The sequence below is a fragment of the Capra hircus genome, chromosome 6, assembly GCF_001704415.2.
Source record: "Capra hircus breed San Clemente chromosome 6, ASM170441v1, whole genome shotgun sequence".
Lineage (NCBI taxonomy): Eukaryota > Metazoa > Chordata > Mammalia > Artiodactyla > Bovidae > Capra > Capra hircus.
The window spans coordinates 85,677,408-85,743,158 of NC_030813.1; the positions used below are offsets into that span (position 1 = coordinate 85,677,408).

At 36.9% G+C, this 65,751-nt stretch overlaps 1 protein-coding gene across 5 annotated transcripts; it reads right to left on the reverse strand.

The window, feature by feature from the left end:
• On the reverse strand, nt 455-56,963 carry LOC102168522 (UDP-glucuronosyltransferase 2A1). Of its 5 annotated transcripts, XM_018049532.1 has the most exons (7): nt 56,908-56,963; nt 51,765-52,536; nt 18,881-19,029; nt 15,286-15,417; nt 9,121-9,208; nt 8,484-8,703; nt 1,056-1,916 (listed from the first exon to the last, which is right to left on the reverse strand). In XM_018049532.1, the coding sequence occupies exons 2-7, from the start codon at nt 52,480-52,482 to the stop codon at nt 1,637-1,639; spliced, it is 1,587 nt and encodes a 528-aa protein (XP_017905021.1). In that variant the 5' UTR covers nt 52,483-52,536; nt 56,908-56,963; the 3' UTR covers nt 1,056-1,636. The 5 variants fall into 5 exon arrangements, with proteins under 5 accessions (XP_017905020.1, XP_017905021.1, XP_017905018.1 ...); XM_018049531.1 differs by lacking the exons at nt 51,765-52,536; nt 56,908-56,963 and adding an exon at nt 25,742-26,491 and having other exon boundaries at nt 455-1,916; XM_018049529.1 differs by lacking the exons at nt 15,286-15,417; nt 56,908-56,963 and adding an exon at nt 37,927-38,558 and having other exon boundaries at nt 51,767-52,482.

Sequence of the window (65,751 nt, forward strand, 5' to 3'; positions counted from 1 at the left end):
GTCCATCGGGTTGCAAAAGAGTCGGACATGACTTAACAAGAACAGTCTTTTGGACTCTGTGGGAGAGGGAGAGGGTGGGATGATTTGGGAGAATGGCATTGAAACATGTATAATATCATATATGAAATGAATCGCCAGTCCAGGTTTGATGCATAATACTGGATGCTTGGGGCTGGTGCCCTGGGATGACCCAGAGGGATGGTACGGGGAGGGAGGAGGGAGGGGGGTTCAGGATGGGGAACATGTGTATACCTGTGGCGGATTCATGCTGATGTATGGCAAAACCAATACAATATTGTAAAGTAATTAACCTCCAATTAAAATAAATAAATTTATAATTAAAACAGCAGCAACAATCCTTGGTTGAATAGGTTTGTAAACATCTCATATCCTTAAACAACTAATTGATGCATTTAAATTTATTGAAAATAGAGACTGAAAACTAGTATAATAATTGTACCAGTTGAGTATTTATTTTTTGACATAAAATGACACTTTTGATTATAGCGGCTATAGATTATGAGCATTAACAATTTTTAAATATAATGAATCAGATCTTAACTTCAAGATTATCCATTGTACTATAAATTACAATTTTCATAAAATTATTAAAATGTTTTCTATATTTCTTTCTACTTTTTCTAAAAATTATCTGTTCTTCCTTAACATACTGTTGACATTCTCTGCCCCTGAGAAAAAATAACCAATAATTCAATAGATCTCTTGCTTGAAGGCAGTGTTCAGTCTCTTGCACAAAATGGTACACAAGAATATTTTCTGACTAAAAGTCAGGGATATAAGTATGGTTATCTATGTGTTTAATGAAAATCTGTAGATTTTCACTGTCCCTGGTGTGATATGCCATCACAGTTATTATCAATTCATGCTCTGACCTCAGTAACACTTGGCAAGCAGAAAGTCTTTTATGACAAATAAAATCATTAGTCTTCTTGTAATAGACTAGTCTCCTATCATGGTTTTCTAATTTGTATGTTCTAGCTAATATTGTGAATTTTATTCTCTGTGTTCTCTGCATCTATCAGCTCTGACTTACATTTGTGTAAGTACATTATATTTTCCTCAGGATTCAATATATTGTCAATCAGCATATAACTTAAAGTTAAAAATAAAGAAAAAATTGATATTATGAATGAAAGTGAAAGCGTTAGTCACTCAGTCATGTCCAGCTCTATGCAACTCCATGGTCTGTATCTGGCCCACCAGGCTCCTCTGTCCAAGGAATTCTCCAGGCAAGAATACTGGAGTGGGTTGCCATTCCCTTCTCCAGGGGATCTTCCCAGTCCAGGGATCTTCCCAGTCCAAGGATCAAACCAGGTCTCCCACACTGCAGGAAGATTCTTTACCTTCTGGGTCACCACGGAAGCCTGATACTATGAATAGATAAACATAAAATTATTTGTGTACCTTTCTTAGGAATGTTTGAGGAAGAGAGTAAAGCCAGCTGGGAAAAGATAAAGAAAGAATGGAACATGGCCACAGTTAATGCTATTGTTGAATTCTAGAATTTATATCTATGTTAAGGTAGAGAGGAATGGAATTTTGGAAATAGGATAAAGATATGTTTAAGGTCATAAACAGAATTGCCCATGCAAGCCTTTGGCAAACTTAGAAAGATCTATTCTCTTTTTTTCTTCTTTCCTGTTTTACCAAATTTTCGACAAGAAAACAGACAACATTTTGTGACCAAGAATACAGCTGTTGCCACACAGGCTAGCAGGAAACCGATCACATCCAGAGAATGGTACTGGTACCAGGTGAGGTTGTGGGCAGCTGGCCTCAGGTGCTTGGCTCCTTTGTGGCGCATGACAAATTCAATCCAGAAGACTGCTCGGTCCAGGGGCTTTACAGGCTGATCATGGTGAATCATTTTTAACCTCATAGCATTCTCTTTATAACTGGTAGGCAAAAACATAGAAATTATAGAATTTTTATTTCATATAAGGTAAGTATAGTAATATTTCATAGCTTTTCTCCTAAAGCTTTATCTCCACAGTCATGACTCTAATTTATACATTACAGTCTGTTAGGAGGACTCCTCCCTTCAGAGCTAAAAGAACTTTACACATACAATTTTCAATATTTTTTAAAAATTAAATTGTTCCTGTATGTAACAGTATACATGTATACATAAGGTAGAAAGAATAATTAATTAAAGGTGTTACCCTATAGATATCAATTAGGTCTAACTGGTCTATTGTATCATTTAAAGTTTGTGTTTCCTGGTTAATTTTCTGTTTGGTTGATCTATCCATAGGTGTGAGTGGGGTATTAAAGTCTAACACTATTGTGTTATTGTTAATTTCCCCTTTCATACTTGTTAGCAGTTGTCTTACATATTGTGATGCTCCTATGTTGGGTGCATATATATTTATAATTGTTATATCTTCTTCTTGTATTGATCCTTTGATCATTATGTAGTGTCCTTCTTTGTCTCTTTTCACAGCCTTTGTTTTAAAGTCTATTTTATCTGATATGAGTATTGCTACTCCTGCTTTCTTTTGGTCTCTGTTTGTGAGGAATATCTTTTTCCAGCCCTTCACTTTCAGTCTGTATGTGTCCCCTGTTTTGAGGTGGGTCTCTTGCAAACAACTCATATAGGAGTCTTGTTTTTGTATCCATTCAGCCAGTCTTTGTCTTTTGATTGGGGCATTCAACCCATTTACATTTAAGGTAATTATTGATAAGTATGATCCTGTTGCCATTTACTTTATTGTTTGGGGTTCGAGTTTATACACCCTTTTTGTGTTTCCTGTCTAAAGAATATCCTTTAGCATCTGTTGGAGAGCTGGTTTGGTGGGCATTTCACCCCAAAACAATGAATTTCACCTTTTTCTCAAGTGCACACAGAAACTTCTTCAGGATAGATCATATCCTGGGCCATAAATCTAGGCTTGGTAAATTCAAAAAAACTGAAATCATTCCAAGCATCTTTTTTGACCACAATGCAGTAAGATTAGTTGTCAGTTACCGGAGAAAAAAATATTAAAAATTCCAACATATGGAGGCTGAACAACACGCTGCTGAATAACCAACAAATCACAGAAGAAATCAAAAAAGAAATCAAATTATGCATAGAAACGAATGAAAATGAAAATACAACAACCCAAAATCTGTGAGACACTGTAAAAGCAGTGCTAAGGGGAAAGTTCATAGCAATACAGGCATACCTCAAGAAATAAGAAAAAAGTCAAATAAATAACCTAACTCTACACTTAGAGCAACTAGAAAAGGAAGAAATGAAGAACCCCAGAGTTAGTAGAAGGAAAGAAATCTTAAAAAGTAGGGCAGAAATAAATGCAAAAGAAACAAAAGAGACCATAGCAAAAATCCACAAAGCCAAAAGCTGGTTCTTTGAAAGGATAAATAAAATTGACAAATCATTAGTCAGACTCATCAAGAAACAAAGGGAGAAAAAACAAATCAGTAAAATTAGAAATGAAAATGGAGAGATCACAACAGACAACACAGAAATACAACGGATCATAAAAGACTACTATCAGCAATTATATGCCAATAAAATGGACAATGTGGAAGAAATGGTCAAATTCTTAGAAAAGTACAACTTTCCAAAACTGAACCAGGAAGAAATAAAAAATCTTAACAGACCCATCACAAGTATGGAAATTGAAACTGTAATCTGAAATCTTCCAGCAAACAAAAGCCCAGGTCTAGACGGCTTCACAGCTGAATTCTACCAAAAATTTAGAGAAGAGCTAACACCAATCCTCCTCAAACTCTTCCAGAAAATTGCAGAGGAAGGAAAACTTCCAAACTCATTCTATGAGACCACCATCACCCTAATACCAAAACCTGACAAAGATGTCACAAAAAAGAAAACTACAGGCCAATATCACTGGCGAACATAGATGCAAAAATCCTTAACAAAATTCTAGCAATCAGAATCCAACAACGCATTTAAAAGATCATACACCATGACCAAGTGGGCTTTATCCCAGGGATGCAAGGATTCTTCAATATCCACAAATCAATCAATGTAATACACCACATTAACAAATTGAAAACTAAAAGCCATATGATTATCTCAATAGATGCAGAGAAAGCCTTTGACAAAATTCAACATCCATTTATGATAAAAACTCTCCAGAAAGTAGGAATAGAAGGAACATACCTCAACATAATAAAAGCTATATATGACAAACCCACACCATTATCCTCAATGGTGAAAAATTGAAGGCATTTCACCGAAAGTCAGGAACAAGATGAGGGTGCCCACTCTTACCACTACCATTCAACATAGTTCTGGAAGTTTTGGCCACAGCAATCAAAGCAGAAAAAGAAATAAAAGGAATCCAAATTGGAAAAGAAGAAGTAAAACTCTCACTGTTTGCAGATGACATGATCTTCTGCATAGAAAACCCTAAAGATTCCACCAGAAAATTACTAGAGCTAATCAACGAATATGGTAAAGTTGCAGGATATAAAATCAACACACAGAAGTCCCTTGCATTCTTATACACTAATAATGAGAAAACAGAAAGAGAAATTAAGGAAACAATTCCATTCACCATGGCAATGAAAAGAATAAAACACTTAGGAATATATCAACCTAAAGAAACTAAAGACCTATATATAGAAAGCTATAAAACACTGGTGAAAGAAATCAAAGAGGACACTAATAGATGGAGAAATATACCATGTTCATGGATTGGAAGAATCAATTGGTGAAAATGAGTATACTACCCAAAGCAATCTATAGATTCAATGCAATCCCTATCAAGCTACCAGCGGTATTTTTCACAGAGCTAGAACAAATAATTTCACTATTTGTATGGAAATACAAAAGACCTCAAATAGCCAAAGCAATCTTGAGAAAGAAGAATGGAACTGGAAGAATCAACCTGCCTGACTTTAGGCTCTACTACAAAGCCACAGTCATCAAGACAGTATGGTACTGGCACAAAGACAGAAATATAGATCAATGGAACAAAATAGAAAGCCCAGAGATAAATCCATGCACCTATGGACACCTTATCTTTGACAAAAGAGGCAAGAATATACAATGGAGAAAAGACAATCTCTTTAACAAGTGGTGCTGGGAAAACTGAGCAACCACTGGTAAAAGAATGAAACTAGAACACTTTCTAACACCATACACAAAAATAAACTCAAAATGGATTAAAGATCTAAACATAAGACCAGAAACTATAAAACTCCTAGAGGAGAACATAGGCAAAACACTCTCAGACATAAATCACAGCAGGATCCTCTATGACCCACCTCCCAGAATATTGGAAATAAAAGCAAAAATAAATAAATGGGACCTAATTAAGCTTAAAAGCTTCTGCACAACAAAGGAAACTATAAGCGAGGTGAAAAGACAGCCTTCGGAATGGGAGAAAATAATAGCAAATGAAGCAACTGACAAACAGCTAATCTCAAAAATATACAAGCAACTCCTGCAGCTCAATTCCAGAAAAATAAATGACCCAATCAAAAAAATGGGCCAAAGAACTAAATAGACATTTCTCCAAAGAAGACATACGAATGGCTAACAAACACATGAAAAGATGCTCAACGTCACTCATTATCAGAGAAATGCAAATCAAAACCATAATGAGGTACCATTTCACGCCAGTCATAATGTCTGTGGTCCAAAAGTCTACAAGCAATAAATGCTGGAGAGGGTGTGGAGAAAAAGGAACCCTCTTACACTGTTGGTGGGAATGCAAACTAGTACAGCCACTATGGAGAACAGTGTGGAGAGTCCTTAAAAAACTGGAAATAAAACTGCCTTATGACCCAGCAATCCCACTGCTAGGCATACATACCTAGGAAATCAGAATTGAAAGAGACACGTGTACCCCAATGTTCTTCGCAGCACTGTTTATGATAGCCAGGACATGGAAGCAACCTAGATGTCCATCAGCAGATGAGTGGATAAGAAAGCTGTGGTACATATACACAATGGAGTATTACTCAGCCATTAAAAAGAATACATTTGAATCAGTTCTAATGAGGTGGATGAAACTGGAGCTGACTATACAGAGTGAAGTAAGCCAGAAAGAAAAACACCAATACAGCATACTAACACATATATATGGAATTTAGAAAGATGGCAATGATAACCCTGTATGCGAGACAGCAAAAGAGACACAGATGTATAGAACAGCCTTTTGGACTCTGTGGGAGAGGGCGAGGGTGGGTGATTTGGGAGAATGGCACTGAAACATGTATAATATCATATAAGAAACAAATCGCCAGTCCAGGTTCGATGAAGGATACAGGATGCTTGGGGCTGGTGCACTGGGATGACCCAGAGGGATGGTATGGGGATGGAGGTGGGAGGGGGATTCAGGATGGGGAACACGTGTATACCCGTGGCAGATTCATGTTGATGTATGGCAAAACCAATACAATATTGAAAAGTAATTAACCTCCAATTAAAATAAATAAATTTAAATTTTAAAATAAATAAATAAATAAAAGTCTTACCCTGAAAATTCCTCTCCAAACACATTTCTCTCTCTTTTCCATGGAGGTAAAGACTGAATGGATGTTTATTATTACCACTGCTTTGTAGTTTTACCCTGTTTGCATTTAGTTTGCATGCTTTTGAACTTTAAATAAGAAATATCATCTTATATGTATTTTTAAGAAGTTGCTTTTCTTGCTCAGTATTGTATGTGAAATTTTTCTATATTGATGGCTTATTCATGGTTTATTTTTTACTACTGTGTAGTATTGCATTAGATATATACATCGTGATTTACACAGCAACCCTATTCATAGTGAGTTATTTCAGTTTCTTTTTCTATTATACACCATGTTGCTCTTATACACACGTTACACTTGTGGCATGTTCAAGCTCACAACGCAAAGGCAAGAGTTTCTCTAGAAGTGGAATTTCACATTGTTCATGACTTTGATGTTACTGTGCGTGTTAATTGCTCAGTCGTGTCCGACTCGGTGACCCCATGGACTGTAGCCCACCAGATCCTCTGCCCATGGGATTCTCCAAGCCAAGAATACTGGAGTGAGTTGCCATTTCCTTCTCCAAGGCATTTTCCTGACCCAGGGATCGAACCCAGGTCTCCTGCATTGCAGGCGGATGCTTTACCATCTGAGTTACTACTGCTGCTACTACTGCTGCTAAGTTCTTCAGTCGTGTCTGACTCTGTGCGACCCCATAGATGGCAGCCCACCAGGCTCCCCCATCGCTGGGATTCTCCAGGCAAGAATACTGGAGTGGGCTGCCATTTCCTTCTCCAATGCATGAAAGTGAAAAATGAAAGTGAAGTCGCTCACATGTTGAACTCTTAACAACCCCATCGACTGCAGCCTACCAGGCTTCTCCGTCCATGGAATTTTCCAGGCAAGAGTACTGGAGTGGGGTGCCATTGCTTTCTTCCAAGATGGCTACATCAATTTATACTTTTAAGAAAAGTGCCTGAGGATTTCAGTTGTTCCATATTCTGGTCAAAAGTTTTGACAGATTTCTTAATTTCTTTATTTTTTCCAATCTGGTAAATATAAAATGTTATCTCCTGGTTTTAGTTTGACTTTATCTATTTATGGATGAGATTTTAATGAACAAATGCATATAACCAATTCATATTTCCTTTTCTGAAAAATTCTTGTTCAAACTTTTCCTTACTTTTCTATTAGATTTTTATTTTTTCTGATTAGTTTTTAGGAGCAATTTTTAATAATCTATATAGTAATCTTCTGTTCATTATCTGAGTATTAAAAATCTCCTTCCAGTTGAAGAAAAAGGTAAGTATAGGATGTATGTCACATGCTATATGAACATAAAGCCACAGGTATGTTAAAAAAAATGTTAATTCTTGCTGTGACATGAACTTTGCTGGTCACATAGCATGTTAAGAGTTACGAGGAGGGGAGTGTAAGAAATACATTCTTTACAGAATATGGTAAAACACAAACATATAAAAAAGATAGAATAAGTCAATTGTAAATGAACTGCCTCATTTTTCCAAGAATGAATTTTGGCCTTGTATGACTTCTAGTTTCCAAATTACTCCAGATCAAGATTGTAAATAACCCTATACTGAGAGAAAATACCCACTAGGAAGTCCATAAGCAGATTGTCCAAGAACAGATCTGAGAATTTATGTAATCGCCATTATTTTTTTTTTAAAGCACTAATAGAATGTTTGTAATCTTGGTTTTGTTTTACAATTTCAGCCAAAAGCTTCAGCAGTTTGGGAGAGGAAATAATAAAATGGTTCTCGTGTGATATGTTTCAGTTGTTATTTATATTTGAAAATACACTAGTTTAAAATGAATGAAACCTTGGACATTTTTGAGTATCACAGGTAAAATAATTAAAGATAAGCTTTTAAAAGTGGTAGTACTGTGGGGCAACTAAACCTGCAGACCACAACTAGTGACTTTGTGAGAGGCAATGAAGACCCCGTACAGCCAAACACACACACACACACACACACACACACACACACAAATAAAATCGTAGTACTTACGAAGGCTCGTTAATGACTGTTCTCAAGGCATTGAGCAAATCTGCACTTGTCATTGTGTTTATATTCACTTCCACAGCTGCTCCTTTGGCCTTCATGTGAGCAATGTTGTCAGGCTGATCAGCAAACATTGGGACTCCCACCATAGGCACCCCATGATAGATAGCTTCATAGATCCCATTGGTTCCACCATGAGTGATAAACGCTTTTGCTTTGGGATGACCTAGATTGGAGATTAGATGAGATGTGGGTGAGGATTTCGTGATACATGAAACATTAACAGAATTTCAGAAAGACATGAGGTAAAAACTCTTGGATAACTCAATGAAGAAGGCAATATTTTCTATGAAAGCTGAGAACATGGGTAATTTCTACCTCAAAAATACCATGATCCCTGAAAAAGGCAAAATTAATCCCCTTTACATTGTCTGGAAAGACTTATTGAAAAGGTAATAGCTGAACTGAGATTGAAATTTAAAGAGTGATGAGAGTCTTAAATGAAGATCCCCTTTTGAGAATCAGAGGAAGTATCAATCTATAAAATTAATGACCAATTCTTTAATTATATTTGCTTCAAAAGTGCAAGTAAAATGTGGAAATTTAAATATTTAACTTGTTTATTGAATTTCCTTGGTCTTACCAAGAAGATCATTCTGTGGTATCCAATCATAGAGCCGAGTATTGGCTCCTAACGTGGCAGGTTTCTTTCCTTTGTATCTCCATAAAACCTGTGGAAGACAGTGCTTTAATTGTGAAGTAAAAACAAACAAACAAACAAAATTAAGGCATTTTAAGGCTATAGAGCTATTTAGAAATCACATAGGCCATACCAGATTTTTATTTCTTTCTTTTGCTATTTGAAAGCCTGTGCTGAGGTGTTATATGAAGTAAACAGAAGTTTATAAAAGGTTCAAACAATGGACATGTTCATGTGTATCTTTTACAGCAGTTAACTTTAACTTAAAAATCATAAACAAAAAATATGAAGAAAGTTTTTCAAGAAAGTCAATACCAAAATCTGAAATCAGCAAATACCACTTGATATTCTGAAAGGGTAAATTAAAATTATAATTTGTAAGGTTTTTTTTTTTCAATTTAAGAGAACTAGATCGTCCTCTAAGATTTTTTTTTATATTCAAGATATGTCATATTTAAATCTATAACCATTATTTTGTTTTCAAATATTTTATTGCTGACATGAATGCATATTACTTTCTTGTGCATAAAAATATAGCTGAATAGAGAGGGTCATGGGCATAATGCTCTTCCATATTTCTTTGTATTTTGATAGGAATCATTAAATGAGAGAAAAGCACAGCTTGATTTCCTCCCTGATGAAGTCTAGGGCGTGACAGTAGTATTGCACAGCTTCAGATATTCTCTGCTTTCTTGGAATCAACTCTGTACCTCAGTTCTCAAATTGGGACAAGTGAAAATATTCTTCACTTTCATCGTCTGCTTTAGTTATTTGTGATTATGATAAAGGTTGCATGGTAGTTGATCAAGGAAGGTTTTATTCTAAGCAAAGTTGTAGCTGTCTGTGCCTGAGAGAGAGGCTGAAGATCCAGTGGAGAAGAATCTGATGGTGGAAACCAGCAGCTCTTTTCTAAAGACAGGATGCATGCATGTGCACTAAGCCACTTCAGTCTTGTCCAGCTTTTTGTGACCTTGTGGACCATAGCCTGACAGGCTCCTCTGTCCATGGGATTCTCCAAGCAAGAATACTGGAGTGAGTTGCCACAACCTCCTCCAGGGGATCTCCTCGACCCAGGAAGTAAACTTGCAAATCTTATGACTCCTGCATTGGGTTCTTTACCACTAGCACCACCTGGGCTGCCCCCAGAGACAGGATATAGGTGATTTTTTTCAGGTAGCCTAAAAGGCTGACTCTTGTTTCCCAGGCTAAGGCTCCAAGGACATCCCAGGCAGGAAAGTGGGCATGGATGGGCATCACTAGTGCCATCAGCACTGAGATTGACTTATTGAGTGACCTAACATCCCAGGTTGAAGGGGTGAAGGGTGCTCAAGTCCTTCTCCAAATTCCATGTTCTGAGCATCTGGCTCTTCCCTCAGTGGATGGCAGGTTGTACAAAAACCTGCCCATTCTTCTGTGCATAGCTGTAAGCTAAGTTGCTTCAGTCATGTCTGACTCTGTGTGACTCTATGGACTGTAGCCTGACAAGCTCCTCTGTCTATGGGATTCCCCAGGCAAGAATATTGGAGTGTGTTGCTGTGTCCACCTCCAGGAGATCTTCCTGACCCAGGGATAGAGCCCGTGTCTGTCTCTGCATTGGCACGTGGGTTCTTTACAACTAGCACCACCTGGTAAGAAGCATTTATGGGCAACTTCCCCACATATTTGGACTTCCATGGGGGCTCAGAGGGTAAAGCGTCTGCCTGCAATGCGGGAGACCCGGGTTTGGGAAGATCCCCTGGAGAAGGAAATGGCAACCCTCACCAGTATTCTTGCCTGGAGAGTCCCATGGATGGAGGAGCCTGGTAGGCTACAGTCCACGGGGTTGCAAAGAGTAGGACACAACTGAGCGACTTCAATTTCCCCACATAGTTTTCCTCACATACTTTATAGTCCACATACTTTCTGTGATAGTTGAGAGGAACATATCAAAATAAAAGAGGTAGTTAGATAACACTGAGATAAAGTAAAACAAATCGCCAGGTAGGATGGCCTCATGACAAGTAAATTTACATAGTAATCATGTTTGTTTTATCCTCATGTTCTTCCTGAACTAGTCCTGTTTATTTTCTATTTCTTCACCTGAAGTCTCACTTCTAAAACCTCTTAATAGACTATTAGTACACACCCTTTTAAAAAAGGTAAAGGCAAATAGTTAAAGGCAATTAGTTTTACTTCATCTCAATGTTGGAAAACTACCTGTTTTGTATTGATATGTTCCTTTCAGCTATCACAAGAAGTCTGCTTTTTGGAGGATGACTTGTTGTCTTCCTTCCCCCCTTTCCATCCTTCTTTCCACCCCTTCTCTCTTTTTCTTTCCTCTTTTCTCTTTCTTTCCCTCTCTATCTTTCTTCTTCTTTCTATCTCTTTCCTTTTCTCACTTTCTCTCTTTTTTGTTCCTAAGGAGAGATGAGATAGAGGATTTGTTTATATTCCAATATTTAATGAAGTATCTTGCTAGGATGTTAACCGCTTGTTACATAATTTTTTTTTTCTTTTGCAAACTCTGTATTAAAAAGTTCAGATTAAATGCTAATTGGTGGCAACTTCATTAACAGAACAGTCTAAACTAAAAAAATATAGAGTTTTAACAGGGCTAATTAGTGCACTTACAGAGTTTTATGTACTTTAACATAAAAATATAAAGAGATGATGCTTCATGAATGAGAGTATATAAAGAGTAAATATCTAAAATAAACAAAATCAAAGTTGATTAAATGTCATAAAGCAGAAAATATACACTGAGAACAACATTAGGATTTTTAAACGTCTTAAATGTAAAAATTCAATTTAGAAAGATTAGGCTTCTATTTCTAAACCAGTTACGCTCTGAGACCTACTCTAGCCTAGAAATATGAAGAATATTCTAGAATGTGATTCTCTCTACTCTATGTGTAACCTCTCTTTTTCTGGACCTTGAAGCTGACATATCTGAAAACTTTAGGGAAGAAACAGTGCAAGTGGTAAGACTTCAAAAAGTATAATATTATTAGAGGAGGTTGGGAAGGAGAATGAGGAGTCAGTGTTCAATGGGGACAGAGTTTCAGTTTCAGAATGAAAAACTCAGGAGATGGATGATGGCAACAGTTGCATAACAATGTGAATCTACTTAGTGCCATTGAACTGTAGCTAGATATCGTTAAAATTGTATGTTTCAGTTCAGTTCAGTCGCTCAGTCGTGTCCAACTCTTTGCGACCCCATGAATCACAGCACACCAGGCCTCCCTGTCCATCACCAACTCCCGGAGTTAGCTCAAACTCATGTCCATCGAGTCGGTGATGCCATCCAGCCATCTCATTCTGTCGTTCCCCAATCCCTCCCAGCATCAGGGGCTTTTCCAATGAAGACTTGTGCTTTATCCAGCCGAGCATTTCTCAAGAAGTACGCTGCATATAAGTTAAATAAGCAGGGTGACAATATACAGCCTTGATGTACTCCTTTCCCTTTTTGGAACTAGTCTGATGTTCCATGTACAGTTCTAACTGTTGCATGAGGCGGCCAAAGTATTGGAGTTTCAGCTTCAGCATCAGTCCTCCCAATGAACACCCAGGACTGATCTCCTTTAGGATGGACTGGTTGGATCTTCTTTCAGTCCAAAGGACTCTCAAGAGTCTCACCACAATAAAAAAAAAAAAAAAGACATTTAAAAAAGCAGATGTAAAGCATTTAGCATGGTGCAAGTCATACAGGGTATCAAGAAGAGGTGGCAAGAATACACAGAAGAACTATACAAAAAAGATCTTCATGACCCAGACAATCACAATGGTGTGATCACTCACCTAGAGCCAGACACCTGGAAATGTGAAGTCAAGTGGGCCTTAGGAAGCATCATTATGAACAAAGCTTGTGGAGGTGATGGAATTCCAGCTGATATATTTCAAATCCTAAAAGATGATGCTGTGAAAGTGTTGCACTCAATAGGCCAGCAAATTTGGAAAACTCAGCAGTGGCCACAGGACTGGAAAAGGTCAGTTTTCATTCCAATGCCTAAGAATGCTCAAACCTCAAAATTGCATTCATCTTATACGCTAGTAAAGTAATGCTCAAAATTCTCCAAGCCAGGCTTCAACAGTACGTGAACCACAAACTTCCAGGTTTTCACACTGGATTTAGAAAAGGCAGAGGAACCAGAGATTAAATTGCCAACATCTGCTGGATTATCAAAAAAGCAAGAGTGTTCCAGAAAAACATTTACTTCTGCTTTATTGACTATACCAAAGCCTTTGACTGTGTGGATCACCACAAATCTGGAAAATTCTTCAAGAGATGGGAATACCAGACCACCTGACCTGCCTCTTGAGAAACCTTTATGAAGGTCAGGAAGCAACAGTTAGAACTGGACATGGGACAACAGACTGGTTCCAAATAGGAAAAGGAGTACATCAAGGCTGTATATTGTCACCCTGCTTATTTAACTTATATGCAGAGTACATCATGAGAAATGCTGGGCTGGAAAAGCACAAGCTAGAATCAAGATTGCCGGGAGAAATGTCAATAACCTCAGATATGCAGATGACACCACCTTTATAGCAGAAACTGAAGAAGAACTAAAGAGCCTCTTGATGAAAGTGAAAGAGGAGAGTGAAAAAGTTAGCTTAAAATGCAACATTCAGAAAACTAAGATCATGGCATCTGGTCCAGTCACTTCATGGCAAATAGATGGAAAAACAGTGAAATCAGTGACAGTCTTTTATTTATTTGGGATCCAAAATCCCTGAAGATGGTGACTGTAGCCATTAAATTAATAGACACTTGCTCCTTGGAAGAAAAGCTATGAACAACCTAGACAGCATATTAAAAAGCAGAGACATTACTTTGCCAACACATGTCCATCTAGTCAAGGCTATGGTTTTTCCAGTAGTCATGTATGGATGTGAGAGTTGGACCATAAAGAAAGCTGAGTGCTGAAGAATTGATGTTTTTGAACTGTGATGATGGAGAAGACTCTTGAGAATCCCTTGGACTTGAAGGAGATCCAACCAGTCCATCTTAAAGGAACTCGGTCCTGAATATTCATTTGGAAGGACTGAGATGCTGAAGCTGAAACTCCAATACTTAGACCACCTGATGAGAAGAGCTGACTCACTGGAAAAGACCCTGATGCTGGGAAAGATTAAAGGCAGGAGGAGAAGGGGACAACAGAGGATGAGATGGTTGGCTGGCATCACTAACTCGATGGACATGAGTCTGAGTGAACTCCTGGAGTTGGCGATGCACAGGGAGGCCTGGCGTGCTGCAGACCGTGGGGTCATAAGGAGTTGAACATGACTGAGCAACTGAACTGAACTGAAGGCAATAGGGTACACGTAACAACTTACTGAGGAATAGCTGTCTAAATAAATGACTGCATATCTAGACAGTCAGTTTCATCTGTTTGGGCCACTCTCCCATTAGTATATATGTTGATCTAGTCTCTTTATTTGGCTGTATGCTCCTTGAAGATGGAATTGCACTTTCTGGGTTTTTTTCCCCATTACTAAGGTGACTTTGTTCTCAGATCTTTCAAGGAATCTTTCCTGTCCTCTTTGAAAGACCATGGTTGAGATGGTGTATTCATTTTTCTCGATTGAACAGTATGGCCAGCAGAATAACAGAGAGATAAAAGCTGTGCTCCCTGGAGTCCAACAGACATAATACTACCATATACTCATTGTGTGGTCCTCAGCAGATTATTTCACCCTATAAGCCTCAGTTTCCTAGGATGTCTATGTGACCAGCAGAAACCACTACCTCTTAATAGGCAATCTAAGAATTAAATAAGATTATGTGTATAAAGATGTAGCAGAGTATCTGGCATTTAATAAGTGCCAATAAATGTTAACTGACATGGAAAATTACTAGAATCTTAACATTTCATCTCTATTTCATTGAAAATAAACGACTTCATGAAAAGATGTATTTTCATAGTAATGTGAAGTTTCAGTAAGAAAGTGGTAAAGTATGTCCCTAATACATTTGAATCTTTTGAGACATTTTTACTGAAAGGTGGTGCCAGTTTTGTTCAATGAAGGATGAGTTACAACTTTTATCTAGAAAGAGGACTGATAGCCACCCACACTCTCTACAATTGCAAAATGACTCTGCTCACCAGGATTGGAGTTTATACTAACCTTTTGTGGAATCTGGGCAAGTGCTGAGGCAATGCGATTGGCTTTTTCTTCTGTGAGATTTTTGACCATTGACCCCAGAGAAAATACCACAATACCATCTTCACCTGAACTTTGGACAAATTCTTCCATTTCCTGCAGGGATAAGATTATATTTTATTGCATTATTAATTCAATGGACATGAGTTTGGGCAAACTCTGGGAGATAGTGAAGGACAGAGAAGTGCAGTTGATGGGGTTGCAGATTTGACTGAACAACTGAACACATCAACAAAATTATATTACATAAGTGCCAATCACAGGAGGAAAAAGGCTCTCTTACACTTCTAAATTGGAAGACTCAAGAGATGTGTGAGGGACATTGTTAGACTGATTCTTTCTTCTGCCATATGGAACCATCTAGTCTTGTTAGGAGGAAATGTATTTCTGAAAGAATGGCCTAAATATACAGTGGGTGATTACACAATAAAAACATGAAACCAAACCATTATATAAAATGAATAGGTGATAAAAGGCAGATGTTCTCATGGTACATGGAGCTATTACTCCCAAAGTTTAATTTCATGAGCCAACAGACCTGTCTGCAAACTTGTAAAAATATTCTTTGGAAGAAAGCCCAAAGAAGGATTCTGAATTAGGCTTTAAAAATGTTTAGCATCCCAGTTTACAGTCAATACCTTTTGAATAACTTTATCTAGCTTCCTGTTAGGCATTTAGGATATTTTCCTCATGTTTATTATTTCCCTGTTTAATAGGGCTAAAAGGATTTTAAACAACTGCTATATATAGTGATATATTTGAAAAAAAAGATAATTCAGTGAAATTCCTGTTACAATCATCATAACACTTACGAGACAGTGCTTCTGTCTCACAAGGGTGTGACACCACATGCCCAAAATGTGAGTGTTAGAACTGAAGTAACTACATGTCTCTGCAAATAAAATTCTCTTGATCACTTGCATGCTAAGTTGCTCCAGTCGTGTCCAACTCTTTGTGACCTCATGGACTAGAGCCCACCATGGTGCCATTTCATCCTCCATGGAAACTTCCTGACCTGGGCATTAAACTCACATCTCTTGCCTGGGCTCCTGCATTGGCAGGTGGGTTCTTCACCTCTAGCATCACCTGGGAAGTTGTACAAACTGGGGACAGCACAGTCTGGGATTGAGGTCTTCCTCACTCTCTATGTGAATGTCACCTTCTAGAGATGTGCCATCTCTTTGTAACTATTCGTGGTTATCCTGCAGTCACTGGTGTTTCTCAGTTAAAGCCTAGTAAAATTACCAAGGGAAGGACAATGCCATAAACAAAGGCAGATCACTCTTTTTAGCTAGGTTAAAATTAAGAGAATATCTGATATCCTAGGAATTGGTGGTTTATCTCTATGATTCATCTCCCTACATAGACAATGATTGAATAAAAAAAATCACACACACACACACACAAAGGCATAAACACACATACCTGTGTATAAGAATTATACTCTTATACACATCTGTGTCTTTTTTCCTGTCTTGCATACAGGGTCGTCATTGCCATCTTCCTAAATTCCATATATATGTGTTAGTATGCTGTATTGGTGTTTTTCTTTCTGGCTTACTTCACTCTGTATAATTGGCTCCAGTTTCATCCATCTCATCAGAACTGATTCAAATGAATTCTTTTTAACGGCTGAGTAATACTCCATTGTGTATATGTACCACAGCTTTCTTATCCATTCATCTGCTGATGGACATCTAGGTTGTTTCCATGTCCTGGCTATTATAAACAGTGCTGCGATGAACATTGGGGTAAATGTGTCTCTTTCAATTATGGTTTCCTCGGTGTGTATGCCCAGCAGTGGGATTGCTGGGTCATAAGGTAGTTCTATTTGCAATTTTTTAAGGAATCTCCACACTGTTCTCCATAGTGGCTGTACTAGTTTGCATTCCCACCAACAGTGTAGGAGGGTTCCCTTTTCTCCACACCCTCTCCAGCATTTATTGCTTGCAGATTTTTGGATCGCAGCCATTCTGACTGGTGTGACATGTATACTGTCATGTAAGAATTGAATCGCCAGTCCATGTCTGACGTAGGGTGCAGCTTGCTTGGGGCTGGTGCATGGGGATGACCCAGAGAGATGTTGTGGGGAGGGGAGGTGGGAGGGGGGTTCATGTTTGGGAACGCATGTAAGAATTAAAGATTTTAAAATTTAAAAAAAAAAAAGAATTATACTGTTATCCATTTGATTTGGTTTCTTAGTTTAATTTCATTGCTTTTCTATTTTGTGTATCCAGTGATTGGTATAATTCTTTCATGAGAAAGATAAGCCATGATTGGTATTCATATTGCTGAAATATCTATATTAATAACTGGGTTTTGGAATGGAATACATTTCCCCTCTTATGAAATATGTCTGAGCCATTTTTCTGAAATTGCCTGCATGTGAAAAGTGGGAGTGGAATGATAAATGTAATGATGTGGCAAGTGAGCCATGAAATATGTCATGCATCTTTCTGTACCTTTATTTATTTTAGATATTGGTTTCTTATCTCCAGTAATAACACTCAATGGAGCTTGTCTTTAACTATAACCTATTGGCATGAAACACATTCACAATCTTGAAGTGAAATTTTAAACTTCAATATCCATCTTTCCCTAAAGAGAAATCAAGAACTCTTATGGGAACATCATTTAACCTGCCCTCTTGTACAAAGAGTATGCTCGTTTATCTACAACACAAGCAAATAAATATCTGTCTCTTTACTGCCTGTTGATGAATATAGTCAAGTACAATATTCTTACATTGTGTACCTACTATTCTCTTTTTATTGCTTTCTTCTGATATTTCTGGCAGTCCTCATTTATTCTTTCTAACATTGGAATATGGATGCATGATTTTCTTTTTCACTCCAAAAAAATTCCTGGTATCATGATCATAAAGAGCCAATTCAGCATTTCGGTTTCTCAGTTATGTGATTTCTAATTTACATTAATGACTCCCAAATTTATTTCCAGTGTTCTCAGCTGAGACTGAAATCTTGTATTAACCAGATGATTTTTAGAAATCTTCACCTGAAAATTCCTTTGACTTCTTAAAGTTAATTTGAAATTGAACGTATCATTGTCATCTCAAAAAAGTTTTTTCAAGCAATTCTTTCCTGGCTCAGTAAAATCTACTGCTCTCCAAGAAGCCCTGTCTGGTTCCACGTCTTTCATCAACACTTAGCTTTTATGAAAGCATCTTTATCACTCAAATGATCATAGTAAATGTCCCTGTTTATAACTGCATCATGCTTCTTAGGAAGACAGCAGCAGTCTCCTTAGTGATAGCCAAGGTTCTAGCTTCCTGTTTTTCAACCCAATGTCTACACTATGGACACAATGATATTTTTAACATGCCACTTGGAAGATATCACCCTTCTAATTAAGTGTTCAAGTAAAAAAAGGGTAAAATTATTCTTAAGAGACTTCTCCTATGATTTTGAAAATAGACTTGAAGTAGAAAACTGAAGTAATTCAGCAGCAAGCATATCTCTGTCATTGATACTGCAAGCTTTAAAGGAAAATCAGGATATTATATAAAGTACGAAAGAGCTTTCCACTTTAATAGACCTACCTTAGGTAATGGTTTGGCCGGTTTACAATGCAATCCTCCTACAAACTCAAAATTTGGTAAGTATGGACGAGGAAATTCAAAATCCCAGTATGTCCTGATGAGCCAAATCTCTGCTTTCCCCATGGTCTCGCATAGCGTAGTGGGTCTTCCTGGAGAAAATGAAAGAAGTAGGCTTGAACTTATTAGCATACATATTTGCTGGGAAAAAAATTGCACCACTAATTTTCTGATGTGCTATGAAGGAACTCTTGATTACTTATCACATTTAGATGTTAAAAGGAAGTGAAATTTAAAATATTAATGAAAGATGGAGGAAGAGAAGGAAGAAAGAAAGGAAAGAAAATAGAAAGGTAGAGAGGAAGGTATGGGAAGTGAGATGGAGGGAGAAAGAATGTTTGGGTAGTAAAAGAACAGTAGTATGTAAAATAAAATAAACTCAATAAAATCAAATAAAAATACAATTCTTTGACAAAAATAAGTTCTTTTAGGGAATAAATTCAATCAAAAATTTTAACCACAACTCCAAAATTTTAACAGCAACTACTGATGGATTTCATACTCATGGTTTCTCTCCAATTAAATGGCAGATGGCAGATTAGATGCATCCTATTAACACAAAGGACCTCTCTGATGGCTCAACAGTAAAGAATCCACCAACAATACTAGAGCTGTGGGTTCAATCCCTGGGTCTGGAAGATACCCTAGAGAAGGAAATGACAACCCATTGCAGTATTCTTGCTTGGGAAATCCCATGGACAGAGAAGTCTGGGAGGCTACAGTCCATGGGGTCACAAGAGTCAGACATGACTTAGCAACTAAACCACCATAAACACCAAATCAGCTCTCAGGGGTTTTCTAATTTCCAAACAGGACTATCCTTCTACCTTTCTGCTTGTTACAGTTTTGGGTTCACGCTCATTGTTGAAGAATCCCACCAGTATCAATTTACCTTGTCTTGCTGAGTCACATCTCATTGATTTGCTATTATTTTCTCCATAGGAAATCCCTGAGTAACTTAAACCTAACACCACCCCCTTTGGAATGCAGATTACACATGCATGCATTACTAGTATCACACATTTGAGTGTCACCTTGAAATGATGTTTTATGAAAAGGACAGATTCCAAATATTCATTTTAGGAGATTTGTAAAGAACAAGTATTTGCAAATTACTAAGTCAATCATTTGTATACATAAAAAACATATGTTGCATCTAAGTAAAGAAAAATTCAGATGAGAATGTTTCTTTCTTAAAGATTCTACTCAGAAATGGTGCTTTTATGTACTCCAGGTTGAATAGCCTTTTTAAAGAATTGTTACTGTTTTGTAGTGTTTGGATATATGTCAGAAGTTTTATGTGCATGTGTGTGTTCACTTGCTCAGTTGAAGTTATATAGGCAATGATTTAACTTGATAATAAAAAAGCCATTTCCAAGGACAGTTAGCTTGAAATTGCCAAAGACTGGATGAGAACAAAGCACCAGTTTCCCCACAAACATGCTTATGTTTTTTAGATGTGTTGCTCCATGTGTGTGACATCCTGTCTTGATTACTAAGTCCTTAGGAGAAATTATTGTGCAAAACATTTTTGAAAGACATAGCTAAAAGTATTTTAGTATACTAAAGTATTTAATATACTAAAATTCTTAATTTGAAGCAGTTATGCACAGTATGAAATACATATCAACATGAGAACAAAATTGGGCTAAAGTATGAAAAAGTTGTAAATTTCTTAAGACATTCTAAATGTTATGATGAAGACCTATAAAACAAAAATATGGAATTGAAATTTACCACCAATCTTTTTTTCTATTATTATTTTGTTACACAAAATGAATTATAAACACAATAGAAAATTTACAAAAAATTGATCAATGGCCACTAAATTTGAATTACCATAGAAATACTATTGCTGTTTGAATCTATTATTTTAATCCTTCATGATGAGTCTACTGAGATACCTTTTAGCTTCAAAGAATTCTTAGAGGGAGCCTAAATGTATGACAAAATGCCATATTGTAGATGAGACAGAACTCTCAGTGGTAACTCATGCAAGCTGTAGCTGTTAATCCAGAGACAACCTTATTAGGCTTCCTAATATTTATTTATTTCTTTTAAAGACATGCAAGAAAACGAACATGTATGATTTCTGTATCACAGTCTATGAATTAATACTTTATTTTTTTAGAGCAATTTTAGATGATAACAAAATTGAGGGAAAAGTGAAGATATTTCCCACATATGCTTGTCTTCACACTTGCATAGGCTATCCAATTATCAACACTCCAACAGGATGGTACATTTGTTTCAGTTGATGAACTCACACTGAAACATTATAATCACCCAAAGTCCATGGTTTATGTAATAATTAACACCAAGTATAAATTGGGTGGTCTTAGACAAATAATAAAGACATGTATCGATCATTATGATATCATACAAAGTATTTTCACTGTTCCCAAATTATTTTGTGCTCTGTGCATTAATCCCCCACTTTCATCCTACACCCTGGCAACCATTGATCTTTTTGTTGTCTCCATAGTTTTGCCTTTACAGAATGAAGAGTTTGAATCATTCAGCACATAGACTTTTCAGTCTGGAATTTTACCTTCATAATACGCACTAAAGGTGCTCTCATAGTTTAATGTTTTTCTGGGACTTGATAACTCATTTTTTAGAGCTAAATAATATTCCTTCTTTAGATCTGCCACGGTTTATTCATTCACTACTTGGTTTCGTCCAAGTTTGGGCAGTTATGAATAAAATTTCTATAAATATCTATAAACATGCACATTTTGTGTAAACATAAGTTCTCAATTCCTTTGAGTAAATACCAAGAAGTGTGATACCAAGAATTTGTTCACTTTTATAAGAAAGCACCAAGTGTTTCCCAAGTGACTGCACTGTTTTAGGTCCTGTTAGCAATAAGAAGAGCTCCTGTTCCACAACTTGTAAGGTTTCTGAAGTTGTCAGTGATCTGCATTTTGGACATTCTAATAGATGTGCAGTGATTATCTCATTATTTTTAGAATCTGCATCTCTTTCCAAAAAGACTACATGGAGCATTTTTTATATACTTATTTGTCAAATATCTATCTTTGTGTACAGTTTGTTATTATCTTTGTCCCACTATTTAATCAGGTTTCATGATTTCTTCTTTGGGTGTAATAAATGTTTTTTAAAAACATTTTAGCTCTTTATCAGATGTATCTTTTGCAAACATTGTCTCCTATTCAGTGTCTTGTATTTCTTTCTCTTGACATTGTCTTCCACTGAGCAGAAATTTCTAACATTTTTTGAGGATTTTGCATCTATGTTAACACCAAAATTTGTATAAACTTTTTATACAAATATAACAAGAATTCTTCCCTCATAATGTCCTTGTCTAGTTTTTACATTTTGATCATGCTGCTGCTGCTAAGTCACTTCAGTCATGTCCAACTCTGTGTGACCCCATAGATGGCAGCCCACCAGGCTCCCCCGTCCCTGGGATTCTCTAGGCAAGAACACTGGAGTGGGTTGCCATCTCCTTCTCCAATGCATGAAAGTGAAAAGTGAAAGGGAAGTTGCTCAGTCGTGTCCGACTCTTCGCGACCCCATGGACCCCAGCCTACCAGGCTCCTCTATCCATGGGATTTTCCAGACAAGAGTACTGGAGTGGGGTGCCATTGCCTTCTCCGTTTGATCATGCTATCCTCATAGAATGTGATAGAAATTATTCCCTCAGCTTCTGTCCTCTAGAAATGACTATAAAGTATGTCAGTATAATTTTATTTTTGAATTCATTTCTGCTACAATGTTTTTATCTCTTCTTTTTGGTTTTTCTCAGGATTTGCATCTCTCTGCTTATAAAGAACATCTTTTCTTACATACTGTCTACTTTATCCATTAGATCCCTTAGCATATTAATCAACATTGATTTCAAACCTTGTTTTGATAATTGCAGCATTCTTGTCATCTCTGGTTCTGATGATTGCTCTGTCTACTCAAAGTATGTTTTTGCCTTTTGATGTTCCTGGTAATTTTCACTTGATAGCAAGACATGATATACTGGGTAAAAGAGACTACTGTAAAGGTGTTTGAAAGGTGGTGGTGAGTTGCGGAGAGAAGTATACTATGGTCCTAAGATTAGTCTCAGTATTTTACTGACTTTAAGCTTCTGTATTCTTCAAAACTGAATCTCAGTTTTTTCTCCCACTTTATATGGGGCAGGATGGTCTGGAGTTGGGTATATCCTTTTTTTATCCAGTAGTCTAGAGGGCCTTGGAGTCAGGTATTCTTCTTGCCTCAGGTCAGTTAGGCTCTGATAATCCCTAGCACATTGTGCACCAGTTAAATAGTTTACCCTGAGGACATCCTTGTTAGGATGAACAGAGGGCTCTGATTTCTTTCAAAATGATTCCTTTCCTCTTCCTCTAACTGGAAATAAAGGCTATTTCTTTTATTTTAATTATGAAAAATTGATTGAGCTCCTGGAAAGAAATCTCACAATATTGTGGGGACTCCCCTATGATCAGGTCATTAAGATCTTTTTTGTATAGTTCTTCTGTGATCCAGATAACCATCATGATGTGATCATTCACCTACAGCCAAACATCCCGGAGTATGAAGACAAGTGGGCCTTAGGGAGCATCACTATGAACAGAGCTAGTAGAGGTGATGGAATTTCAGTTGAACTATTTCTAATCCTAAAAGATGATGCTGTGAAACTGCTGCACTCAACAGGACAGCAAATATGGAAAACTCAGCAGTGGCCATAGGACTGGAAAAGGTCAGTTTCCATTCCAATCCCAAAGAAAGGCAATGCCAGGAATGTTCAAACTACTGCACAACTGCGCTCATCTCACACACTAGCAAATTCTCCAACTCAGGCTTCAAGAGTATATGAACCTAGAACTTCCAGATGTTCAAGCTGGATTTAGAAAAGACAGAGGAACCAGAGATAAAATTGCCAACATCTGTTGGATCATTGAAAAAGCAAGAAAATTCCAAAAAATTCTGCTTCTGCTTTGTTGACTACACTAAAGTGTTTGACTATGTGGACTACAACAAACTGGAAAATTCTTTAAGAGTTGGGAATACCTGACCACCTCCTGAGAAATCTGCATGCAGGTCAAGAAGCAACAGTTAGAACTGGACGTGGAACAATAGACTGGTTCCAAATTGGGAAAGGAGTATGTCAAGTCTGTATATTGTCACACTATTTAATTTCTATGCAGAGTACATCATGTGAAATGCCTGGCTGGATGAAGCACAAGCTGGAATCAAGATTGCCAGGAGAAATATCAATAACCTCAGATACACAGATGACTCCACCCTAAGGGCAGAAAGTGAAGAGGAATTAAAGACTCTCTTGATGAAAGTGAAAGAGGAGAGTGAAAAACCTGACTTAAAACTCAACATTCAAAAAACGAAAATCATGGCATCAGGTTCCATCATTTCATGGCAAATTGATGGGGAAACCATGGAAACAGTAACAGACTTTATTTTCTTGGGTTCCAAAGTCACTGCAGATGGTGACTGAAGCCTTGAAATTTGGAAAAATTTGGTGTTAGAGAAGACTCTTGAGAGTCTCATGGAGAGCAAGGAGATCAAACCAGGACTGATGCTGAAGCTGAAGCTTCAATACTTTGGCCACCTGATGTGAAGAACTGACCCATTGGAAAAGATCCTGAAGCTGGGAAAGACTGAAGATAGGAGGAGAAGGGGATGACAGAAAATGAGATGCTGGGATGGCATTGCCAGCTAGATGGACATGGGTTTGAGCAGGCTCTGGGAGTTGGTTATGGACAGGGAAACCTGGCATACTGCAGTCCATGGGGTCACAGAATCAGACACAACTGGGCAACTGAACTGAACTGTATATGTATATGCATATGTATAACTCAATCACTATGTTATATAGCAGAAATTATTGCATTTTAAATCAACTATACTTCAATTAAAAACAAAACAAAACAGTATTTGGAGTGAAAGCCAGCTTCAGTGATACAATCAGATAAGAGCTAGACATTTGAAAACTGCAAAGCAAAACCATTTTTTACTAGAAAAGGCAGGTGATTAAAAATAGAATATACATAACTAGTAAAGTGAAAAATATACTGTTCTTACATCTCGAGTTACAAACTCTTTCAAGTTTCTGCTTAATTTTTCAGTTTTCTATATTATACTCCTCCAAAAGTATAAAGCATACTAGGAAACTTCTCAGTCTGACCCATTATGATGAAGCAGTTCTCATAGGACTTATTGAAGTTTTATCCCAAATTTATGAGAGATAGGAATACATGGTACTCGGGTCCAAAAGGAAGATGGTTTAAATTTTAAATCTAATATTCCATGATTTTCAAAATTTGTAGAGCAAAATTCAGACAAAATAAGCTATATACCAAATTTAATACCACCATTAATATGGCTCAGGTTTCAGACTATTACTAAAATCAGGCAAGAAGATGATCTTCCTCTTTTAACAAACATTACACTCACTTAACCAGTAAGAAATCAAACATCTTCTCTATGAAAACTCAGTGTATTAGACCTATTTGTGATACCCTGCATCTGACAAAAATACACATTCCATTGGATTGACATATATTAACATGTTTTACATTTTATTTTGTTTTGGTAACAATCTTTTAAGTATTGAAGTATCCTAATAAATAGAGGACTGTAAAGAAAGAGCAAGAAATTTCTTGCATCTCTTCCCCAATTAGTTATTAAACCACAGTTCCTTGATATCAATTGTGGAGTTTTTGTGAAAGTGAAAGTTTTAAAAATATATTCCTTTCCTCTTCCTAAGACTTTTCTGAAACCTCCTCAGCATCTTCTGATAATTACTTTAGAGTGAAAAGCAGAGTCTCTTACCTAAAACTTCACTGTAAAACTGGTCCCAAAGCTGAGGGTCATATTGTTGGAGCCAGAAGTCAAAGAAAATGGTAAACATTAAATTTTTTACCCTTTGCAGGAAGTTCATTTTGTCTGGTAATCCTGCCATGACAACAGGCACGTAGGAAGGTGGAGATGGAATCTGCCCACAATATTTCTCCATTGTGCCACCCAAGGAGAGTCTTAGTGTGTACACAAAAGGGATTCCCAGAATCTCAGCAATCAGCTCACCACAGGGCATCACAGGGTCTATAACCATAACATTATAGTTGGTGTCCTGGAGTTTCTTCATGATTGTCTGGTTGTAGACAACACTCTCACAGACAAGTTTTAAATCTGCACTTATTTCAAGGAAAAAATCTTGAAGTTTCTTTGCTGATTGCCAGGGTGACAATGTTGGCATGACGTTAACCGATAGATTTAAAAAATCGTTTAAATTATTTTCGGCAGTCTCTTTGTCCTGTGGCACTGAGAATATCTCGAAGTCCAGTGTGGAAGGCTTGTTGTTCTCAATGAGAAAATTTTGTGAAGACACCAACACGGTCACTTCATGGCCTCTTTCCATGAGTTTCTCCAGAATAACCTTTAGATTGAGCCAGTGGCTCATGTCGCAGGGCCACACCAGGACCTTCCCACAGAATCCACAGCCAGTATAGCAGAGCTGCAACAGTAGAATTGCTGAAACCCATTTCTTGGACTTCATGACAGCAGCTCCCTCACACACTGCTCTGCAAGTGCTGAATGCTTGTTGGGCACAAAATTGTAGTGGCAATTTAGACATTGATCAAGTTAAAAATTAATTTCTGGAGTTAGGTAACTTACATGCAGAGAACTTTGCCAGTTGTTAACTGGGTATGGTATTTGTTTAGGAGAAGACAGGAAATAGTTATATATTTTTGAGGAAATGATTGCAACCTTCTAGGAGTTTTAAACATAGACTAAAATAGAAAAAAATAATGTTTTATTGACATTTTAAAAATATGATAGAACCCATTTAAATATATCTAGCAAATAATATGGTGCATCTCATGGATCATGATGATTAATAATTTGGGGAAACACAAAAATGTATGTCTTGTCATAATGTTCATGACATCCTAGCATGTGGATAAAACACATACATTGCCTAATATTGGAGGAATATGAATATACTAATGTACAAAGATACAGCATTTCAGGGTCTCAGAATATGCTGTCACTCTAATGTGAAGAAAATCAGACAAAGTTTCAACACAGAAGATACATTTCAGAAGCTGAACTCAGAAGCAAAGAATACAGGAGAAGGGTTTTAAAATTGAATAGAAGAAAAGAATAAAAAGATGAATGATATGTAAATCATGGTCATTTACGTATACAGTTGTTAGTTCAGTATGTATGGAGCAGAGGCTAACACAAAACTTCAGAAAAGGGAAATATTAGTTAAATTAGGACACTTTCGAGAGCCTTAAATGCTATACACTGGGTGCAGTTTTAATCTTCAAAAGATGTGTACTCAAATTTTCAGATCAGGTACGAAAAATGATTATATATGTCCTTCAGTAAACCTAAACTGGCAGCTGAATATTATTTGAGTTGCAAAGAAATAAAGCATACATAAGTAGTTAAAATTAAATTTTAAGACAGCAGGATTTGATCAGCGTATCAGGGAGAATACAATATTGGTTTGTGAATAGAGGGTCTAGAAGGAGAGTCGTGACTGATGAGAAGTGAGAGGTGCTCAGTCATTAATAAGGAAGTACTTGGTTTATACTCTGAGCAATCAGACAGTGATAAGAACTCTAGTAAAATCACAAAACACTAAAGGAGTAGTAGTTACAGAAAATTTTTTTGACCTGCCATGTGTCATTAACGACTGAACATGTATGTGAATCTCAAGGGAGGGGAAATATTTAGGAGCACAGATTTTGCGTCCCATCATCGATCTGTATTTCAGTCCAATTCCAATTTCTCTTCAAAACGTTTGATACTTCATGCCTTCAACAAGCAACTTTTAGCACTTTTTTTATACTGGATTCTATACCATGCACAGGGTCTAAAGAAACAAGTAAGATACATTTCTAATTCAAAATGATCTCATAGATTATTGCAGAAAATAAATTAGCCTGATAATTAATACTTCTCCGTTATACTTGAACAAATATAAGGGAGATGGATCACAGAAGGTATAGATGAAATGAGGAAGGGCAAAGCTCGTGAAGGAGGTTGCTTGGTGGAGGAAGATAACGATGAAATTATAAGTTAGTTAAGTCTTTAAGAGTCTACTTAGTAGGTTGAAAAGTATTACTTATAAGTGAAAGAGAATGTTAATGTATTTGTATTCTAAGAATTGTGACTAGTTATATCAAGGGTTATGTTCAGTTACAAAATAATATTCATTTCAATAATTTGAAAGAGACATATTGAAATTTTGAGTCCCTTGAGAGCTTTTATGTTTGGCAAAAAAAAATCCAGAGTAGGTTTGCTTAAAGATGCAAAGAATAATCTAGGATCAAGGATTGAGAGTTGTGTTGTGTTGCAGAATTAGGTTTTGCATAAACTCTGTTAATGACTGGTAAAAAGCATAATCCAAAAGAGAATCAGAAAGTAGAAAGCTACAACAGATCCATAAATTCAGTAAGAGAAAAGAGATAATGTTATAATCTTAGAGGATAAAAGTCATTTTATACAGGATAAATAGCCCCAAAGTGATTAAACAAAGATTGATAAATGTATCTAATCACTATGATAAAGTTCATATGTTGTAAAAAAGTTTAAATGAAGTCAAAGAGAGAGCAGAGATATATAGTACAGGTTAGAAATTGACCTCAGTATACATGTCATTGGACTTCCCTGGTAGCTCAGCTGGTAAAAAATCTGCCTGCAATGCAGGAGACCTGGGCTTGATCCCTGGGTTTGATATCTGGGATGGGAAGATCCCCTGGAGGAAGGCATGGCAACCCACTCCAGTATTCTTGCCTGAATAGAGAAATATCTCTAAGTTGTTTTATTACATACAAAAACTAAGGTAGAGCCTAGATTTGAAGAATGATTCATTTTCATAAATTTAAAAGTATAGGCATATATTCATTATATCCAACTGAAACATTTAAAATTCTGGATAAAATATAAAATTGCCCCATAAAAATTCATTTCTAATTTTCAAGAAAGTAAAAAGTCAGCAGACAGAATCCCTAAACAAAGTCAAGGCAGGAATTCTGATGTTCAATCTTGTTGTTTCTTTGTAGAACACACCATAGGTGCCAAGAGTGGAGAGAAGGAAAGTCTGAAGCCTTGCCAAGATCCTACACCCTCTGTATATTCATGTAATGCTAGATTCTCAAGATATGGCCTCCCTTTTACAAACAAATTCACTTACACAGCAGTTTACAGCAATGATAATTGCTAGTTCTGACTTGGTGGTATGTAGATGAAAAAGATCTCTTAGAATTCTTTACAGTCAATCTTCGTATGGATTTCCAGTTCAAACTAGAAAAGCCTCTTTGAAGAAACTTTGAACCTAACTTCAAAGGTTCCCACTGATAAAATTTGAAGGTAAATAAGCACCTCCCTGTTAAAATAAAACAAGGCTTCAGGACTGAGAACCAACAAAAGCAGCAGAAGCCAGAAATATGAATTCAGCGATTTAAAATATTATTGTATGAAATGAAAAATAAAATTTTTTTTCAATAAAATTAAGGGTATGAAAGCAAAGTCTGAAAATATTGGTAAGAAACAAGAGATTAAAAAGAATAATTGTGAAAATTTGCAAAAGAAACAAAGTGAATTTCTGAAATTTAAGAATTCAATATATCAGATTTAAGTTAATGAACAGATTGAAGGGTAGATTACGCACAGCTGTACAAATAAACAGTGACCCAAAAAATAAATCAGAAAATGTTATGTAGAATTAAGTTTTGAATAAAAAATGGGAGCAATGATAGAATGTTAAAGATGCATGAAGAATACACTAAGGCCTTTGAATCTAGTTATTGGTTTTGTCTACTCAGGACTTCCTCTTTCGAGTCTTTTTACTCTTTAGAGCTTGTGCATTTTCCATGCAGCCAGACTGCACAACTAAGCCCTAAATTTCTGTTCTTTTAAACATAAGCAATTATAAATTAAGTAGAGATTTCTGTATATCCTTCAGGATTATTACTATGTTTTTCTAAGAGTGATTTTCAATTTCCATTACTGCTGAATTAGTCATTGGAATTTTATTGTAAAGGATTATAAAAATATGTGCAACATATGATTAGTACGATTTGCAGTCTCACAATATCTCCCTTTAAGATGCTTGTTAATCACAAAGGGGAAAATAGGGAGAATCCTGGCAGACGCACTCATAACTAAGTGATCAAAATATGGTCACTAGTAATAACCTGTCTATATGACGTACCTCTGATGCATTTCACTGTGAAGGACACAAGGTTACTTCTATAGTATTCTTACCCTGAATACATCATCTCTCCCTAATCACAAGAAAATACCAGAAAAACATTGAGGGATATTCTAAAAATTAACTAGCCAGTGCTCTTTAGAAAACAAAGACAGCCTGTGGAAACTGTCACAAACTGAAGAGTAGGGAGACTGGACAAGTAAATGCAAGGAGGAAACTTGGATTGTATACTGAAAAGAAAAGAGGATATCAGCAGGATAATTGATAATTTTTCATAAGAATTTCTAGTTTTGATAATTTTATGATTATCTAAAATATTGATCTTAAAAACTCAGTCAGTTAAAACATCAGTGATTCCTTCTATATTTATTAATTAGAATTTAAATAATTTCCTACTATTCAATCACTTATTTATACTTATATTGCTGTAACTCAAAAATGTACTTTTAATTATAATCATTATTTATTTTATTGTTCAAATTGCCACAGATATTAGAAACTTTCTCATACATTGGTTTCTACATCCTTTTGATGTGGCCCCATCATTTTCAATTACTTGTTACTTTTTGAAACCACAAAATGGTTCAGGATCATCTACTATTTTCACTGTCCCAACCTTAGAACTGACCATTTCTTCAAAGAATACTGGTTCATTTTATTAGAGAATGGCACTTAAAAATCAAGGTGAGTATAGGACTCTGTGGGAGAGGGCGAGGGTCGGATGATTTGAGAGAATGGCATTGAAACATGTATAATATCATATGTAAAACGAATTGCCAGTCCAGGTTTGATGCAGGATACAGGATGCTTGGGGCTGGTGCACTGGGATGACCCAGAGGGATGGTAAGGGGAAGGAAGTGGGAGGGGGGTTCAGGACGGGGAACACGTGTACACCTGTGGCGGATTCATGTTGATGTATGGCAAAACCAATACAATATTGTAAAGTAATTAACCTCCAATTAAAATAAATAAATTTATATTAAAAAAGATGAGTATATTAGACATGTTCATTGTTACTTGTGTTTTAGCCATATATAGATAGATATAATTCAACTTTACACAACAATATCAGCAACATCAATGTCAACTTAGAAACACACACATATATAATATTGACAATTTTATAATTAGCAATAGGAAACATAGCTAAAACATGGATAATTCAATAAAACATTGTAATTCATGATTGCAGTGAAAATTTCTGTGAAAAATATTTTTCATTTTTTAATAAAATAAAATTCTAAATTATAAAATTTTTTGGTATCCATTTATTGAATAGAGTATCCTTTCTCCATTGTATGTTCCTTGTTACTTTGTCATAAAATAATTCTCCACATATTTGTGGGTTTATTTCTGGCCTCTCAATTCTGTTTCATTGATTTATGTGACTATTTTCTAGCCAATTTCATTCTGTCTTGATTACTATAGCTTTGTAATACAGCTTGGAATCAGGGAGCATTGTACCTCCAGTTGAGGTCTTCAGCTCCAGATTTTCTGCTTGATTCTTTTTAGAGTTTAAATATCCTTGGTAAATTATTCTGTTAATTAATTCATTAATCTTATTCCTGAACTCAATGAATTGCCTGAGTTTTCTTGTCACATTTTGGGTTTCTTCATGATAGTTATTTTGAATTCTCTGTCAGATTATGATATTCTGTGCTTTTAAGTTTGGCTTTTGGAGAATTTGTATATTCTTTTTGTGGTACAGTGTTCCTGTGGATCTTCATGAAGCTTGAGTTGCTCCTCTGCTGGCACATTTGAAGTAGTGAATGCCTTTCTTCTTTAGGTAATGTTTTCTTTCTTTTCTCGGCTGGTAAAGAATCCACCCGCAATGCAGGAGACCTCCGTTTGATCTCTGGGTGGGGAAGATCCCTTGGAGAAGGGATAGGCTACCCACTCCAGTCTTCATGGGCTTCCCTGGTAGCTCAGCTGGCAAAGAATTCTCTTGCAATGCGGGAGACCTGGGTTTGATCTCCGGGTTGGGAAGATCTCCTGGAGAAGGGCATGGCAACCCACTCCAGTATTCTTGCCTGGAGAATCCCAAGGCCAGAGGAGCTTGGGGCTCTGCAGCCCATGAGGTCGCAGAGAGTCTGACACCAGTGAACAACTGAGCAACTAAGCAGGAGCAGGAAAGATTCAATGAAATAGCTGCCCTTCTATTGTTTTCCAGTAGGTGGCGAGATAGCACAAGTTTTTTGTTTTTTTCTTACATACGCTCGCTCTAGTTCTATTTGAGTAGGCACTTTCCACCCTCCACTAGCTCTGTCAGAGGTGTTGGCTGGTGCTGGCATGTCACTGCTTTGGAGTCTTCGGTGCCCTGCTACCACTGTGTCACTGGTGTTGCTGCCTGAGGCTCCAGGAGAGTGAGGCTGGGTCTGTCCTCTCCTGAGTCACATACAGGTTTGGTCTTTGTTCTCCTCAGGGTGATGAAATTTGGGGAAAGTAAGGATCACAAGTTCCTCTGCTGTGAGTGTTTGGTCCTTATCAGTGGAGCCAGAGATCAAACATTATTTTGTTTCATAGACCCCTTACCCATTTACTATGAGTGCTGATGGCAAGTGACACAAGCCTCTCCAGCTACTACATGGGGATGACTGTAAATGGAGAAAGAGAAACAGGGCCGCAGATGGAAACGAATAAGAAGAATGAGCTAAGTGGTAGGAGTTATTTAGTCTGATAAGTGTCTGAAAAGGACTGGAGAGCAGCTATGTTAGAAAGGGATCTTAGAGATTGAGTGATGTGTTGGTCACAAAGGTATATACATTTGATATGCAAATCACTGTGTGCTTTATGTACTTTAGACAGCTACAAGAAAATTATTCATTAATAAAAGATAATGAGACAGCACTGCACTTCATTATGGTTACAATTAAAGAATGAAAAGAAATGCCCAGTTAAGTGAAAATGGAGAACATTTGGAATACTAGTAAATGGCTGATGAGATTATTAATTGGTACAAGAACTTGAAAATTAGCAGTATTTTCTAAAGCTAAACAGATTCATACCCTATGACTAGGCAATTCCTTTCTTATATACACACCTTGTAGTACAACATACTTGTATTCATCAAAAGACATGTACAAGAATGTTCGTAGCAGTGTTTATCAAACATAGCCAAAACCAAGACAGCCAACATGACCACTGGCAGTAAAATAGATAAATACAATTTACATTAATTCAAAAGATTCTGTATAGCTAGGAGAACGAACACACTATATCTACACGTGACAACTTGGACAAATATAAAAAGCATGATGTTAAATAAAAGAAGAAAAACACAAAAGCGCCATAATGCATGGTTCATTTATACAGTTTAAAATTGGCCAGATTTAATCTGTGGTGTTAGAAGTCAAGAAAGTTGTTATCTTCAGATGGGTGTAGTCAGGACCGATATGAGGAAGGTTAGGGAATTACAGGTGTAATAATGTTTTGCTTCTTGGTTTGGGTTCTGGCTGCATGGGTTTATACTGCGAAATTGCAATGAGCTGTACAATTTATGACTTATGTTTGACTTGCAAGAAAGGTTACACAGAATCTTAAACAGGTTACACAGCACTAACCATAGGAAAGCCATATGTGAGAAGGAGTTAAAAACCTATGTGAGGGCAGATTAACAGAGATCCACATTTTCCAGGGAAAAGAGCATATGTTGGCAATGGTGATTAGAATGGGAGTGGGATACAGAAAAACAAACAAATAAATGAACAAAAAAAAACACCGGGCCTCAAAAGGCAGCCAGAAATCAAACGCAAAAAATGTACTGAGTAATTTAGTACAGTTTCAGGCAAGTGTGCTAGAAGGGAAATGTTATGAGGCTCATTTATTTCATCTGTTTTTTTTTAATGGTCTGGATAAAGATAGGGTTAGTTATAGGGAATACATCTAAAATTTAGCAGCAGGGAAAGAGGGACCAACATGGAACCTATATGGTACTTACAGGTAAAAGCAGGTGTCAGCCACAAATTGGCACTTGCCATGGATGCTTGCCATCTACCTCTACAAGGATTAATATCCTGCTGAAGCTGCTGATCTCCAACACCCCCTAAAGGAGTTCAAGGTGGAGAATAGAAATGAGGTGCTCTGTGCTCCAGGAAACTGGCAGGACATGTCCTCATATAGTTAGATTTTCTCAGGAGTTGATTTTATAAGCCCAATTCTTGTATCTCCTTATATCTAGAAAAGCACTAAAATCCTTCTTTGTGGTGACAATTGCTTCTCATGACTAGCAGAATCTTCATGAGACCAGCAGAAACTTTCTACAAAAAATATGCGCTTGATTGCATGTCCTCCCCCTTTACCAAAATCACTTATATACTGACCTTCCGCCCTCACCTCTTTGGAACAATTTCTCAGAGCTACCTGAGGGGTTGTCTCCTAGGCTGCAGTCATCATATTACCCCCAATAAAACTTAACTTGCAACTCTCACATTGGGAAATTTTTTTTTTTTCTTTTTGTCAACACAGGCTATACTGGCTGAGTGGTACATAGATTAGTACTGGTCTTTCCTCTTCTGTCTGCAGAGTGCTGGGAAAAATAGAGTCAGACCAGGAAACCAAAAGACACAGGCCAAATGAAACCATTCAGTTTCCTTATCAATTTAACTATTTTCATTACAACATTCAAGTCCTTGGCCTTCCTGTGGCTATAGCAAAGGCTAGTACCTAGTCCTGCCCACTTGAGAACTACCTATGGGCTGCATGTACAACGAATCTCTCTGAGGTTGGAAGAGAAATCAGGCTCAGTGTAGTTTGAAGATACCTTGCAGAACAATTGGCCAGGACAATATTTATTTATAGATTCACTCCTGAATATGACAAATGATTGGCCTATATTCCCAGACAGGCCTGTCCCATTTGGAGTTAGAAGCATACTTAAAATTGAGTTGATGATCGTTTTTAAGTTACTTCATTCATAAAAGATATCCTCACTGACAAATAAAGCAGAATTTTTAACCAATGCAATTAGATATTTCCTTGCTGAGTGAATATTAGTCTCTCAGTCATGTCTGACTCTGCGATACCAAGGACCATAGCTCACCAGGCTCCTCTGTCCATGAGACTCTGCAGACAAGAATACTGGAGTGGGTAGCCAAAACCTTTCTCTGGGGGGATCTTCCTGACCCAAGGATCAAACCCAGATCTCATGCATTGCAGGCAGATTCTTTACCATCTGAGCCACCAGGGAAGCCCATTTACTTACTTCTATCTCTTTTGAAATAGATATTTGAGGGGTTTTGTTATTTCTTATTTGTTTTTTACATTTTATTTTTCTAGCTTTTCTCACAGAACTGAAGAATGGCCATTGAAATGGACACTTCGCAGCACATGATGTTATGAAACCTCTTGTGTTCAAAGAAAATAATATCAAACATATAAACTGATCTGTTTCAGGATTGGGTTACGGTTCACAGGTGTCTCTAATACTCGATGAATGTAATTGCAAACAGAGGACAAATTGGATTTTACCAGTTCTTGAAAATACACTTCTATTTGAAATAAAATATTCAAGGTAGTTATTGTTGTCCAACTACATTGAGTAACATGAGGAGCATAAAGGATTTAAGTAAATAAGATATTCCATTTCTTAAATACTTTTGCAGCTAGATTATTGTCCTGTGAAAATGAGAAGTTGGGAACATTCTGTATCACAAAGGCTTTACACATGTTATATAACCTGTCATGACACCATTTGAGAAGGGAGATTTTGTATATCACAGAGGCGTTTATTTTCTACAAATATTTACTGACTATGTTCTATTTACATAGTCCCATGACAGTATAATCAGGGCATTGTCATTGCACAGTTCTGTGTAGTTTGTTATAAATAATATTCAACATAAATGTAATCCTTCATAATTGATATAGCATTGCTGCTATTGTTCAGTTGCTCAGTTGTGTCTGATTCTTTGCGACCCCATGGACTGCCGCACTCCTGGCCTCCCTATCCTTCACTATCTCCTGGAGCTTGTTCAAATTCATGTCTATTGGGTCAATGATGCCATCCACCCACCTCATCCTCTGCTGCCCCCTTCTCCTCATGCCCTCAATCTTTCTAGAGTAAAACAATAGTATCTTGCATATTACCTTTGTAAGAAAGTACCATTGGTAGCATCATTTAATTGTTGTTAATTAGTATCCCTGCTACTACTAACAGATATAGAGAAAAAATGCATTCAGAAAAGAATAAAATAGAAAAAGAAAGAAAGGAAGACTCAGGAAGATCAGAAAAAGAAGTAATACAAACAATAAACCAAACTGGCCTTGACAGTTGTTTTATTTTGTTTGATTTTCATAAAGAATCAGTAAGGCAAGAAACCCTGAGGCTTGCCAAAGATTCCTGAGCAATTAACCGGGAGGCAATGCTGGCCCAAGTACCCAGGGAAGCCTCATGATGGAGAGATAGTGAGAGGCTGAGAAGAGTATAAATTCAAGTTCCCAGTGTCTAATCCTAGGATTTTTAAAGCTTCCTAAGACAAAGAAAAAATGGAGAATGAAGAAGAGAAAGTAAATGGGGTATCACTTCAAAAGTATTTTTAGTAGTGTCATAATTTATCCATAAAAAACAGAGACATTACTTTGCCAGCAAAGGTCCATCTAGTCAAAGCTATGGTTTTTCCAGTAGTCATGTATGGACGTGAGAATTGGACTCTAAAGAAAGCTGAGTGCCGAAGAATTGATGCTTTTGAACTGTGGTGTTGAGAGAAGACTCTTGAGAGTCCTTTGGACTGTGAGGAGATCCAACCAGTCCATCCTAATGGAAATCAGTCCTGGATATTCATTGGAAGGACTGATGCTGAGCTGAAACTCCAATACTTTGGCCACCTCATGCGAAGAACTGATTCATTGGAAAAGACCCTGATGCTGGGAAAGATTGAAGGCAGGAGGAGAAGGGGATGACAGAGGATGAGATGGTTGGATGGTATCACTGACTCAATGGACATGAGTTTGAGTAAGCTCCAGGGGTTGATGATGGACAGGGAGGCCTGGCGGGCTTCAGTCCATTGGGTCGCAAAGAGTCGGACATGACTGAGCAAATGAACTGAACTGAATTTATACTGGTGAATGTATTTATATTTTCATTTATATTTGAAGGTTGATTTGCTCTTTGAAAAGCTATACTTCGGCCACCTCATGCGAAGATTTGACTCATTGGAAAAGACTCTGATGCTGGGAGGGATTGGGGGCAGGAGGAGAAGGGGATGACAGAGGATGAGATGGCTGGATGGCATCACCGACTTGATGGACATGAGTCTGAGTGAACTCTGGGAGTTGGTGATGGACAGGGAGGCCTGGCGTGCTGCGATTCATGGGGTTGCAAAGAGTCGGACACAACTGAGTGTCTGAACTGAACTGTACTGAAACAGGCACAAGATTATTTGTTTGAGACATGACGCATATTGACACCACCATTCCATTGTTTAGGAATTTTCCAAAAATAATATTTAATTGTGTACACATATACAATATATAATAAGTAGTGGTAAAGAACCCACCTGCCAATGCAGGAGACATAGAGACAAGGGTTTGATCCCTGGATAGGAAACATCCCCTGGAGGATGAAATGGCAACACACTCCAGTATTCTTGCCTGGACAATCCCATGGACAGAGGACCCTGGAGGGCTATAGTCCATGGGGCAACAAAGAGTCAGATATGACTGAAGTGACTTAGCCCACATATATTTACTTCAGCTTGGCATTTGCAGTGGTACGGAAATCTTTTGCTGTATCAACAATAAGAATAAATAAAATATCTGGAATCATTAACAACAGAACATTTTAGAGACTTACCTAGGACTTTGCTGTAGTATGAATTCCACTCACCCCAGTAGGATTGAAATATATAATCTTGCAGGGGATAAGATATGGTGTTTTTAAGCCTTTCACCAAAGGTCATCTGGTCCGTGAGCTCGGAAAGGGCTGCAGGTACATAGGACACAGGTGCTGGAATTTTTCCGCAATGTCTCTCCACTGTTGAAGCTGGGGAGAACCTCAGGGTGTACATAAATGGAATTCCTAATTTCAGAGCAACCAGATCTCCGCAGATTGTTACTGGGTCGGCAAGCAACACATCAAAACGACTTTTCCAAAGTCTTGCCATTAACTTGGGGTTGTTTAATACTCCATCACAGATTTGTATATTAATTCGGAAGAAAGTATCTAGGAGTTTCCCTAGTTCTTTATAGAAAGTCCAGAGTGTGAGAGGAGTCGGTCTGTGATCTATCCACAACATTATCATATGTTCAATTAAGGAATCTATATTGCTCTTCTTGTAGGAAACAGGTATCACCTCAAAATTCACAGGAGAGTCAGAATTGGAGTTGATGAATAGAGTTGCTGATGAAGCCAGTACAGTCACATTGTGATTTCTTTGATTCAACTCTTCTAAAATTATTTTAATATTTAACCAATGGCTGCCATCCGTTGGCCAAATTAGCACATTCCCACTTAGAACAATTTCAATCAGAGTCAAATTAAAAATCAGGTGATGGTAAAACTTCTTAGGTATGGTGACATCCATTATGGAAACCTTCTTACTGTAGATCTTTTAAGATGAAAAGAAGCTTTCAATGTATAAAGTATTTAGGTAGATTATTTTTTTCAAATGAAATAATATTTACTGTGACAGCTATATTTTTCATAACTCAACTGATCTATAGATTAAAAGGAAAACAATATAACTCAAGTTCTTAAATGTATTAATATGATTATTCCAACAAAAGAAATGAAATCTGGTGCTATTTTAAAGAAAGAGAAGCAGATGGGTTATAAGCCTGATGCCTGTGTTTTCTGCAGTAGTAACTGTGATTTATAAAATGTATATTCAGATTAGTGTATCTTTCCCCATCCTCACTGCTATGGCCACGTTGTCAAAACTTACAGTCCTTTCAAGCTGGATGTCTTTAACTATAGGACATTTTTACATGCATTGTCTGATTCAGTTCTTTTCATAGCTTGCTTGGCAGAAGTGATTCACTCCATTTCATGGATAATGAAACTAATGTTGAATTGCATAATCCAAAGCATATTTGACAGAATAGTACAACTGGGATGATAATCATGATAATTGTTTCACTCATTTCTAACTTCTTAAATGTCATGCCTCATCTTTGTAAGTTTTAGGAACTTTGGCATTGCCCAATGATAGGCATTATTACCATTTCCTCATGGCTCATATTTAGCAAAAAATTAAAAACAAGATTCACTTAGAGGAGGTTTGCTAAAACACCTCAATAAATTTTTAGATTAATTGAGTAATAAATTACTACGTATTTGATAGAGAACTTTTCTTCTGTAATAAAGCAAATTAATCACTGTCTCCTTGTTATAGGGAAATTTTTATTTTCTTGCCTATGATGTATTTACACACAATCAAGGAGATAGGGACCAGCACTCTAAGGAACCACACACTTTTTACTCAGAGCTGTTTAGTAGCTTAACTTAGGTGGACACTAGACTTCATCAGTCACACATTCAGAAACTGTCCTTTAATAAAGTTTGTGACCCTGGTGAATTACCAAGATCCTCTCAGCTTCAGAGATGATGCTAATTTGCTATATTACATGAGCAATAATATCTACAAAGCTGCTTTGCAAACTGCTTGGCTCAGAGCAAGAGTTTAGTAATGCTGGCAGTCTAATAAATTTGCCGAAAGATTGACCAGTAAATCAGTGGGCTAGCCACAGAATTACTGGCCAGACATGGATGTCATGATATCTGTTAGTTGAGGTTCTTAGTGAATACCAAATCGAACAAGGTCAACTATTAACATACAACATTGCTGTTTTAAAAGTTAAAATATTTAAAGGCTGCCATTAAAAAGAGAAAATAAGAACAAATAAAGGGATTAAAAGAATAGAAGGTGGGAAATGAGAATGGAAATTAATTGCTGAATTTTATCTTCATAATCTATCGCCTCTGAGTTGTGTCCTTTCAGACCCCTAAAGAACAAGAGGACCAGGAAAGCAGAGAAAGGGAAAGAGAGCACGGAGAAGTGATACTTTTAGAATGATTATATCTGTGTCCTTTCAAGAGCTAGCCCCAGTTTGATTATAGTGGCTACAATTTTAAAATTGATTAGATTTTGAAGAAAAATAGCAAGAGAAGAGTGTGAGTAATCATGAAGTCCATTGAAATAGGTTTAGTGAAGAGATTTGAAATATCTTCATAAAGAAATCTATTGCTATCATGACCTTCTTACAGAAAGGAGACAAAGCACATATAAAGAATAACTGAAAGTTTATATGTTAAATACTGAGCATATAAAGAATATAAACTGAAAATTTATATGTAAAATACTGAGATTTGTCTAATTATCGAAGTCCATGTAAGTATGATATAATAATTAATTAGAGATTACTGTCAATAACTATGATAACACTTATCAAAATATACCCAAAGTCAAATGCAATTAGGTAGCCCTAAACTACCCTAAATAAAAAAAAAAAAAGAAAATTCAAGAGCTCATAGAATCAGCTTTCCACTGTTAAGTGATCTCTTCAGGACAATAATATAATTATCTATTTTAATAAAGACAATAAGAGATAAAATTGATTAGTAAGTGATATATATTTATAGATAGATATTAAATTATTCTTGACTGTTGAAATAATCTCATTATAATCAATAGAGGTGTCTTTTTTTAATTCCATAATTTCCTATATGTCTAAATTATTCATAATTTTCAAATTTAAAAATTATGAAGAGATTAAAAAATAAATTGTGTTTGGGGACATATGCTGATTAAGTATAAGCTGATTTAAATTTCCATCAGTGAAAAACTAACAAGCCAAATGTGCATAATTTCATGAAAAATTAAAGTTTTCTAGCTTAAAACAATCACACATTCGTTTGTTTTATTAGTTCACTAGTAGCTCTTCTGAATAAGGTTTCAGTAATAGCACTGTGAAATTGTCATTCTGGAGACAGCATATGTCCAGTTGGCCCAACTCCATTGATTTGTATGTAAGAAAACAGGTCAAGAGAGGTTTTAATAATCTGAAAGTCATAATGCTAGAAATACATAAGTATTTTGGTTTTCCATCCAGTGTTTTTTCTTCTATATTTCTACTTTTTAAATGAAATAGTTGAGGTACATTTTATAATAGTAAAAATTAGAAAACGCTGTATTTCACAATTGTGAATATTTGATAATGGTATCTTAAATGTAACTAAAAAGCTCAGGAAATAATTTTAAAAGTATATGCCTGTGAAATATAAGTACCACAACTGAAAACTAGATCAGTCAAAGAACATTTGTACCAATTACAATACTGTTATTGTACTTTGAATTTTAGGGAGGAAAAACACTTTCCCTTTACCTTTTCTAGATTCTTCTGACTCATCCAAGAATTAAATCAACATGAGACAGATAAACAGGGGAAAAACCAAATTTAATGACATATATGGCACCCCACTCCAGTACTCTTGCCTGGAATATCATATGGATGGAGGAGCCTGGTAGGCTGCAGTCCATGGGGTCGCTAAGAGTCGGACATGGCTGAGTGACTTCACTTTCACTTTTCACTTTCATGCACTGGAGAAGGAAATGGCAACCCATTCCAGTGTTCTTGCCTGGAGAATCCCAGGGATGGGGGAGCCTGGTAGGCTGCCATCTATGGGGTCACACAGAGTCAGACACGACTGAAGCAACTTAGCAGCAGCAGCAGCAGAGTCTCCATAAGACCACTAGGAAGTCCAAGAACAAGCTAGATAATTGAGGCTTGTATGTCACCTAATGGCTCAGATAGTAAAGAATTTGCCTGCATTGCAGGAGACCCGGGTTCAGTCCCTGGGTCAGGAGGATCCCCTGGAGAAGGAAATGGCAACCCACTCCAGTAATCTTGCCTGGATAATCCCATGGACAGAGGACCCTGGTGGGCTCCAGTCCTTGTGGACACAAAGAGTCCAACAGGACTGAGTGACTAACCTTCACTTCCACTTTCATGCCACCTGACAGAAGGAGGCAGGGGCTTGGGGTTTTAAAGGGGAGGAAGGGAATTCGCATGGAGATGAAAAACCAAATATTTTGTAAAGGAATGTTTGCTATGCCATAGTGACAATGGAACACAGAATGGGTTTTGGTCCCCAGGCCCTGGTGAGTTCCCTACCACAGCAGCCCATGCTCTTTGTAGATCTCTCTGGTGGAAGGGCTCTTCTGGGACCGAGTACCTTATCTAAATTATCTTAAGCTGTTAATGGGGAGGTTAAAAAAAAAAAAAAAAGACTTCCTGAGTCTTTGTCTCTTATTAAAAACATTCAGCCCCAGATAATCTTCAAGCCAAAGAGACACTTTTGGGGCTGGCAGGTTTTGTTCCCCTTCAGAATCAATTGCTCCTGTTCATTCTCTATTTTGAAAAAAATGACTCTCAGTAGTAATAAAGTTTTCAGTAGTAATAAAGTTCTCAGAATACGATTTAATAAAAGTGTGTATATAACACTTGCTGGAGAATGTTAGTCATCTATATAAGACTAAATTGTTTGTTTGTTTAGTCACTAAGTAATGTCTGACTCTTTGGTGACCCCATGGACTGGAGCCCACTGGGCGCCTCTGTCCATAGAATTTCTCAGGCAAGAAATACTGGAGTGGGTTGCCATTCCTCCTCTAGGGGCTCTTCCTGACCCAAGTATCAAACCGGTGTCTCCTGCATTGGCAGGGAGATTTTTTTTACCACTGAGCCACCAGGGAAGCCCAAGAAAACTAAATCAAAGTATCTTAAAATATGCAATTAGTTTGAATTGAAAATCTCTAAGACAATATTTTTATACAGGAGTTTTTCTTACAACATTTTTTTCCCAAAAATGCCCTGGCTTGATGGTTTCCCCTTCCTGTGTGCTCCCTGAGTTAGGACTTAATTGTGCTGACTTATTTCTCATTGTCTCTCAGATTTGGAGATGGCTCCATCGGCCGCAGAAGTCTGCAAACCAGTCCTAACACTGTTTTAGGAATAGGAGTAATCACCTCTTCAGTAACTTCAGAGTTTTTGGCCTTTCATCAGTGCTTCAATTATATTTGAGCTGTTTGATTAGCATTTAGTTAGTTCACTTGACATTTTAAACTTCTGCGCACTTTCTTTTTCTCCTTTTGTTGTACCCTGTATAAACCTCTTTTAAAGCTCTCTATAAAGAAATGCCAGCACTGGGTTTGGCATTAAATACTTCACCACTTCCTTGCTTATAACCGCAGGCAAGTTACTCAGGGTCATTACAAAATAAGCAGAAATCAAAGTGCCTATTTTCTGTAGTTATGAGTACTAAGTGAAGCAATTGTTGTTTAGTCACTAAGCCATGTCCAACTCTTTTGAGACCCCATGAACTGTGCATACCAGGCTCCTCTGCCCATGGAATTCTCCAAGCAAGAATACTAGAGTGAGTTGCTGTTTCCTCCTCCAGGGGATCTTCCTCACCCAGGGATTAAATCTGCATCTCCTGCATTAACAGGTGGATTCTTTACCACTGAGCCACCTGGGAAGCCCTGAGTTAAGAATGCATGTAAATTATTCAGAATAAGAATAGCATTTGTGCTTAATAAATGTTAGCTATATTCCTGCTGTAAGAAGAGAATCTGATTTTAAAGCGATGAATTTAACCAGATCTCATCAACGAGGCTTACCTCCTCTCTCTACTCCTCAGACAATGGCTGCCTGGGGCACATGAGCTTTAATGCAGATGTTCCCAAACACCTGCAAATTTCTCCACAAGTGCAAGTCATTCTGTGTCCAGGTACCTCACACATGACAGTATTCAGTTCCAAGTTTCAAAAATGACTGAAGAAATACAAAGATATAAGGCTCAAGATTATTATACCCATAAAGATTATAACCTTCATTCCCTTTGCTCCCTTGAGTGGGAGCAAAACACAGTGAAAGTTCTTCCTGGGAATTGTGGAAGTCCCGCAACAAATTCCATCTTGGATATCACACCTATGGTTATCATCTGGCTTATGGGTAACTGTGGAAAAGGGAATGTTACTAGTGGTGATCTGAAAATTTCAAAGTAATCAAGGTCAATTGAAGTTTAAACTAGAAGAAGGAAAGGAGAGAGGGAAGCAAAGGAAAGACTAAGAAGAGAAAAATAGAAATAAAAATCCAAATCAAAACGTACTACTCTTCAGGGAAAAGACACCAATACATTTTTTTTTTCTACCTTAAAATGACTACTGGAAATCAATCACTATGCAGATAATACACACTCAGATTTGTCTCGTTTCTAGCACTTCACTTTACATTAATTACCTATGCTTAGTGAGCCCCTTGTTCATGTGAAGATCTGAGTACTATGGTCACACTCTTTTTTGAAGGTCTGCTGTTTTTTCTATTGAACTTAATATATTTGCATGACTGTCTATTGTTATTATAGACGGCATTAGTTTTTAAAGGTTACACACCTAATTATTCATCTCTAAAAATACACTGTTTATTTATATAAATCTAGTATATAAAGATCACAGAAAAAAACTGTTTACTTTTATAGTGGCAACAGAGTAAAACTGTTGTTACTAATAGGTAATATTTATGGATTATAGTAAGCATTTTTACTGGATTAAAAATGCTATATTATTATTTCCCTAAATGTTTCCCCAGTTTTTATGGTAGCTTTTCTGTTGTTAATATAAACAAAAATAAACTTTACCTAGGTCAACTTTAAACAAATATATCTGAAATCTGCAAGAGCTATTTCTCACTTTAAGTTAATGTGGAGCTTTCTTAGGACCAGAAGGCTATCCTCAGGCAGATTGCCCCATGCAACTGGAGTCACTTGGAGACCTATGCCTAAAGGAATAGCAAGCTGCTTCATGATAATATGGCCAAATTAAACTCCATCTAGCAAATTAAACTAGGAGAGAAATAGAATAGATTTCAAAACTAAATACATTGAAAGGAAGAACAGTACACAAGAAAGTTTCATCTTAAACGAGTCTGAAAAATTAAAGGAGAGAAAAATCCTTCTAAATGCTTTGGTGTTAGAAACACCTGTTTGAAAATTTTCTCAACCTAAGAGATATATGATTTGATTTTAACATGTTCACTATTTCTAAGCTTCAATATTCTCATTTGTAATTGTAGATTTTTCTTCAAAAGTTCATTAAAGATTAAGATAGCTATTAAATGTGAAGCACTCATCACACTGAACAGTGACACAGAAGAGACCAACAAATATTACATGGTATTACTATAATGATATTCATGAGTTTAAACCAAATATCCAATGTCTGAAATAAAAGAGGTAATTACCACATAATATCCAATTCTAGCAATTAGAAGAGATTAAGGACTCACTCTAAGGTTCTTAGAGCATTCCACTGCCGAAAATAATCTTACTTTTTTTGACTCCATTTATTTACTCCTCCATTTATTTACTCAGGTGTGAAAATTTGAGACCTGAGTGGATATGTATTTTTCGCAATGATTTTGATTAGAACACTCAAGCTAAAGTAAAAGATAAATTTAAATTACAAGTTGGAAATAAGTTCTTTATACATCAGTTCTGTTCACAATCCTCATTTATCATTCTGCATGTACACAGTCCACTCAGAAATAAATTACTTTGTTGTATTAGTATTTTCTTTCTTACCTGATCTTTTGAACATGACCGTTCAAGTCCCCAGACTTAAGAATATTGTGTTTTAGTAAAACGAACTTTAAATAGTCATTCTAAGTTGGAACAGTGTAATTTGACTAGAAACATGATATTATCAAAATTAGAGGGTAAAAACCTTTTTAGAAATCTTCATTACATTCCCATGAATAAATTTGTTAAGAAAGATTATTCTAAGGTCTTAAGACAGGGAAAATAGTGTGGTTTTATTACCAGTATTAACTTACAAACACAATATAATGAAATGTGATGTTGAGATTGCTAGCATGGGGAAGGTTTATAAGGGATAATTTTACCAACACAAAGAACCTCATAATCCTGATCATTATTATCCCAGGCTTGACAATGAGCAGTTGATAAAAAACATAAATGATGAGATGAGAATGCAGACATGTATCATGACCAAGGAGCTCTAGATGTGCATTCCTCTAGTTCACTAACTGAGATGCTGCACATGTTCAGATTTCACTGTTAGCTTACTACATGCATGAGGGGTTAGAGAGTTTTCAAACATCTTTACAGCTTTGTTGCCTCATGAAATTGCCGTTCCTTTATCCTCTTCCTTAAATTTTTAGGTACTCTTTTAGCCCTAGGATGTTGACCATCTCTTTATCTTCATTGGGTAGTTCATGATCACCACAGTAGCTGTGCTTATTCTCTCTAAACACTAGAATGGGTAGATTTTTATTTAGATTCCAGGAGAGAAATATCTGTCTTCTTTTCAATTTACAGGCAACTATTTAACATACCCAGAAGAAATGATGAACCAATTATAACTGACATCCCTCTTAATACTTCTCACCAATAAACCCACTCATATGTGGTCAATTAAGTTATAGCAAAGGAGCCAAGAATATACAGTGGAGAAGACAATCTCTTCAATAAATGGTGTTGGAAAAACTACACAGTCACATGTGAAAGAATGAAATTGGATCCCTATCTTACAACATGTACAAAAATTAACTCAAAATGGATTAAAGACTTTTATAGTTTGAACTGAAACCAGAGAACTCCTGGGGGAAAACATAGGCACTAATCTCTTTGGTATAGATCTTGGGGATGCTTTTCTGGATTTTTTACCAAATGCAAAGGCAATAAAAGCAAAAATAAACATGTAGGACTACAACAAACTGGAAAGCTTCTGCACAAAAAAAGTAAAGTGCCAACAGCATTAAAAGGCAACCTATCAAATGGGAGAAAATATTTACAAATCATATATCCAACAAGGGGCTAATATCCAAAGTATATAAAAACTTATACAACTTAGCAACAAAAATACATACAATGTGACTGAAAATGGTCAGAGGACCTGAACTGACATTTTCCCAAAGACATACAGATGGCCAACAGAAACATGAAAAAGTATTCAAAAGCACTAATCATCAAGGAAATGAAAATCAAAACCATGATGAGCTATTATCTTACACTTCTTAGGATGGCTGTTATCAAAAAAATAAAAAATGAATAAATGTAGGTGAGAATGTGAAGTAAGGGAACCCTTGCGCAATGTTGGTAGGAACATAAATTGGCACAGCTCACTATAGAAAACAGTATGGAGGCTCCTCAAACAACTGAAGAGAGAACTACCATATGATACAACAATTCCACTTCTGCATATTGATCGAAGGAAGTGAAGACTCAGTTCAGTTCAGTCGCTAAGTCATGTCCAACTCTTTGCGACTGCATGAACCACAGCACATCAGGCCTCCCTGTCCATCACCAACTCTCGGAGTTCACCCAAACCCATGTCCATTGAGTTGATGATGCCATCCAACCATCTCATCCTCTGTCGTCCCCCTTCTCCTGCCCTCAATTTTTCTAGTATCAGGGTCTTTTCAAATGAGTCAGATCTTTGCATCAGGTGGCCCAAATATTGGAGCTGCAGCTTCAACATCAGTCCTTCCAAAGAACACCCAGGACTGATCTCCTTTAGGATGGACTGGTTGGATCTCCTTGCAGTCCAAGGGACTCTCAAAAGTCTTCTCCAACACCACAGTTCAAAGGCATCAATTCTTCGGCACTCAACTTTCTTTATAGTCCAACTCTCACATCCATACATGACCACAGGAAAAACCATAGCCTTGACTAGAAGGACCTTTGTTGACAAAATAATGTCTCTGCTTTTGAATATGCTATCCAGGTTGGTCATAACTTTCCTTTCAAGGAGTAAGCGTCTTTTAATTTCACGGCTGCAATAACCATCTGCAGTGATTTTGGAGCCCAAAACAATAAAGTCAGCCACTGTTTCCACTGTTTCCCCATCTATTTGCCCTGAAATGACAGGACCAGATGCCATGATCTTAATTTTCTGAATGTTGAGCTTTAAGCAAACTTTTTCACTCTCCTCTTTCACTTTCATCAAGAGACTGTTTAGTTCTTCTTTACTTTCTGCCATAAGGGTGGTATCATCTGCATATTTAAGGTTACTGATATTTCTCCTGGCAATCTTGATTCCAGCTTGTGCTTCTTCCACTCCAGTATTTCTCATGATGTACTCTGCATATAAATTAAATAAGCAGGGTGACAATATACAGCCTTGATGTACTCCTTTTCCTATTTGGAACCAGTCTGTTGCTCCATGCCCAGTTCCAACTATTGCTTCCCGACCTGCATACAGGTTTCTCAAGAGACAGGTCAGGTGGTCTGGTATTCCCATCTCTTTCGGAATTTTCCACAGTTTATTTTGATCCACACAGTCAAAGGCTTTGGCATAGTCAATAAAGCAGAAGTAGATATCTTTCTAGAACTCTCTGGCTTTTTCGATGATCCAACGGATGTTGACAGTTTGATCTCTGGTTGCTCTGCCTTTTCTAAAACCAGCTTGAACATCTGAAAGTTCACAGTTTACGTACTGCTGAAGCCTGGCTTAGAGAATTTTGAACATTACTTTACTAGCATGTGAGATGAGTGCAATTGTGCAGGTAGTTTGAGCGTTCTTTGGCATCGCCTTTCTTTGGGATTGGAATGAAAATTGACCTTTTCCATTCTTGTGGCCACTGCTGACTTTTCCAAATTTGCTGGCATATTGAGTGCAGCACTTTCACAGCATCATCTTCCAGGATTTGAAATAGCTCAATTGAAATTCCATCACCTCCACTAGCTTTGTTCGTAGTTTTGCTTCCTAAGGCCCACTTGACTTCACATTCCAGGATGTCTGTCTCTAGGTGAATGACCATACTGTTGTGATTATCTGGGTCATGAAGATCTTTTTTGCACAGTTCTTCTGTGTATTCTTGCCACCTCTTCTTAATATCTTCTGCTTCTGTTATGTCTATACCATTTCTGTCCTTTATTGAGGCCATCTTTGCATGAAATGTTCTCTTGGTGTCTCTGATTTTCTTGAAGAGATATCTAGTCATTCCCATTCTATTGTTTTCCTCTATTTCTAACTTCAAAAAATATCTATGGCCCATGTTAATTGTAGCATCATCTATAATAGCTACATGTGATTTCACATTTTTATTTATTCATTGATGTTGTTTTCATGTCTTGACTACACACACACCAACACACCCACATCCACCCACCCACCCACACACACACACACACACACACACACACACACACACTGGTATATTATTTAGGCAAAGCAAAGGAAGAAATCCCAAATGACAACATGGATGGACCTTGGACCTTGAGGACATTGTGTTGAGTGAAATGTCAGACAGAAAAAGAGAGATACCATAAAATCCTTTTATGTCTATATCTTAAAACAAATAAAACCTTAACTCATAGATACAGTAGAACACATTGGTGGCTGCCAGAGATGACAGTAGAGGGTAGATGAAATGGGTGAAGGAGATCAGAGGGTACAAATTTCCAGGTTAAAATATTTAGATAAGTCACGAGGATATAACACACAGTATAGTGAGTGTGCTGCTGCTGCTGCTGCTAAGTCGCGTCAGTCGTGTCCGACTCTGACCAGGCTCCCCCGTCCCTGGGATTCTCCAGGCAAGAATGCTGGAGTGGGTTGCCATTTCCTTCTCCAATGCATGAAAGTGAAAAGTGAAAGTGAAGTCATTCAGTCATGCTCAACTCTTCGCGACCCCATGGACTGTAGCCCACCAGGCTTCTCTGTCCATGGGACTCTCCAGGCAAGAGTACTGGAGTGGGCTGCTACTGCCTTCTCTGCATGGTGACTATAGTTAATAATAGTAAACTGTATTGTATATTTGAAATTTGCTGAAAGAGTTGATTTTTAAATTACTATCTCAAGGAAAAATCATTTTAACTATGTGCTGGCTGATGTTAACCAGATTCATTGTGGTGATCATTTAGCCATATATACAAATATCAAATCATTATGCTGTGTATCTGAAAGTAATTAATGCTATATGTCAATCATATCAGGCTTCCCAGGTGGCTCAGTGGTTAAGAATCCACCTGCCAGTGCAGGAGTCGTCAGAGACACAGGCTTTAATCCCGGCTCAGAAAGATCCCCAGAGAAGGAAGTGGCAGCCCACTCCTGTATTCTTGCCTGGAGAATCCCATGGACCGAGGAGCCTGGCAAGCTACAGTCCATGGGATCACAAAGAATTGACACCACTAAGCACGCATACATGTCAATTAATATCTGAAGACTAAATCATATTAATCTCTTCCTCATCCTTAATACTCCACACCAATCAATTATCACCTCATTAATTTTACCTAATACAGAGGTATTACAAATTGATTGGTCACTAGCTCCTAGACACTATCTTAAAATCCTTTTATATGTCAACCCATTTAGTTCTTTCAATAGCCCTCTAATCTGGATAAATAACTGCAGGTACAAGGAAGCTTAATGATACCTTCATGGTCACACACTCCTGATTGAAAACTGGTTATCGTGAGCCTGTTCTCCTAAATGCATTATCTGCATTGTTTTTCTCTCTTTATAAGCTACTTCACTCGTGCGTGCTCTTATCACATCTTTCCAGGAGTGATGCAATGGCCTGCATCTACCAACCTTTCATTCAAGGTCCACAACTATCTAAATATTTTACATAAAATACAGTCCAATCATAATGCATTTCTTTAAACTTTCCCACTACTTATTATCTAAAAACAAAGATTTTTAGCATGACATACTAGAGGCTTGGTAAATACATACTGAATAAATTTATTCTTGCTGTCCTGACATCTCCAAAGTTATTTCTCATGCTTCCTGACTTTTACACTTTGACCTTCATGAATACTGAATACTGAACCATCAATAATATCTAGCACACATAGGCTGTTTTAAGACTCCACAATATTGGGCACATTGCTTCCTTCCTTACATTTCGTTTTCAGGAAAATTCCTGAAATTTCCTTCTGAGATGGAACACCTCAATTCTGAAGTTTTAAAAATACCACTCTCTTGACACACACCACCTGTCTCCTTTATATTTTTGCCATAAGACATTAGAGAATCTGAAGAAACTTCTTTGGCCAATCTAATACTATCTCTGTCCTTTATACATATTTCCATTATTCACATCATTTATACTGTAAATATTTATTTTTATGTCTGGTTTCTCTGCTTGACTGTGAAATCCTTGAAGCCAGGAACTTGACCTCAGTCCTTGTTATAACCTCTCTATCTAGAGGGTGTCTAGTACACAGTAGGAAGTCTATGTGCAACAATCAAACATTTTCATAAACATATAATGTTTTTAAACACACACACACACAAATGTTTATACTGGTAATGGGCCTGTAGAAAGCTTAATTTATTCCAGTTTTTCCACATCCCACTAGAGTTTCTAGGCAATTTCTGTTTTCAACACAATATCTAAATGAGAATTTAGTCCTATTTTTAAACTTTGGTATTTGTCACAAAATGTTATCCATAAAAGAACTTATTTGGTATCTTCAAGTCCATAAAATTAGAAAACAGCACCTTGTAGTTCCAAAGCATAGTGTCTTTTGTCTTCATTTTTGATAGCAAATGATAGTAATAGATAGTAATCAATATGTAGGGTTGAAGAAGAATAGCCATAGGGAAACAGAGAAGAAGCGATATAAAGCTCTGTTTGTTAAAACTTAATAATAAAAATGTAACATACCCAAAGCTTTACTATAGTAGGCATCCCACGATTTCCACAGAGTATTAAACATGTAGTCCTGTAGATGGTAGGAAATGAAATTTCTTATTCTGTCAGTGAAAGACATCTGGTCGGTGAGTTCTGATAAAATAGCAGGAACATAGGAAGGAGGGTACGGTACCTTCCCGCAGTGTTTTTCCACTGTTGAGGCTGGAGAAAACCTCAAGGAGTAGATAAATGGTAGTCCCAATTTTAAAGCTATTATATCACCACAGGGAAAGACTGGATCTGATACCAAGACCTCAAATTTGCTTTTCTTCAGCTTTTCCATTAGCTTTTCGTTTTTGAGAACACCGTCACAGATTTCTCTGGCCACCATGTGGAAGTCCTTGATGACTTTGGCCATCTCTTGGTAGAATCTCCAAATGGTTACAGGAGATGGTCTGTGTTCCATCCAGGTCAAAACAAAGTCCTTGATCACTCCTTCTATTCTTTCTTTGCCAAAGGGCACCTCATATATTTCAGATATCAGAGATGGGTTAGTGGTCGGTGTGATGAAAAGTGCACCAGAAGCAACTAGGACAGTCACATTATGCCCTTTTTTAATCAGCTCATCTATAATTATCTTAACATTTAGCCAATGACTACCTTCCATTGGCCAAATCAGAACATTCCCACCAAAAGTGGTTCCTAGGAGACTTATCTGAAGAGACAACAGTAGACTGATCTTGTTCAACATGATGTTGCTTGATGTAGAAGATGCGATGAAGTGTGACACAAAGGAATTTCTCTGCTTTTTAAACAAAAAGGAAAGACAAATTATGTCTCATTTTTTATTCAAAACTTCTCTGTAAAAATGACATTAGTTGTGGTAGCTCTATAATCATAATTTTATGACAATTACAGATTAATTGTGTCATTTCTCAGCCTGGTGCTTTCGCTTTGGTTATGAATCTTGCTTTCTTATGCTTTTCTTGAACTTGATCCTTCAACCCTTCCTTTGCATCTTATAATTGTTAAATTATTATTATTAGGCTTCTTAAAGCTACTGTATATTTCAATTCTCCACTCAGACCTAGGTACCAAAACTCCAGATAGAGCCAGAACTTACTTAAAAATGTAGAGTTGCTAATGCTATAGATTTGCTAATATTTAATATATATTTTATCATGTCACTAGCAACAATTAAGCTTGTTAAGAAGTTTTTAATTACTAATAGATAATGTTAGTCACTCAGTCGTGTCTAGCTCTTTGCAATCCAATGGACTATAGTCTTCCAGGCTTGTCCATGGAATTCTCCAGGCAAGAATACTTCAGTGGGTTGCCGTTCTCTTCTCCAGGGGTTCCTCCTGACACAGGGATCAAACTTAGGTCTCCTGCATGGTAGGCAGATTCTTTACCATTTGAGTCAGGAGGAAAGCCCCATTAATAGATAAAACTATTGCAAGGAATACTTACAAAATGGAAAGTACAAACAAATATAAGTGACTGTAATGTTAATTGGTACTTTAATAATATGTTTAGGAAAACATTTTATGTTAATGAATCATTGACAAAAAATTACTAAATAAACAACTTACAAGTAATATATACAAACATGCTGACAGTATATTAATAAAATGTGCAATATAAATTTGTGTAACTCACACAGAATAAGGCAGAATCAAGTCATCCCAGTAAAATGATCTCTATGAAAACTGTGCGTATGTATATGTTTATGAATAAGTAGAGGTGACTCATTTTGTTTTAATAAATCTATCAAAATTTAAAATCCTATATTTTTTAGTGATGTCACTTCTGAGCTCCACATCACCAGATAATCTGTAGTGAAACAGCAACTGCTTCATTAAAACAGTTGCTACATTTTACAAAATGTTATTCAAAGCTTAGGAGAAGGCAATGGCACCCCACTCCAGTACTCTTGCCTGGAAAATCCCATGGACAGAGGAGCCTAGTAGGCTGCAGTCCATGGGGTCGCTAAGAGTCGGACATGACTGAGCAACTTCACTTTCACTTTTTACTTTCATGCATTGGAGAAGGAAATGGCAACCCACTCCAGTGTTCTTGCCTGGAGAATCCCAGGGATGAGGGAGCCTGGTGGGCTGCCGTCTATGGGGTCACACAGAGTCGGACACGACTGAAGCGACTTAGCGGCAGCAGCAGCAGCAGCAGCATTCAAAGCTTAGCAGAGTAATAAGACAGTTCATGGGATGAATTTCAGTTCAAGATTCTGTGCAGTAGGATTTTATGGTATGAACAAAATATCTGGCTGCTGGAATCCTCCTGGTCCATGGACACTTGCCTGGAGACTCTAAAATAGTTGATCCATTAGGATGAACAACTGGTCACAATGTGCTGCTATTTTGTTCATTTGATTCACTAGCAGGGAATCAGATCCAGTTTTAGACAACTAAAATATTGTCTTTATTCAGGTTATATGTGTTCATTAGGTACCTACTAGGCATAGAACTCCCTAATAGGCAAAAGATGAGCTGAAAAGATACAGTCTTACATTCATCTTACAGTCTCTCAGAGGAACATGAAAAAATTGTGAACATAAATGTAACAAAAAGCAGCATAGCATCTTAAAGTTGTGCGTGTATGCTGTCACCTCAGTCTTGTCTGACTCTATGTTACTTTATAGACTGTAGCCCACCAGGCTCCTCTGGCCACGGATTCTCCAGGCAAGAATACTGGAGTGGGGTGCCATGCCCTCCTCCAGGGGATCTTCCTGACCCAGGGATTGAATCCACATCTCTTATGTCTCCTCCATTGGCAGGCAGATTCTTTACCACTACTGCCACCTTGGAAGCCCATATTAAAGTCCACATGATATATTTAAAAAATTCAATTTTAGAATCAGTTAGGCCGAAAACAGGGTTTCCCATGTGGTGCTAGTGGTAAAGAAGCCACTGCCAATGCAGGGGATGCGAGAGACTTGGGTTTGATCCCTGGGTCGGGGAGATTACCCAGAGGAGGAAATGGAGACCCATTTCAGTATGCCTGCCTGGGAAACTTCCATGGACAGAGAAGCCTGGCAGACTGCAGTCCACCGGGTCCCGAAGAATGAGACACCACTGAGCACACACCACACACCACACACACACACACACACACACACACACAGGCCAGAAAATCTCAGCATAACAGTATTTAGCATTTATGAGACTTAGATTTTTTATCTAGAAAATGAAAATTAAAAACAACTTAAGATGCTTTTTTTGTGTTGTAAAATCATCCAATAAAATAGATAATAAAATATTTTTAATATATAATAAATGAACACCTATACAATAGATACTATAAATAATGCAATTATAAATACAATGTATAAAATAAATACATATTTAAATAAATAAAATGATGCTGACTAAGCAGCAAGCGTAGTGCCTGGAGAGAAAGACATGTTTAAAATCTATTAGCTTTCTCTTTGAATTCCTTTTCTTCATTAGGGAAAATGCTGAGTATCTTCAGATGAAACAATGCAGGTCATCAAATAAATATTTCAGAGCTATACAGAGTAGAGACTGTTTTCAGATGGGGTGATACAGATAGGAAAGTCTTACGAAAGATGAAATATATGACTCTCATCTTGGAGTTAGAAGTATCTGGACATTAGTGATGAGTAATGTATACAAAAGAAACTGCTCATGTTATAAACTTTCTGGCTTTAAATAATGTGACAAGTATTAAGAAATTTGTCAAACTATTGAGGTTAAATTTTAGATTTGTTTCTGTTCTTGAGCTAATACAAAATAAGTGAAGAAATTATATTGATCATAGAAATTTAAAGAGGTTGTAAAAATATATTTGTTTCCCAGTGTGAGGATCTGAAAATATGATTTTAATTATTCTGACCTTAAAAGCATTGAAAAGCTAATACACTCTTTCCAGAAAATTTTTGAGCGAATACAACTAAAATATGATTAATATATTTGTCAAATCAATTGAATTCAAAGAAACAGCTAACAAATGTAAACAAAGGTTAGTATATACAAGTATTTTTATCATGTTGCTTTTTAGTCGCCCAGTAGTGTCCAACTTTTTGCTACTACACACACTGCAGCATGCTTTTCCCTCACCAACTCCCAGAGTTTGCCCAAGTTCATGTTCATTGCATCAGCGATGCCATCCAGCCGTCTCATCCTATGATGCAACCATAAATGATGATAATAAATCTGTGATTTACCTATTTTCATAAAGGAAGTAAGCATGGTATATACAATACCAAAATTGCTTATTTTTTACCCAACAGGATTTTCTTAAAGAAACTTTAAATTTTCTTTTTTTAATAAATAAATTTGACTTTGCATACTTATTTGAGGTTTGTGTAGGGTTTCCTCATGCCTCAAATGGTAAAGAATTTGCCTGCAAATCTGTAGATCTGGGTTTGATTTCTGGGTCGGGAAGATCGACTAACCACTCCAGTATTCTTGACTGGAGAATCCCATGGACAGAGGAGCCTGGAGGGCCACAGTCCATGGGGTCACAAAGAGTCAGACACAACTGAGTACTAACTACTTTTACCTCATTTGAGATTTATTTGAGATATGTGTATATTTTCTGATATAAAAAATTCACTGCACAATATTAAAAAAATAAAATACCCACCAAGGATGACATCTTAATCTTTATTCATGTTTTACCTTAAAGAACAAAGTAGCCACTTGTGAGAATCACCTTTGCTTTCAACGTCCATTAATATAAATCTTATTTGTTCCTTTTGTGTTGGCTAATGGGGAAGAAATAAACTTTCCACTTGGATTGAAGATCTAAAAAGGCACTTGAACTCACATTTTGATAAAACTTACACATTGTTGCTCTATCGCACAATTCCCCCAATATCTACAAAGTTATTGTGAAGTGTAACACTGAAGTCAAGGTGGAGAAGAACTCTCAAGTTATTTCAAAAAAACCTAAAAAAATTTTTAAGGGAAGTAATAAAACAAACCAGAAGTTAACTATCAACCTTCTAATGACTGATACTTTTTTAGAAGAAAATACAAAGGCCATGTATACATTATGCATTGCTTGCTGCTGATACTGCTAAGTCACTTCAGTCGTGTCCAACTCTGTGCGACCCCATAGATGGCAGCCCACCAGGCTCCCCCTTCCCTGGGGAGCCATCTGTACCGCTTATTGTAAAATTTAAAATTTTTCTTACCTGAAGTTTCCAACCAGAACGTTAAAACCACTCATTTGATTAGGAAGAAGTTGAATAGATAAATGCTAGTTGGGCAACCACAAATATGAGAACTATGATCTTAAGTGGAGAAAAGATTATACAGATCATTTTACTCTTTGCATTCCCCACCCATTATATTATAAAGCAGATTCAGCTCAGTTCAGTTCAGTTCAGTCGCTCAGTCATGTTCAACTCTTTGCGACCCCATGAATTGCAGCACACCAGGCCTCCCTGTCTATCACCAAAGCAGATTAGCCTTTTGTTAAATGTGTATTCTTTCCTTGGTTCCCTGGGAACTATTTGTTTTGTTTTTTCATTTCTTTGTACTCATCGACCCCTATATTGCCCCTCTCCGCCTTTTCTCTTGCTGCTGGTAACCACTAACTTGTGTTCTATATCTGTGAGTCTGCTGCTTTTTGGTTTCATTCACAAGTTTGTTGTATTTTTTAGATTCCACATATAAAGGATATCATACAGTATTTGTCTTTCTCTGTCTGACTTATGTCACTTGACATAATGCCCTCCAACTTCATGTATGTTGCTGCAAATTGCAAAACTTCATTTTTTGTGCATGTGTGCTAAGTCATTTCAGTCCTGTCTGACGCTTTATGACCCCATGATGTGTATCCTGCCAGGCTCCTCTGTCAATAGGATTCTCCAAGCATGAATCCTGGAGTGAGTTGCTATTTTCTTCTCCATTTTGTATGCCCAAACACTATTCCATTGTCTGTATAGGTCACATCTTCTTTATTCATTCATCTGAGTTAGACACTTAGGTAGATTTCATATCTTGGCAGTTTTAAATAACGCTGCTATGAACTTTGGAGTGTGCATATCGTTTGAAATCAGAGTTTTTAGTTTTGGGGGGACATATGCCTAGGAATAGAATTGCTGGTTTATATGGTAATTTTATTTTTAGTATTTTGAGAAGCCTCCATATTACTTTCTCTAGTTGCTGTATCAATTTACATTCCCACCAGCAGTGTACAAGGGTTTCCTTTCACCTCCTTCCTTGTCAACATTTGTTATTTGTGTTCTTTTTGGTGATAGCCTTCTTTCAGGTGTAAGGTAATTAATATCTCATTGTGATTTGGATTTGCATTTCTTTAAAATTAATGACGAGTATATTTTCATGCGCCTGTTGGCCATCTGCATTTCCACTTTGGAAATATGTCTATTCAGTTCTTCTTCCCATTTTTTAATCAAGTTACAACCAGTCTTTTTTATAAAATATACTTTTATTAGATTTGGTGCAAATAATTTAACGTTTATTGAGCATTTCCAATATGCCATGTGTCATTCTAAGTACTTTACATACCTTAACTCATTTAATTCTTACAATCTTTTGATGAAGGTAATGTTATTATCTGTTTTCAAATAAAAATTCCAAGGCATAGGAAAGTGTGTTATTTGCTCACTATCATTCAGAGATGTAATAACAAAGCCGGGATTTGAATGTAGATCATCTGACTACAGAAACTGACTAAGTGCTTAATCGTAATGTGATAAAAGGGTAATTTTCAAAAAAAAGAAACAAAAATATTTGTCTTTTTTATGCCCTGTGAATTTTGAGTGCAACAATAAATATTGTTTTTATTGCGAGAATGAGATGACATTTACCTGTTGTTGATAAATAATGGAAATGTGAATTGTTAATAAAAATATCTTAATTAACATATTAGCAATATATTCTAAAAACACTGAAAAAATACATTGCAGTTAAGTCAGGTTTGTAGCTGAAAAGATTCACTGAAAGGAAACACATTAATATTATGTATCTAGTACTAGAGCTAAGGAGAAATTTATATAATTGTCTCTCTACAAAAAAAAGCACTTGATGAAATGTGAAACTCAATTCTGACTTACGAACAATATGTTTAGTAAAAGAGAAATTAATTAATATTTTTTAACATGACTCAGAAGCCAGCAGCTTAATTTATGAGGAAATTTTGTATGTATATACTATATTATCTTTATCCATTCATCTGTTGATAAACACTTGGGTTGCTTCCATATTTTGACTGTTCTGAATACTCTTGCAATAAACATGGGAGTACAAATGTCTCTTTGATATTCTAATTTTAATTCTTTGGGATGAATACCTAGGAGTGATGTTGCTGAATCACAAGATTGCTGTTTTTAATTTTTGAGGACTCTCCATATTATTTTCCATAGCTGCTGCAACATTTTGCACTAACATCAATGGGTGTACAAGAGATCCCTTTTCTCCACAGCTTTGTCAACACTCATTATCATTTGTTGTTGTTATCTTGTAAATTTTTTTTATTGTAGCCATTATAACAGGTGTGAGGTGATACCTCATTTTAGTTTTGACTTGCATTTTACATCTTCTTCAAATCCTGAGTCTCCTTTCCTTTCCATTTTCAGACTCTGACTCTGAGAACATAAGCACTAAATATTGAATAAAAAGAGATTGTTGCCCATTTAATAGAATTAATTAATATTGCCTGAGATTTGGAGAGTGGAATAATAAAAAATAGTCAATGGAAAATTGAAATCATGGATCTAAAATGCAAAGTATAAAAAAGATTAAAACTCAGCAGACAAAATTCTTTCTTTAATTCACTGTTTTCATATAATGAACCACCTGTTTTGCTTTTCTATTGCCTTCAGATAGCACCCGTAAATGTAAGCATATATATCTGCCAGCATAATATATTTAATTTCCTCCCTTTTGTGACATTAAAAACATGTTTCCTCAGCTATATATCCTATTTAAAAAAACACCCTTGTTTTGTCCTATATTATATAACTCTAAGAAATGACAGCCCTGGAGAAAGAGTGAAGCAGTGTATTGGAAAACATGATATTAAATAAGCAATAGATGTCTTACTGTTGTATAGTCACTAAGTAGTGTCTGACACTTCTGTGACCCCGTGGATTGTAGCCCACTAGGCTCCTCTGTCTACGAGGTTTCCCAGGACAATACCGGAATGGGTTGCCATTTCCTTCTCCAGGGAATCAACTTAATAGCAAGTGTCTAATGTATCAAATTCAAAATTTATATCTAAGAGAACAAAACCCCCAAATATTTAAGAGTACAAAAATCTCAGCACTCACCAAGGTAAACTCACAATAAAAAGTTAAGAGACATTAAAAAAACTACAAATATCTGACTTTTAACAAGATACATATCTCATTCATAGAGTCACAGTAATGACACGGAGAATAAAATTAGTTGACAAGGACTTAGAAAGCTATTACAAATAGCATGTCATCAAACGATAGAAGAAAGCATAAGTACATGAGAGAAATAGAAAGAGATCCATATCAAACTTCCAGATGTGAAGACTATCATTTAACAGTAACTATATATTGATAAGATTAACAGAAAACAAGGAATAGCATAGGAAAAGAAACTGATGAACTTGAAGATACAGTGATAGAAGCGACACAAAATGAAACAGAGAAAATTAACCAACCTTCCCCTTAATAAGAAAAAGAAAATGAACAAGCAGCCTACCAAATGTGTAATTAGAGTCCTTGATGGAAGGGCTATAGGTAGAATCAAGTTCTGAGAGAGATAATAGCTAAACTATTTCCAAATGTAATGAATTCCACATACATATAGATCCAAGAAGCTGAATTAACCAAGTTAAAAAATAAAAGATGAAGAAACAATAAACAAAATTTCCTCTAGCATGTTATAATCAATATGTTGAATATCAGTGAAAAAGAGAAAATCGTAAAAAGAGATGGAAAATTTTAAAAGCACATTAATAACAAGGAAACAAATTAAAAAATAAGAACAGACTTCTCATTATAAGCCATACAAGTTAGAAAACAGTGGAGTGACATCTATAAAGTATTAAATGAAAATTCTTCTAATTATATATAAACCCAGAAAATTATATAACCCATGCAAGTAATTTTAAAACCAAAGGCTAAAGAGCAAAGAGAATTAATCTTGTGTAGATCATTTATTTTATAGAGAGAGCAAAGAAGGGTTAATGTGTTTTAAATCTCTCCATTAATTAAATACAACAGCAAAAACTCCTGAAATTTAACAAAGCATAAAAGAGAAGGAAATAAAAATTTTGATAATAAGAGCATATTAAGTCATGAGGGGGTAAATGGAATTAAAGTACCACAGGATAACTTTCTCTGCATGAGAAATGTTAAAATACTGATTAATTTTAAACATTTATAAGTTAAATAATAAGAAATTATTATTATTTAACATTTATAAGTTAAATGAAATGGAAAATGTTACCAAAACTGAATAGCAAATCTATTTGTCCCTGTATCCATATAAAAAATTGAATCAGTTTCTAAGTAAATTTCAAAAAAACAATCCAGGTCCAGACCAGATGGATTTCTGGGAAACTTATATCAAATATTCAAAGAACAAGTGATTTAAAATAGTCTCCTAAGGGGGTTCGGTTCAGTTCAGTCTTTCAGCTGTGTCCGACTCTTTGCAACCCCATGGACTACAGCGCGCCAGGCTTCCTTGTCCATCACCAACTCCTGAAGCTTGCTCAAACTCATGTCCATAGAGTCAGTGATGCCATCCAACCAATAAGTCCTCTGTCATCCCCTGCTCCTCCGGCCTTCAATTTTTGCCAGCATCTTCCCAGGGTCCTTTCAAATGAGTCAGTTCTTCTCATCAGGTGGCCAAAGTATTGGAGTTTCAACTTCAGCATCAGTCCTTCCAATAAATATTCAGGACTGATTTCATTTAGGATAGACTGGTTGGATCTCCTTGCAGTCCAAGGGACTCTCAAGAGTCTTCTCCAACACCACAGTTCAAAAGCATTAATTCTTTGATGCTCAGCTTTCTTCACTGTCCAACTCTCACATCCATACATGACTACTGGAAAAACCATCGCCTTGACTAGGTGAACCTTTGTTGGTCAAGTAATGTCTCTGCTTTTTAATATGCTATCTAGGTTGGTGATAACTTTCCTTCTAGGGTAAAAGAGTCTCTTAATTTCATGGCTGCAATCACCATCTGCAGTGATTTTGGAGCCAAAAAATATGAAGTCTGATACTGTTTCCACTGTCTCCCCATCTGTTTCCCATGAAGTGATGGGACCAGAACCACGATCTTAGTTTTCTGAGTGTTGAGCTTTAGGCCAACTTTTTCAATCTCCTCTTTCACTTTCATCAACAGGCTTTTTAGTTCTTCAGTTTCTGCCATAAGGGTGGTGTCATTTGCATATCTGAGGTTATTGATATTTTCTCCCGGAAATCTTGATTCCAGCTTGTGCTTCTTCCAATCCAGCGTTTCTCATGATGTACTCTGCATGTAAATTAAATAAGCAGGGTGACAATATACCTTAACGTACTCCTTTTCTTATTTGGAACTAGTCTGTTGTTCCATGTCCAGTTCTAACTGTTGCTTCCTGATCTTACAGGTTTCTCAAGAGGCAGGTCAGGTGGTCTGGTGTTCCCATCTCTTTCAGAATTTTCCACAGTTTATTGTGATCCACATAGTCAAAGGCTTTGGCATAGCCAATAAAACAGGAATAGTTGTTTCCATGGAACTCTCTTGCTTTTTCGATGATCCAGTGGATGTTGGCAATTTGATTTCTGGGTCCTCTGCCTTTTCTAAAACCAGCTTGAACATCTGGAAGTTCATGGTTCACGTATTGCTGAAGCCTAGCCTGGAGAATTTTGAGCATTACTTTACTGCTTTTATAGTGGAATCTCCCATAAAATTGATTAATTAGAGTTCCTAGCTCTATTGATTTTTATGACTCAAATATCTTTTAAACAGAACTGTAACACTCTCATCAAATTTAAATTCAATGCACACCCCTGGTAAGACATGCACATGCATACACACACATTTCTTTCTAGGCCCATTTCTCTATCTATGTAGCTGTTCAGTATGAAGAGAGAATATTGCCTTTAATTTAAAAATGTGTTGTAGTTGGCTTAGAAATGCTGTAATTTTACCTTTACTACCCCTCCCTTGCAACACACACACACACACACACACACACACATATCCTTGGATGAGGTCTTAACATGTGAACTTTAGTATTCTTGTTGTTCTTCATTGTTTACTCTCCAAGTCATGTCTGACTCTGATCACATGGACTGCAACTCAGTAGGCTTCTCTGTCCTTCACTGTCTTCCAGAATTTGCTCAAACTCATTCCCATTGAGTCCAACCATTTCATCTTCTGTTGCCCTCTCCTCCTCCTGTCCTTAAACTTTCCAGGAATAGGGTCTTTTCCAATAAGTCAGTTCTTTGCATCAGGTGGCCAGAGTATGGGAGTTTCAGCTTCAACAACAGTCCTTCCAGTGAACATTCAGGGTTGATTTCCTTTAAAATTGACTGATTTGATCTCCTTGTAGCACAAGGGACTCTTGAGAGTCTTCTCTGACCTCAAAATTCAAAAGCATCAATTCTTTGGCACTCAGCCTTAGTGGTCCAACGTTCACATCCATATATGACTACTGGAAAAACTATAGCTTTGACTAGATGGTCCTTTTTCAGCAGTGATATCTCTGTTTTTTAATATGCTATCTAGGTTTGTCATAGCTTTCCTTCCAAGGAGCAAGAATGTTTTAATTTGATGGCTGAAGTTACTGTCCACAGTGATTTTGGAGCCCCCAAAATAAAATCTGTCACTGTTTCCACTTTTTCCCATTCTATTTGCCATGAAGTGATGGGACCATATGCCATGATCTTTGTTTTCTGAATAGTTACTCTTAAGCCAGCTTTTTCACTCTCCTCTTTAACTTTCATTAAGAGGCTCTTTAGTTCCTCTTCCCTTTCTACCATTAGAGTGGAATCATCTGCATATCTAGACTTAATATTTCTCAGGAAATTTTGATTCCAGCTTGTCTTTCATCCCAGCTTGGCATTTCACAATTCAGAAAATGAAGATCGTGGCATCTGGTCCCATCACTTCATGGGAAATAGATGGGGAAACAGTAGAAACAGTGTCAGACTTTATTTTTGGGGGCTCCAAAACCATTGCAGATGGTGACTGCAGCCCTGAAATTAAAAGACACTCACTCCTTGGAAGAAAAGTTATGATCAACCTAGATAGTATATTCAAAAGCAGAGACATTACTTTGCCAACTAAGGTCCGTCTAGTCAAGGCTATTGTTTTCCCTGTGCTCATGTATGGATGTGAGAATTGGACTGTGAAGAAGGCTGAGCACCGAAGAACTAATGTATTTGAACTGTGGTGTTGAAGAAGACTCTTGAGAGTCCCTTGGACTGCAAGGAGATCCAACCAGTCCATTCTGAAGATCAACCCCGAGATTTCTTTGGAAGGAATGATGCTAAAGCTGAAACTCCAGTACTTTGGCCACCTCATGCAAAGAGTTGACTCATTGGAAAAGACTCTGATGCTGGGAGGGATTGGGGGCAGGAGGAGAAGGGGACAACAGAGGATGAGATGGCTGGATGGCATCACAGACTCGATGTACCTGAGTCTGAGTGAACTCCGGGAGATGGTGATGGACAGGGAGGCCTGGCGTGCTGCGAATCATGGGGTCGCAAAGAGTCGGACATGACTGAGCGACTGAACTGAACTGAACTGAACTGAACCCTACATATAAGTTAAATAAGTATTGACAATATACAGCCTCAACATACTCCTTTCCCAGTTTTTTGAACCAGTCTGTTTTATGTTAGTTTTCTTACATGTGAAATAATATTTTTTCTTATAGAATTGTGAATATAACATGAAGTGAAGTGAAGTCGCTCAGTCGTGTCTGTCTCTTTGTGGCCCCATGGACTGTAGCCCACCAGGCTCCTCCATCCATGGAGTTTTCTTGGCCAGAATACTGGAGTGGGTTGCCATTCCCTTCTTCAGGAGATCTTTCCAACCCAGGGATCGAACCTGACTCTCCTGCATTGCAGGCGGCTTCTTCACCATTTCAGGCACCAGGAAAGACACAATTACATCTAGGTGAACTTAATTTTTGCGCTCATCTCACATGCTAGTAAGGTAATGCTCAAAATTCTCCATGCCAGGCTTCAACACTATGTGAACCGTGAAATTCCAGATGTTCCAGCTGGTTTTAGAAAAAGCAGAGGAACCAGAGATTAAATTGCCAACATCCTCTGGATCATGGAAAAAGCAAGAGATTTCCAGAAAAACATCTATTTTTGCTTTATTGACTATGCCAAAGCCTTTGACTGTGTGGATCACAATCAACTGTGGAAAATTCTGAAAGAGATGGGAACACCAGACCACCTGACCTGCCTCTTGAGAAACCTATATGCAGGTCAGGAAGCAACAGTTAGAACTGGACATGGAACAACAGACTGCTTCCAAATAGGAAAAGGAGTATGTCAAGGATGTATACTGTCACCCTGTTTATTTAACTTATATGCAGAGTACATCATGAGAAACGCTGGGCTGGAAGAAGCACAAGCTGGAATGAAGATTACCAGGAGAAATATCAATAACCTCAGATATGCTGATGACACCACGCTTATGGCAGAAAGTGACGAGGAACTAAAAAGACTGTCGAACTAAAAAGAGGAGAGTGAAAAAGCTGGCTTAAAGCTCAACATACAGAAAACTAAGATCATGGCATCTTGTCCCATCCCTTCATGGCAAAAAGATGGGGAAACAGTGGAAACAGTGTCAGACTTTATTTTAGGGGGCTCCAAAGTCACTGCAGATGGTGATTGCAGCCATGAAATTAAAAGACGCTTACTCCTTGGAAGGAAAGTTACGATCAACCTAGATAGCATATTAAAAAGCAGAGACATTACTTTGCCAACAAAGGTCTGTCTAGTCAAGGCTATGGTTTTTCCGGTGGTCATGTATGGATGTGAGAGTTGGACTGTGAAGAAAGCTGAGTGATGAAGAATCAATGCTTTTGA

Bases quoted from the DNA above. Each gene is read 5' to 3' on its own strand.
- LOC102168522 (XM_018049529.1), bottom strand. From the start codon at position 52,482: ATGTTGAACAAGATCAGTCTACTGTTGTCTCTTCAGATAAGTCTCCTA. The intron at 8,704-9,120 runs GTAAGACCAAGG...TCTCCAATCTAG, and splicing joins ACCACAGAATGATCTTCTTG to GTCATCCCAAAGCAAAAGCG. The intron at 1,917-8,483 runs GTAAGTACTACG...TTTGCCTACCAG, and splicing joins ACAGTCATTAACGAGCCTTC to TTATAAAGAGAATGCTATGA.